Source organism: Dermacentor variabilis, chromosome 5, assembly GCF_050947875.1.
Source record: "Dermacentor variabilis isolate Ectoservices chromosome 5, ASM5094787v1, whole genome shotgun sequence".
NCBI classification, from domain to species: domain Eukaryota; kingdom Metazoa; phylum Arthropoda; class Arachnida; order Ixodida; family Ixodidae; genus Dermacentor; species Dermacentor variabilis.
Window position 1 is genome coordinate 14,666,708 of NC_134572.1, and position 60,948 is coordinate 14,727,655.

Below are 60,948 nucleotides of genomic sequence, written 5' to 3' on the forward strand. Positions count from 1 at the left end.
TCACGAACAGGAGAAAACGCTTGTAGCGGCAGACACGCAAAGAATGGTTGATTCTTGTTTCGATAAGTATAGTTTGTTTGGTCTGGCACATAATGTCGTACACAAAAAAAATATGATTCTTCTTTCCGCCGATCGCTAGCACCTTGACCGCTTCCATCAAACACAGTAATATAAGGAGTTGAAAATAAATAAAACTAGTAAAGACCGCCTAACTGAACGCCCTGGATTTAGGAAGGCCAGAATACAACAGCAAAATCACTTAAAACGCACCCCCTTCGCCCCACACAATATATATATATATATATATATATATATATATATATATATATATATATATAGAGAGAGAGAGAGAGAGAGAGATAAATAACTTGAGCAATGCTACAAGGTAAACTGAACAAGTGTCAAATTTCCATTTGTTAAACACTTGTTCTCTTTACCTTGTAGCAACGCTCAAGTTATATATATATATATATATATATATATATATATATATATATATATATATATATATATATATATATATATATATATATATATATATATATATATATATATATATATATATATATATATATATATTGTGTGGAGAAGTGAAACAACGTGGCGTAGTGAATTCTCGGTATCGATTTCGACATCATTGTCATACAAACGCAATTCATTCGGTGCTGCGCATAAAACTTCCAAAATTATTCCAGTTCGCGGAATTGGGCGTTTGAGAAGCGTGGACGTAATGCGCTTCCCGCATATGTTTTTCCATCAGTCCTGTGACCATCAAAATCATGCATTCAATTCGATTCGCTACCACAAATGACCGTCTGTAGCTCGACTTAAACGACACGGATTCCGTCGCTATCCGCGTTCAGACATAAAAAAAGAAAGAGAGAGAGAGAGAGGGGTTCCATGAAAATAAACGCGCGAGCTCCTGCTGTTTCATACCTTATTAATGGCAAGCGTTATTAAGCACATCAATGCCGCTTACCTTTGTTTGTCAGACGTGCGAATCAATGGATAGAAAGAAAGTCATACAGATGAGTCAATTTCTCATCTCCTCTAGAGAAAGTCTGACACAAGTAAAAAAAAAAAAGAATTCTAAAATGAAATTAAACAAGAAGACCCAAGATAGATCTGCTGTAGACTGTCCGCTGCGTTTCCGTAAATTGTACATTTTATAAATTTCCTCGCCGTTCTTTTTTGCCATTGCAAGCACAAAAAATTTTCACTGTGCTTATTCAAATACATAAGAAACCGGTGCAGCTCACTAACGACGTGTTGTTCCGCAATACGAACACATATCGAGTGGAATCCCCCTCTTCCCCCGCCTTGCCCTTTCCTGTCCCGTCTTTGTATATATGGTCGGCTACTTCGTCATTGGTGCGTTGCGAATCGCAAGAGGGACTCTGCAGCCGCTCGCAGCGAACGTGGCACTTTTCGTTGATGGATGGCGCTGCGTTGCAGGTCGCAGCCGCTTTCGATCGTAAACAAAGGATACACTCGACTGGGACGCGTGGGGTGATGTATGGAGCCTCGTCGCAGTACCGATTCCATCAACCTTCGACGAGTTCTATAGCTGGCGCGGAACGGAAGGCCGACACGGGATTTCAATATACGCGCGCGTCCACCGCCAAAGTAAATGGAAGGAAGTCCCCGGCGCAGCTGCGCGGTCGCGGCTGCTATGGCTTCGGCAGAATTACCGCGTCGTCCACTCGAGCGTGCTTGCTCGATTGTCGATAGCACGAGTGATCTTTCCTCCTCCGCTTAAACTGCAGTTCGAGGCTGGCCATCGCAACTGGATCCGGCAGCCGACGGTTCATGTGGGACGCGAATATATCGTGTCGAGTGACTGTAGCGTCGATCGCCATGTCGGCGAACACTCTTGCGTGTCATTCGTAGGGCAACATGACCGTATAAAAAGTGATGAAAATCGCGTAACGTTAGCGAGGGCGCTCGCTTATCGAGGGAACAACAGAAAAAGGAAGAGCGGTTTTGGCTTTAGCGATGAAGTTGGAATTTTGTAGTTCTACTACAGGTGCTATCGCATATGACGAGTGAGAAAAGAAGCGGCACAGAAATGGTGACCGGAAAAAACAAACGGCTCCAAAACGCGCGCACACATACAAAACTACATACAAGGAGAGAAATACCCTCGCAACTAGCATTGCGTGAGCACTATCTATATACAGACCAAGAACGCCACATAGCCTGAGGCATAATTCACGAGGCCAATGGCGGCTGCCAACAGGAAACGGTAAACAAATGGTGAGTCTTATTTACGACTGACCTATAAAAAGATCAAGGGTTTTACGTGCCAGAACCCCAATATCATTACGAGGCACTCCGTAGTGGGGAGCTCCAGAATAATTCTGACCACCTCATCTTTGGTCCAACGCGATTACGAGTGTCTCAGGCAAAGTGCTCTATGTTGATCGAACAGTCCGGTTAGTTTGGAAGTTGGCTGTTATGCCACAGAGAACCAGGCTACGTGTGGAAGCTCACATGCTGTGGTGCTAAGGCACCTGATCTTGCTGTCATGCCTCTCCTGCGTTTCTGTGATTGCATGGTCATTCGCAATCTGGTGAAGACGGCTTAAGCTCTATAACAGTGGTACAACATGCAAATACGGGCTGCACGCAGTCTGGCTAGCTCTAAAGCAACAGTCAGCTGGCTAAGCAAACGTGTCATGTGGGCAAACGGAATCCAAACAGCGACGACAGGTTATGTAGCTGAGCCGTCGTTAGATATTTGGCAGTGAGCACTCCGCTTTACTCTAACAGGATTCACCAAAAGCACGCAGTCAACTATGCGCGCTATCTGCTGCCGATCCGCTTGTTTTCTGTAGCACATCCAATGTTCCAAACTAGAAATATTGAGAACGACAGGCGCTACCTTATACAATCAGGGAGACTGACCTGTACTTAACATGGGAACAGTTCAGCGACTTGTGGACAGCTCAGCTAGGCAGGTAGCGTACAACGCCAAAACATATCACCGACAACACGCTGACACGTAATGATGACACGCACATGTGCACACACAACGTTGTTTCGACATTGTGTTGCATCTATAATATTGTTAATACGTAACGACGTACCAGCGGCAGTTGGAATCACTAAATACCGAGGTATACAGTACACACACTTGCCTGCCAGATTCATTACATAGTGTGTATTATAGACGGTTTCTAAGTGCGAGAGACCCCTATAGCTTTCCGAGCACACTTGGCCAGCCGGACAGCGAAGTGCTGTCGCAGCATACACCGGCCTGTCTGGCGTCTCCTCCGACGACAAATAGCGCCGACGGGGCCGCGAAAACAAAAACGGCGACAGGCGTGCGCAGGGCATTGTCCCCGGTGGGGCCAGCGGGGAAATTAATTTGCGCAATCTTGGCTTAGGCCTCGCACACCGATAGCGTGCGGCTGCCGCTGCGTCGGCGGGTGCGCCTCGACACTCGCGATGAAGGGCGGCGATAAAGGAATGCCGCACTTCGTCATGTCCGTGGATTACGAGCCACGCCGTGGGCGAGTCACTGCTGTCTCCGCCGCTAAGGCCGCATCCACTTGAGTTATCGCGCGCCAGCTAGCGGACGTTATACCGCAGCAGCGCTTTTCTGCACTCGTAAACAGAAGCAACGAAGTCGCGTAATGCCGGAGTTAGCCTGTGCGCAACAAACGGGCAGCAGTGGGTAAGCGCACTTATAGAACCAAAGGAACGAAGAACTGAAAAATCGCAAGCGTCCAGTGCAACTCCAAACAAGTGCTCTTTGTTTGGCGCTCCGAGTCTTCTTTGTATTTATTTAGTTATTTATTTATTTATTTATCCCTAGCGTACTTTCAGAAAATTCGAGTATATATGCAGAACGTTCATTGCTAAATAAAAACAGCCGGACTTGCCCTCTTCAACTTAACATCACTGTAATCTTGGTTTTCGTGTGTTTTTGTTTCTTTTTGGCTTCTGTTTACAACATAGTAAGAGAAAGTGAGCGGTCGGAAAACAGGTGAGCAAGCTCACGAGTGTGCTGAAAGCGAACATTGTTAAATGCTCACTAAAGAAGACAATAACTTGAGCTGTAATATTAACATACTCTTCTACAATACTGGAAAAGCCACAATTACCGTGACAAGAGGCTTAGTAGCACAGGCAATTGAACAGCGAACAGGGAAGCCAGGTTCCCGAACCAGCTCACCGTGACGTCATGGATTCTGACAGCGTCTGCTTGGGTCAGGTTAAATTTTTTATCAGTAAGGATGACTACACTGTATTCTAAAAGAGTCAAAGACTGAACTTGGCAAGTTTCTGGAATCCTTACTAAGCTATGAACGATCTAAATAAGAAAAAATACATTAAAGCACGTAACATCGCGCTGATGTACCGGTGCTCTTACTTGGACGGGAAATTATACAAATTAAACTTCGAGAAGCTTCGAGAATCTTTACTAAGCCATTAACGGTCTAAATAAGAAAAAATACATTAAGGCTCTTATTTGGACGAGAAATTATACAAATTAAACTTTGACCTTCATTTTATCTTCTAATAACCAGCTTATCACCGCGAAATTAACGAGAACAGAGTTTTGAAGAGATACATTATCAGTGTAAACTGATTTAGTGCTTCTCTTAGTGTTCCTCTAAGCCTGCCGGTGAGCGGTATGTGAATCCGTATGCCCAGACATTACCCTCGTTGTTGTTTTCGCGTTCCTTTCTTTCTTAACTGTACTTTTTCTTTCATGTGCTGCCTAATGAACACAAGTACTGCTTGAGGATTCGTGAATTTTAAGCAAGGTGTGACGCAGAGCGTGATGTGATAGAGTTGGTTGATGTTACGGGGCAAACCTAGTGCCTAATGTGGGCGAGTACCAAGGCACAACATTTAAAATCAGCAATTTTTACAACGACTACGGCAAAGATGGCTGAGTCACTTACATAGGACGATGCACATACGCGGACACGCAATAGCTGCAGCAAAGCAACTGCTCGCAAGCACAATGATACGTACGGTCTCCATCAAAAGTTTCGAAGCCACTACGAGCGTGACCTCACAAGTCGTCAGCCCACGTAACACAGGGACCACAGTAATCGCGGAACTTTTCCTGTGCCAAATTTCCAGAACTTTCGAGGGAAGTACTTCTCACTATCCTGGACTTCGGTATGTAAAGCACACTTCGAGATCCACGTGCTTCACCCCAGCGAGGGATCTTTCCACTTGCGGGGTGGCTTCAAAACTTATCATAAAAGCTTTAATTACCACCAAATCTCTGTTTATCGATGAAGCATGCGAACCTTCTCCTCTAGAAAAGATGCAACTTCTGAAGCGAAGTGGTACTATCTCAGCAGTAAGCAAAACCAGTTACTTGTCTATGTTTACGCATCAATGCAGTTTGTTCGGATAGACGAAGAGAAAACATTTATTTGTTGCAATGTTTCGCTCGGAGTTCAAGTGAACATAAAAACTCCAGTTACTGTAACAGCTAAGTGCAAACACGAGAATTTCCCCTTCACAACTATGTTCCTCCTTGAAAAACTTCTCACCCGACAGCTGGCTTTTCTGCACATATTGTATTATTGCTGAGAAGCCCACAATCCACGACAGTAGACGGGGGAAAAATATACCCGTTTCAAGTTCACTGCTCTGAAACGACAGTAATGAAGATCGATGAATTCCACTGATTGGTTTTCATTGCGGCATGTACTAGAGGACGCTGACAGGGAAAACTGGTACTGAAGAGAACACGGGATGACAGGATTGATACACAGAAGAAATATCGTTTTTGAGCTGTTTTATCGATTGCTACTGCAGCGCAGCTCTATGATATGGGAAAGCAGGTACGCGCAACAGGCGCGGCTTAGGAACAGTCTATCTGTGCTCATCACGCGTTCCGGGATGACAGTGCCTGCCTGTGCTTATTTTTGTTGATACTGCATCCACTATAATCCTTGAAAATATGATATTTTCGATAGGTGCTTGTCAGAAGCGGTGTCTTAAACGCGAGCCGAGAGGTCGGTCGCATGGACTGGTTATAAGAACCTTGTGCGGAAGGCGAAATGCGAAGTAAATCACACCTGCCCGCCTATAACGTATATTGGTCCTGTGTACTTCTTTTGTTTTTTTTTTACCTGTATCTATACTAAACGAAGTTCGTCTAACAGCACACAACCACACCGCTACACATCCGCCTTGATAAGCTACGGAGCTCAGTCGTTATGCCATAAATGGCTGAATCCTTCCATGCGGGACCTTTGGCCACCGAAAGGAGATACCAAGGCTTGCTGCTACACTACGCGTTCCAATCTCGCGTGAGCGAGTGAGGAACGCGGCCCGGATGCGCGCCCTCTCCTGTGGCTCGCGAGGCAAGAGGGGTCAGGCGAAGGAGGAGGGGTACTCTTCGGCGGCTGCCAGGGTGTCTCGATGTCTTCTTCGTCCGCCGGTCCTTAAAGAGTGGAGACAACCGCGGCGTCTTCTACGGCGTTGGCCACGCGAATCGCGGACGCCGTACGGGCGCCGTACATCCCTACGGCGTCCGCCTTTGGCGGACGCCGTAGGGATGTGTTGCCGGCGCTCGTGTGTCTTGAAGGCAATCTGCGACGGGACCAATGTGCGCGCCCACGCGGGCTTCTTCTTCAAAGCGATCTGCGATGTTTGCAGAGTGCGCGTAGTGCAGGTAGCTTCGTATGTGTTGTGCTTTTGACGCTTCTTATTTGGAAAAATTGGATGCGCTTTGTAGACGAGCATAAGGAAGAAGACGGGACAGGCGCAAATGTCTCCCCTCTGTCTCCACTCTGACGCTTATTGAATTTGTTCGCATTGAAGCGACAGATGCAAGGAGGTCAATAAGCTTGTGGCTGCTGCCGCGTTTTCATAGAATGTTTCCGCTGTCATCTATCGAGATGTGTTCATGTTTACCTGTGCGCGCGTGACACCGTGCTGGTTAATTTAGGTAAAACAACGTTGATGGGCTAGTTGGTTTGAATCCATGATAAAATGCGTAAGCGCGACTGAACAAGGACATAGAAAGAAGCAGACCCACAATGACAGTGCTGTCTCTGTGTGTCTGTTTCTTTCTACGTCCTCGTTGAGTCATGCTTATATATACTATCATTGTTAATTTAGTTGGTAAGCGAACGTTTACAAGTCTATATGGCCGATAAATGTGCTATCCTTACTTCGTACAGCTATCTACTAATTTGCCATCGCAATAGGTGCTTCGCCTTTCGGGCGGAAACGCGATTTTTTTTCTCCCACCAAAGGTCGTGGGTTCCAGCGAAGTAATTAATTCTACCTTAATTATCGGTATCTCAATTAACTGGACCTTAGTTAAAATCAAAGGTCCAGGGTGGGACTCCCACCTGTGTCGTGGGTCTGAGTGCCTTAATTAACTTTGAAAAGATGAAGCGCCAACAGAGACAGCGCACCAATGAAGAAACAACAATAACAGGACAAGGCGCTTCTTGCAATGGCATTACGGCATTATGACATTACAATACGGCAATGCATTATTAACTCTATCTTACTTAACCGTGTCTTAATTAACTACGTTCTAACTAAAACCAAAGGTAGAGGGCTCGACTACCATCAAAATTTGTGGTCCTAATTAACTATATCTCAATTGACTGCCCCTTAATTACCTTATCGTTAATTAACTCCAAAAGTCGTGGGTTCGACTCCGACCCAAGGTCACAGGTTTAAGTGCCGTAATTAACTCTACCTTATTTACTGTGCCTTAATTAACTATGCCCTAAGTAAAATGAAAGGTCGACGGTTCGACTTCCACCAAAAGTCGTGGGTTTGAGTGCCTTAATTGAGTGTGCCTCAATTACCTTCTCCTTTATTAACACCAATTGTCATGGGTTCGACTCCCACCAAAGGTCGTTGGTTCTAAATGCTGCAATTAACTCTACCTTAATTAACTTTGCCTTAACACCTAATGTCGAGGCTTCGACTTCCACCAGAAGTCATTCGTTCGAGTGCCTTAATTAAATATACCTTAATTAATTCCACCTAATTAAAACCAAAGGTTCGGGTTCCGGCTCCCATTGAAGGTCGGGGGCTCAACTCCCACCAAAGGTCCTGTGTTCGAGTGCCTTAAAGTGGAAGGCCACACACAAAAAAAGACATTCATTCTTAAATCGAAAGCCAGCAATTAAGCAAATTTTCTTCCGAATAAGCACATCTTATTTCGCTTATTCAATTGTTAATCGTGCAGAAAATGGCTCATTTTATTTTTTCGCAGGTAATCTTTATCATAATATGCGGTAGAAGTTCTATGCGCGCTAGCAGTGATAAGTAACAAATGAATTGCTTATTTGAGTAGCTAAGTGGGCGGGCCTGTGCAATGAACTAGGATAAATGCAATCTGATAAATATTAAAAAGTAGTCTTAGAAAACCTAAGCAATGTGAAAGAAATTGCCAATTAGGACCAAATTTATTTGCAATATGAGTTGTAAATGCAAAAATGTTGCATCGATTTCTTTTGTTCGAGTTCTTTGCACACATATCTATGTGAAAAATGAGTGTGCTAAATTTCATACCAAAACCTTGTAACAGATGTTAAAAACTACACGGAGGACTAAAATGCAGCAGCTTCATAGCTTGAGTCCCCATGAGATGCACTAGAGCATCTTTTTGTTCGCGCGACTGCTCGGCGACAACATAAAATGAAAAAAAGTACTTTTAATGTTATCTATATAAAAATAGTACTGATTTTTAATTTCATAATACGAGGTTATGGGGTGAGAAACTCACTGTAACTCCCAAACTAATAATGATAGGAAGATAATTTTATTGCAACATGTACATTGTTGAATTTTTGGGCATAAACACAATGTAAAAAACAAAAATCAATTTTGTGTCAAAAAATTTACTTTTGAACGCTGCTTAAGTCCTTAATGAACTCTATCTTAATTGCATATGCCTCAATTAACCTCGCCTTAATTAACAACAATGTTCATGGGTTCGACTGCCACCAAAGGTCGGGGGTTCGACTCTCGCTGAAGGTTGTGGGTTCGAGTGCATTAACTAAATATATTTTAATTATATATGCCTTAATTAACGTTGCGTCAGTTAACACCAAATGCCATGGATTCTGGTGCGTTATATCACGCCATCTTAATTAACTGTGCCTTAATTAACTTCGTCCTAATTAGCACTAAAGGTCGTGGGTTCGACTCTCACCTATAGTCGTGGGTTCGAGTGTCTTAATGAAATTTATACTGATTAAGGTTGAGGTAGCTAAGGCACTCGAACCGACGACCTTTGTGTAGTTGTTCCGAACATCAATGGTTGTGGGTTCGACTCCCATCAATATTGGTGCCATTTAATTTTGCTTCCGCAACGCCGGATGGTCAGTTTTACGACCCATGAGCCATCTAAGGCTTTCGCCTTATTGATACTAAACGGATAAAACATTCACCGACGATTACAATACTCCCTAATGCGAAATTTGAGCGCAGCTGCATATGTGTTTTTATTTCGCGATTTATTGGCGGGCGCACGAACTCCGTCTCGTGCGGCACGTTGCAAATGGGGCGAAGTGCGGCGCGACTGCCCCGCTAATCTGGAGATGGCGAGCCAGCGCGTGAGTGACGCGTGGACGCGATTTGCAGCAGCCGCCACCGACACCAGACGACGCGCGCTATCTGGCGCCATCCCGTATCGTCGTCGCTGTACTTGGCTGTACTGCGCATTTCTTCTCACGCTTTCGCCATGCCCTCCTCCGCTTTGCGCCTCGTGGTTCTGCTGCACCCTAATCTCCGCTTTCCTTCTCGCGCCTCTTCGCTCTCACCGCTTTTCACTTCTTCATCTGCCGCTGCGCTGCGACGCCGCCGACGCCGACGCTCACGGCAGGAAAGGGCGCCTCAAAAAAGACCTTTCAGAGTGTGTTCTCACACCTTTCGGAAGCCTTACAAGCATGTTTCGCCACTGTCCGCTATCTACCGAATATTTTGCAAACACTTCAGTATGTGCAGTGCAATTCATTCGCAATACGCGAGCCCTTTCAAATGCTTCACTATATATTAGCTTAGCAGTTTTACGCTCTCCGTTACATCCGATTCATGTTACCGCATGCTGTACCGCGGATCCATCGACCCCATCACGGTGTCTGGCTGCTCGTTTCGAATACCTGCTGTGGTGCCGGCTCTTAGTGATAGCTCATCACCTACGCCGGCATCCAGCTGCCCATTCTCAACGATGCCAGGTCGTATACGGACGCATCAGGGGCCCCGACGCAGGCTGCGTTGCTGTCTTTTTCTCTGACATTTGATACAGATCACGCTGCGCACGCTGCCGCACGCAAACCGTACGTATCTCCTCAACAGCTTCGCTGCCATTCGATCACTACAGGCAGCGCCGCAGTAAACGAAGAATTCCTAAGCGGCATATAATTCCAAACGACAACGCTAGCAAAAGCCGAAAGAGCGTTACGGCGGAACGCTGCCAGGTGGAAATCCACGGCACCGGCGGTGTAGACAAGCGTCGGCGTGTTGTGTTTTGGCTGGACTCTCCCCAGCGTCTGACGAGCGAGCCTTCCTTTCATATATCCAGGCTCGTATCAATGCCTTCCATCACGGTCGTTGCCGGTTCTCAGGGGCCGTGTATGTCGCGCCTAGCGCTCGCGTTAACGACACCTAGGTATTTGAAACAAGGATGCACCAGTATGACTCCACGCAAAGTGCTCAGCACATAGCAGGGCCGAGCGTATGACAACAAAACGCGTCTTTCAAGAATTTCCATTACGGGATCCGTTTTAATAGTGTCATGCGCGCAGCAGCATTTACAGGAAACATGACGAAAACTACTTGGAACATCAGGGCTATAGCCGCCAGGTGCCCGTACAAGTACCACCGCCAAGGAAACACCTCGCCGCGGCAACCAATATTTCTAATTGTTGGCCGACATCGAAACAAACGCTACTCCAAGAAAAGATAGCGACAGAACCATTTGCTGAAAGCGCATCGTTCTACCAGGCTATACAAGATAACGCAGTGCGCAGAACCAGGGCTTGCGTTGCAATAAGGAACGTTCCTTTATCGCCTCCGCCATCCCGTCCCTGCCAGATGGATGTTCCGAGACGAGGTCTTGGCGACCCAAGAGAGCGCCAATGCCCAGGGGCGCCGAAGTTGGCAGTGTGGCGCTTTCGTGGACGAGGGCAAGCAGCTCATGCCTGAGGTCTCATTAGCGACGGCTGGCCCGCGCCTCGCCTGTTCCCCTGATGGGCCGGTCGTTTGTCTCACTGAGTGACTCGGCCGCCCAACCAGCAGCGCGCGTCCGTCTGGAGGCATCACCGCGTCTGGCATCGGTGACCATTCTAGCGCCATCGACGAGATCATAAATTCTTGCCCTACCCGCCGTGGTTGCTCAGTGGCTATGGTGTTGGGCTGCTGAGCACGAGGTCGCGGGATCGAATCCCGGCCACGGCGGCCGCAATTCGATGGGGGCGAAATGCGAAAACACCCGTGTGCTTAGATTTAGGTGCACGTTAAAGAACCCCAGGTGGTCAAAATTTCCGGAGTCCTCCACTACGGCGTGCCTCATAATCAGAAAGTGGTTTTGGCACGTAAAACCCCAAATATTATTATTAAATTCTTGCCCGGTCTGCTTTGAGAGGCCGCCATCTGCCAAGTGAGCTCGAGTGAGTGGCAAGTTAAACAAGGCACGCGCACGAATGAGAAATTCCATATTACTGCGATAGCAACTATATGGAATCAGATAGTCGGTACAATTGTAGGCGTGCTAAGCTGCTAACTTTAGAACAAGAGAACGACCGTATCAAGTCTTATCGAAACCAGATTTAGCTTAGCAAGTAAGTATGCAACCCACACAAGCCTCAGCAAGTACAAACAAGTCTATTCAAGCAATCACCAAATGTCCTCACAGCATCATTCTCACGCAGTGAAGACCACCGTCTTATTTTCGCTTTCCTGCTTTTTCGCTCAAATAATCGCGCTCATACACTACGCGGAAGCGGCCAAAAAGCTGGTCATTGTATATAGGGCTGTTGGCTGATTTGGCTGCGGTCGTAAAATAATATATTAAAGTAAGTATTCAGAAAAGAGGACATCGTTAAATGACAATCGAATTGTGTTATATTAGACAACAAAAGTGTTTCCTAGGTAACTAAGTTTCTAAGTGACTTGGTCCTCGAGACTCCTAAGCTACATGGTTTTAGGGAAACTTGACATAAGTGACGCCATTGAACCCCCAAATGTGGAAAAGGGCTTAGATTCGTCAATAATTTTTTAATGTTTATTGAAAGTGACCCACAAGAATTGCGCTGTAAGGCAGAAGAAATTTTAACCAGTTACCTAATATAGCTTCACCCGGTTGAGCTTACCTACCAGTTCCCGGAACCTGCACGGGAAGCTTCTTTTTCCTAATATATTTTTTTGCTGTTGTTGCACAAACTCAGGTAATATTTGTTGGAATACCATCCGCGATGCAAGGTCCTGCCATTTAGCTCAGCTCATTCAAAACTAGCGAAACGCAATGTAGTGAAACTATGTATAACTTTCGAAAAGTCTTGTCCGCACAAAATGTGAGTGCTATAGGGCAAGAGGTAGAACGCATGGTAGAACTCTGAGTACATAGTGCTGTCCGTAGCCGAAACCTCGCGCAAGTAGCTTCGCGGATTTATCGAAAAACCAAGACGCAGCAGAAAAAAAAAGAAAGAAGTAGCTGCAATTTCCTTTATGCATCAAGTGCCACATTACTTCAAGGAACGAGAAGGAAAGGGGTTAACCGAGGGGCCCGATATTTATTAATCATATCATAAGAAGCAAACAAACACTGACACCAAGGACAACATAGGGGAAATTACTTGTGCTTAATAAGTTAAATAAAGAAACGATAAATTAATGGAAATGAAAGTGGATGAAGAAACAACTTGCCGCAGGTGGGGAACGATCCCACAACCTTCGCATTTCGCGCGCGATGCTCTACCTCATCAGAGCATCGCACGCGAAATGCAAAGGTTGTGGGATCGTTCCCCACCTGCGGCAAGTTGTTTTTCATCCACTTTCACTTTCATTAATTTATCGTTTCTTTATTTAACTTATTAAGCACAAGTAATTTCCCCTATGTTGCCATTGATGTCAGTCTTTGTTGTTTCCTTATGATATTACTTGAAGGAAGTTGCGCAACGATCAGATGTCAAGGTGTTTTGTTCCTCTACAAAACTCAGCAGTATTTAGTGACTGACTAAGCCATCTAACGCAATGATCCCTAACAAGGAATGCCGAAATAAAGGTAGGACGAAGTAAGTTCAATGCATTGAAAATGTGGTGTATCAGATTCCCCTCACGTATAGGAAGTTTTATGTTGAACAGACGGACCAAGGCACCAACGATAGATTGAGGGAGCATAATTACAATGTCAAGCGCGCCCTTGGAGGAAAGGTAGCTGTACGCTCACTGTGTGCAGATCGTGCAAACGCTCTCCCGTAACTAAATTCCCGATCCGTGACCAAGCAGAGGATCGAGTCGCCTAACCCGTGAAAATATTGAAGCGGAGAGGATTCCACAGTTATCGATGCCTGTGTGAGCGCCACGTCGATAGCCTTATAAGCAAGAGTGTTCAATGTCCTACGTAGAAATTATCGGCAAATATTACATGCAATGGGAAGTTTTGCGGTTATTGTTCTATCGGCAAGCTTGGGAGTACAGTTCCTGTCAGATGTATCCTCGCGAGACGCATAGCCAATATGCATCGCGAAGTGGCGTTCTATACTCCGGCAGCGGCTGCGTATGGTGCGGCTGAGCGCGGCCGCATGGGCCCCATCTCGAAAGCGATTAGCAGTGAGTGCAGCGTCGGAGACACGCCAAGGGCTGCTGGCTTCGTGTGCGCTGTGTTCCCGCCGCTTAGTTCACATCGAAGCGAGGCTGCACGAAGGGCGATTCGCTTGCTGCTGCTGCCGATCTTCCTCGCGCCAGCGTTTTGAGAGCGAGTGTCGCGGCCATTGTTGCGTACTCCAGGGTAGCGTACCGTACTGCTGCCGAGAAGTAGCGACGCCTGCCTATCGAAGCTCGACCAACATTACTTATTGGGTAGCGTGGCGTTGTCGGTGGGCTGCAGGCATCCGGTAGATCATGGCGACCAAGCAGGGGCGAGACGATTTGCTAGTGCGAAACTTGCACTGTTTATTCAAAGGTAGCTGAAAGAAAATAAGAAAAGCATGAAGTATGAAGTATCAAGTCTGAAGTCTCTCAAAAGTACATTTCGGAGCCCCTTAAATAGGCTCTCTACAAGTGTGGGCGGGATCTTGCTTCCGACGAAGGACACGTCACAGGCACGGAGAGAAGGCCCCTCCTCCTGCAATACCAAGCACGGAAAGGAGAGGTCGATCCTCTCATCGACGGATCCGGGGAGAAGGTCGGGTGAATGACCTCTCCGGCGTCGTGGGGTCCGGCCAAGAGAAGGTGAGGGGATGAGGTAAGCCCACACGATGCCACGACCATGAGAGGAGTGGAAGAGGTCGCCCGTGGGCTCCGGCTCAGGGGTAGTGCGAATGACCTCTCCGGCGCTCGTGGGCTCCGGCTCAGAGTAGAGTGAATGACCTCTCCGGCGCGCGTGGGCTCCGGCTCAGGTGGTAGGGTGAATGACCGCTCGCCACGTGGTGTCAGACGCTAACCCTAACACCATCGAGTGAGGTGTGCTCATGTTCGCCTGTGGGCGCGTGGCACCATGCATGCTTGCTAATTCAGTTAGTAAGCTAATGTTTACACGGCGGATAAAACTACTACCCTTACTTCGTATAGCTGTCTAATCATTTCCTGTCGCAACCCATGCTTCGCCTTTAGAGCGAAACTGCGACATTTTCTTAACTGGCTCTAATGCAGTTACAAAGTTTCGATCGGCGCAGAACGCGCCTTCATGCTTCAGAACTCTCTCGAATGTTGTCACTGATTCTGTAGCGCAATAATTTTGTCTAATCAGATTGCGTGTGCGAGGCAAATTGTGTTCTGCTATCACGTTCAGTATGATCAAGCTTGAACGCGCCAGAACTTTGCCACGTGCTTTCACGTTGTAGCTCATACTGAGCGCGATACCAATGCTATCGCGTTCCGTATGATCGATCTATAACTCGCGACCACTTTGTCACGTGCTTTCGCGCTGCATATAGCTCATACTGAGCGCGAAAGTACGTACATTCTGGACCTCAAGCGAGCATCAGCGATTACGCTATGGAATTCACGGTGAGTCATGTACAAATAGACTACGCACTTAACCCGTTGATGAGATTTCGACGACTGTGGTCGCCGCTATATTCTTGTGCTGTAAGTGCTACTTGTTTTTCTGGGCACAAGTTCACCGAGAACGACATTCATGACTTACAGTTGAGACGCTCTCTGTTTCTTCGCTGTCACCACAACGTGATAATATTATGTTGACGAAGTGTCCGCGCGTGGTTACCACACACGGAGGATGTCAGATTTCGCTGCAAATGCTAAAAATGTAATAACACTATCCTAACTGTATTTTATTACGATAGCAACTATACGGCCACTTGAGGCGCGTTTTCGCCGTCGGCACCGCCCTGCTGCCCCGAATGCGAGCTGCATGCGCGGCCCACGCGCAGTGTTTGGAAGTCACGTGATCTGCTGTGGATTTCTGTTGGGGCGCAGGGGGAGAATGCAAGGAAGAGCCGAGAAGCGGCAAAGCTTGATCGCCGTTACGGAGCCCTTCAGGTGTTTGCGTTATCGCCAGCGACGATAACACAGCCCACTTGTAGCATATCTTCCAGCGTACCGCCAAATGTGATGCCCGCACGTTTGTCAGCTCAAATTTTCCGTTCCGATGAAAGGTCAAAGCAATCAGTACAGCAATGAGGTACTCATATGCGAGGCCGCGCAGGCCTACCGCCTGCGAAATATTGGGTGGGTTCAGATAATTTGGCACATATTTTAAATGAATGAGAAACTTTGATGAGTTTATAGTGCAGGATATCAGTCAACGAAAAACCGCCCGGTGTTAGTGATGCAGCCGAGATATGAAGACAATGTGGAAAGTATCTGAGAATCGGACGACACACAACGCGCAAACCACATGCGCGACATCGGTTCATCGCACACTCACAAAGACCCCGTTGTCAGGTATACAAACATTCCGAGTCTCTGTGCTGTTAGCTTGATGCCTGTTTTGAATCCACTTATAGCTAAAGTTGGCGTTCATAACATCTATTATCACAATTGGATCCGCGTTTTGCTTTCTTTATTCTTCTGCCGCAAAAGTCATGCTATGACAACTGTGAAGACTGTCTTGGGATTGCCGAGAACGACTACGTAGATCATATCATGTGGTCAATAAATGCGGAGGTATACACTTTGCGTATACTAAAGTCTACATCATCATCATCATCAGCCTGGTTACGCCCACTGCAGGGCAAAGGCCTCTCCCATACTTCTCCAACAATCCCGGTCATGTACTAATTGTGGCCATGTCGTCCCTGCAAACTTCTTAATCTCATCCGCACAACTTTCTGCCACCCCCTGCTACGCTTCTCTTCCCTTGGAATCCAGTCCGTAACCCTTAATGACCATCGGTTATCTTCCCTCCTCATTACATGTCCTGCCCATGCCTCCCCCCCCCATTTCTTTTTCTTGATTTCAACTAAGATGTCATTAACTCGCGTTTGTTCCCTCACCCAATCTGCTCTTTTCTTATCCCTTAACGTTACACCTATCATTCCTTTTTCCATAGCTCGTTGCTTCGTCCTCAATTTGAGTAGAACCATTTTCGTAAGCCTCCAGGTTGCTGCCCCGTAGGTGAGTACTGGTAAGTCTACAAATAGGCTCTAAAGCTATCTCAGCGGTATACAACTTCAGTGTCTTATGTCAAACGTGGCTCCGTATTATCCTCCTGTACCTTCGCTTGGCTACAGGGTACACGGGTCGGGCCCAGATTAACGATTTTTGTCTATTGTCAATCTATACAGAGGGCATGAAAACCTGAAGCAATAAGAATTTTACAGTATCGGCTGTTCTATACTTCGTCTCGCGCTTTACCACAATCGGTATACGGGCGGTTCGCAAAAGATAGCATGACCTTTGGTGACGTCCCACCCTATATGGCCTTCACCGGCGGTTATATAGGAAACTGTGGAAGATGATTCGAGTTGCAAAAAAGTATACGGTGGCTTCATGCGCGCTGTCTTCGCGAGCGGCCAGTGTTCGAAGCGACGGTGCCTGGCGATCATTGTTGGGAGACGCGGCACGTACATTTGGAATGGTGAAGGAAGTGACCGCACGGAACGCTCGTTCTGAGACGAACGTGCACGCTCTCAGCTGTCAGCGCTCACTAGACACCAGTGTCCTGACGGCGAGTGCTGGCGAGCGAAACTGGGCGATTGACACCGCGTTTATTTATATTGATATATTGAACTTTGATTGCAATTTATACTGCCAGTAATACGATCACCCTTATTTCCACGTAATACTATGGTACTGTGTTATCGTTATCAATGCTTTGCCTTTCAGGCGAAACTGCAACTTTTCAGCTTAAATAGAACGCAACTTACTGTTATTTTTTCTGTTATGAATGGGACGTTTGGCATCCTAATTCACCTGTTTCACAGTGGGCGGCGCCAATGCTGTCATTTTATTGCTTATGTAAAATATGCTACCGTTAAAAACTAACGCCTTGGGTACATACGAGAACGCAGCTTATCGCCTAAATTTGATTTATTATATGCCAATAGTTTATATATAGCGAATTTCATAATTTTCGTTGGACTATTGATTTTGTTATAGAGCGTACCTTGTGTCTGCGGTAGAATGAGTGCAGTTGCCTACGCCGAAAGCTTGCGCGACTGTCCAAGCCCGTCGAACGCCAACGTTTTCATGCACTAAAAAAATCTACCCTCTTTGAAGCTTACTTTGTTTCCAAACAATAATTGCCGTGTATCTTGCCTATGCTCATTTTCTTAAACACACTGCGCTCACAATTTTCCAATCAAGAACCCTATGCCAATCTGGTATACTGGTGCCGTTCGGGTTCTGAATGTACCGGACGCGCAGGGTCGATGAAAGGAACCACACGGCAGATAGATGATTATTGTTTGGAGACAAGTCCCAAACGGTGCAAACTCTTTTGTGTACCCTTAAAAGCTCCTTCTTTACTCACATTTAACAGATGGATAGATGGATGGATGGATGTTATGAGCATCCCCTTTGGAACGGGGAGGTGGGTTGCGCCACCAAGCTCTTGCTAGCATACTGCTTAATGTCCTACCAAGGTTAAATAAAAAGAAAAAAAACACGATGCACTCCCACAACCAAATTTCCTGACTCCTCATTGTGAACTTTGGTATTGTATAGCATGGCATGGCAAGAACTTTATTTTAGTCCAGAGAAACTAAGGTCCGAGGGCACAAGCCCCAAGGCTAAGTCCATGGCACCGCCCACGTAGGCACCGGTGTAAGAGTTGAGGAGGACTTTGGGATGAAAACTTGGGAGGTTTATTTACATTATTTACAGTGAGAGTCAATTAACAGTCTTAAAGTCATTACGGGCCGGCAGCAACTCGGACGCTGCGGCCCGTGGCAAGAAGCTCGAAAGAGATAAATCAAGGAATGCTCTAGGAATACTCCACTGCTGCTCCCGGTCTGCGTCTTTTAAGCCCTTCGGTGCCTCGAAGACACGTCACGATCGGCCAGTGGGAGAGCCCGCTCAGGTGACGCCATTTTCGGCCAATCGGCGAGCCCGCTCGGGTGTCGTCATTTTCGGCCAATGGTAGGCGCCCGTGCGCTGGTGTCACACCCGGCGGAGAGGGTCGCTGTTTGGTCCTCAATTGTTCGAGGGCTTATTTCTCCCTGCGGTCTTGCCTTGCCGACTTGCAATGCGCCGTCACAATAGGCGGATGAGGGGAAACGCTGCCATGTTCTCACGGCGCGTTACAGCAGTCTTGCTTCGGGACCCACTTAACCCGCAACAGTGCCAGGCTCTCGCTTCACTTTCGGGAAGAGTCAAGCAGTGAATAGCTCCGCCTGCGGCAAACGAAGTGGGGGCCGCCAACTTGTTTGCACGTGCCGCGTCTCAGGAATGTGGTATCCGTGCTTCTGCGCTCCTTAATTAGCGGTGGTGCGATTCGATGTGGTCTGGTGAACTCGAAGTAGGCTCAGGAAACGGTTCCGTATCTAACACCGGTAGGCCAAAGGCCTTCCCGATGTCGTGAGCTCTCCGGACGGCCAGGAGTTGAACTTGGAGGACGTCGCTGGATATGCGCCGACTCCAGTCCTCCTCACTGTTGAGATCCGAAGCCCTTTGGTTGGGGCACAGCCAGAACATATGATCAAACAGACACGGAGTGTATCCACAACTTTTATATTCCGCGGGGAAATCCTGGTCAATTTTGTTAAGCACGAAAGGTGTGGGATAAGATTTAGTTTGAATCATTCTTAACGTGACTGCTTGAGCTCGGTTGAGCTAATGATAGGGGGGAGGAGGAGGGAAAAACTTCCTGCCATCCGTATAGTGTGAGGTGATCTCTTGAAAAGTAGTAAGTGGGTCTTTGTCGGAGCCGCAGTCATCCTGGAGCAGTTCCTGATCTGATGCGCGGCATGTGAGATCTCGCACAGCAGAGTGAGCTTGCTCGTTAGGATTGCAACCATTGGGGATGACCGAGTGGCCCTGATGAGCCGGAAACCAGACTAGGCGTGAGCTATCCAGTTGGTCGTAATTATGAGTATTAATACTGTGTATAAGTAACTTGTGTGCTTCCATTGTGACGAAGCCGGCTGAGTAATTCCTAATAGCTGTACGGGAATCGGAGAAAATCGTGGAGCCTCTCCTCATTGTAATTGCAAGTGCTATGCTTGCTTCTTCGGCGGCATGATTGGAGCTCGTTCTTTGTGACGCCGCGCTTATTAATTTACCGCTCTCATCGACCACGGCAATAGCGTTGCGGTTGCCCGATCCATAACTAGTTGCATCGACAAAAAGAGCTGAGCTGTATTGTTCGTGCAGTTTACCCAGAATGCATTTGGCCCTGGCGTCCCTTCTGCCCTTGTTGTGGACAGAATGAATATTTCTAGGTATGGGGTCTACAACTAACTGTGTCTCCCCCTCCTTGGGTATTTTGAACATAGAGACGTCTCCTCCTCGAGGCGGTATTCCGACTTCATCTAGAATTTTGCACCCTGGCTTAGTGTTGGAGAGTCTTACAATTTGTGACATCGAATGTACCTCAATGAGCTCATCTATAGTGTTATGAAGTCCTAACTTGTTGAGGAGTTCGGTACTCGTTCCGTACGGGAGCCCCAGAGCCCTTTTGAGTCCGGAGCGTATAAGTGCGTTTAGCTTAGCTTTCTCTCCTTTCCCCAGTTCAGGTATGATGCAATATACGTCACATGACTGATGAAAAATGCATGATATGCTCTGATGAGATTGTCCTCCTTAAGGCCTGCATTTCGATTTGAGACCCTGCCCAGAAGCTTTAAAGTACTGTTGGCCTGACCTGTGAGACGGTTCAGGGTCGTAGCATTACAACTCCTTGCGTCAATGAGAAGACCCAGAATTTTAATTTTCTCTACTCTGGGTATGACCCGTCCTGTGTTGTCTGTGATTTTAATTGGCGGAGTTTCTAAAGGCGCAAGGTTTCTAACACCTTGTCTCCCCTGTCTAAAGAGCAGCAGCTCAGATTTACTAGGTGATAGCCTGAGTTCGGTGCCCTTAAGGAAGGATTCTGTGGTGTCTACCGCTGCCTGTAGTGTCTGCTCTAGTGCTGCGAGTGACCTCCTGGGGCCCACACTGCGATATCGTCAACGTATATGACGTGCCCCAAGCTCGGGATTTTGGACAATTCCTCCGAGAGCCTGTGCATGGCAATGTTAAAGAGGAGTGGGGACGATACTGAACCTTGTGGTGTGCCGTCGTTGCCTAAATTTTATGGACCGCCTGTGAGTATGGCGAGTTTTACCCGAGCTGTCCGATTAGCTAGAAAGGACCTCACATAATTGTAAAAATTGCTTCTTAGGTTCAAGGTTGAGATTTCATGTAGGATATGTTTATGTGCAACCGTATCAAATGCTTTGATAAGATCCAGACCCAGGAGGCCCTTCACGTCCTTGCTAGGGTCGTCAATAATAGCCCGTTTGATCATGAGCATGGCGTCCTGTGTGTATAATGCCTTCCGAAAGCCTATGAGATTGTGCCTGAGAAGCTCCTGGTTTTCTATGTGTTCTATTATCCTGTTATGAATAGCATGTTCGGCTACTTTGCCAATACAAGATGTAAGTGATATGGGCCTGAGGTTCCCCTTTGTTAGTGGTTTGCCGGGTTTCGGTATAAACGTCACCTTGGCCTCCCTCCATTCCTGTGGGACAGTTCCGGATCTCCAGTGACTATTAATTTCTACCGTGATTATGTCTATGGCATCATCGTCCAGGTTTCGCAAAAGTTTATTTGTGATGCCATCCGGACCCGGGGCAGATCTCCCATTTAAATTAAAGAGTACATGCCTTATCTCAGCTGCAGTGAAGTCACTGTCCAAGTCTGGTTGCGATATTCCGGAGTAAGGTTCGCTTATTCCTTCTTCGTTTTCATATTCATATTTAAGTGGCAGGTACATGTGTGCGAGGTCGTTTGCGACCTCTCTTGCTGTCCGCCCTATAGTTATCTGTTTATTGACGAGTCTGTTTATGGCGGGGTTTGTAGTACCTCTGGAGAGCTTGTCATTAAGTAGGCTCTTCAATAGATTCCGTTTGCCTCCTCTGCGCAATCTGCAGTCTGTTTCTGAGCAAGTTTCGTCTCATTGTTGACGTGAAAGTTGAGCTGCGTATGTTTCGATATCCCGATTAACTTGGGCGATCTTGGCTCTCAGTCTTCTATTAAGTCTGTGACTCTTCCATCTGGTTAAAAGAGAATTTTTCGCTTCCAGCATGTGAGCTAGCTTGGAGTCCATTTTTGGGACTTCGATTTCTGTTGAGACTGCTTTAGTAGCTTTCTTAATCGTTGCCTTTAATCGATCTAAAAGCTATTCATAAGATTCGTCATCTATGCTGGTTTCCTTACGCAAATTACGAAAGAGATCCCAGTCCACGTACTCATATTTCCTTAGTGGTGGTGGTTGCGTCTGTAAGATTACTTCAATTATGTAATGGTCACTTCCTAAATTCTACCGGCAGATTGTCCCATGAGCCTTCAATTCCCCGAAGGAATGTTAGATCCGGGGTTGTATCTCTGGTAGTGGAGGTACCAGTTCTCGTGGGGAAGTTAGCATCTGTAATAAGAGCGAATTTTAGTTCACTTGCCTTGGTTGCTAAATTAGTTCCCTTGATGCTCTGATGACCATAGCCCCATTCTTTGTTGGGAGCGTTGAAGTCCCCAGCCACTACGAGTGGGGCTGTATCTGCCTTACTGGAAATGCAGCCCAAGAGGGTCTTAAAATTCCTTTTCCTATCTTGCGGAGAGCTATAAACGTTAGCTATATAAACGTTAGCTGCTTTTTTGTTCTTCAGGATGAGTTCGATCATTTGTGCTTCTAGACCAACTATGTACTTGGGAAGCTCATGAGTTTCATAGGAGGTACCCTTTCGAACCAAAGTTGCTATTCCCCGACCCCCTGGAATGGTCAAGGTTTCGGAGTTGTAACCAGGTAGAGAGATATCCTCCTTAGCTAGTGTTTCCTGTAAGAGAATAACGGGCGGCTTAACTTTGGCCGGTCTAATGAGCTGCTGCAGGGGAGCCTTGCGCCTTCGGAAACTCGCACAATTCCACTGCCATATTTTAATGTTATTGTTGTCGTTTGAAGCCATTATGATACCATTGATTGACTACCTGAACCCCTAGAGTCCGCGCTCGCGCTACCGTTTGTGCCTCTGTGGACTGCCGATGCAGCCGCTGCGCTTGCCTTTGCCTTAACTTTGGGCCTTTCTAGTTGACCCACTCGAGCATGTGGATTAGTGATGAGCTCCATGATTTTCGCCACAGTCCTGTCTATTGTTGCTAACCTTGCGGCTATCCTGACTTTTTTGTGTTTGGGGGTGCCTCCCTCTCTCCCATCTCCTCTGCCTCAGAGGTTTCTAAATCTTCCTCCTCTGTTTCGCTAATGGGAACAGGGTGGGGGGCTTTACGTTTAGGTTTGCCGGCTAAGGGTTCTGGAGCCGTTGTCTCCGTCTTACTACGGGGTGTTTCGGACCCTTCTTTAAAGGATTTGAAAGCCTCCCTGAACTCAGACAGTTAAGTATGGACAGCTGGGCTAGTTGGTTATGATTAGCATTATGAAACATAGTTCCAGCGCACATTTGGACACGGACGAGGAGAGAAAGACAACACGAACGCGTTCGTGTTGTCTTTGGTGGGTGGAAAAGCGCCTAGCAACTGAAAAACACTACAAATATATTTGAGTGCGAAACTGTCGTATATTTGTTAAGAAAATTGAAGGTGCCCCTGTGATTCTTGTTGAGAACGAAGCGGACCTGTGCAAGATAACGCGATGACTGAGAGTGTACATTCATTTTCTGAATGGATGAAGATACGCCGGGAATTCATGTCAGTTGAATCTTGTATAAGTATTGATCTTATCCATGTGAATGTGAGAAGTCTTCACAAGAACTGGAACATGTTAAAAATGTACTTGGAGAATGGTTTAACTTTTCTGGAGGTCATAATATTTAATGAGATCAATGTCAGTGAGTTTGATTGCTCTCTTTATAACATACAGAACTATCAATCGTGGTGGAGGAGTGTTAGTATTTGTGAAAAATTGCTGGTTTTGTGAATGCCTGAAAGTTGAATTTGATGAAGCGGAAGTTATAGCGCTTTATCTTTCAAACAGTGAAAAGGAATTGTTAGTTTGTGCGATTTACAGACCTCCTAGCAAGAATATTGCAGTTTCTTTAGAAGAGCTCGCTAGATTCCTTAAAATGTATGGAGTAAATAAACGTGTGATTCTCGCGGGAGATCTAAATATTGACATTTGGGTAACTAATAAGGTAAGTGTAAGTGAGCACTTAACGTTGTTGGCCAGTTTTGGCTTGGAGAATAAAATTCAGGGCTATACGCGAGAAGAATTTCTAGGAAGTAAATTTACACAGTCATGCATTGACCATATCAGTACAACCGTAACGCAACAGGAAACGTTCAGGTGTATTATTAAAGAAAAAGCTGCTGATCATTATTTTGTTTCACTTCCGTTGTTAAAAGATAATAAAATGGCGGCACAGGAAAGACCTGCAGAAAGGCTTGTAATTAACAATGAAAAAGTAGATAAACTAATTAAGTTGTATGAGTGGAATTCCCTCTTGCAGCACAATCATCTATATGCTTACGAACTGCCTGTACAGCAACTAAAATGAATTTACAGCAACTCGAGAACTAAGGTGAGGATGAAACGGCGAAATCAGGCAAGTCCTTGGATAAAAAAAGAAGTTATTGAGCTATCCTACATCAAGAGTAAACTTTTAAGAAGGCGCAATGAGAACCCTCATGACTTTGTACTAAGTGAATAATTCAGGCAACTGTGAAATAAAATAACAGCAAAATACGACTGGTAAAAGAAACAGTACCAGCTAAATCAATTCTCGGCATGCAGTAAGGATGTAAAAAAAAACATGGAAATTAGTACAAACCACCATAGCAAAACCATCCAAGAAAAACATTGATGATACTTTAGAACAGGCCTTTCCAGATAAAAACAAGGTAGAATTTGCCACAGAGTTCAATAATCACTTTGTAGAATCTGTTACTTTCTTGTGTAGACAGGGAAGGAAAATGGCGATCGCTACTGCAGTTGCTTCGAACATACATTCAGCTTACATGCCTACTGCCACTGAGCCGGAATTATGGGATGTGTTGAAAACAATGCCAATAACAAAATCACCAGGTTATGATAGTGTTAGGATAAGGGATCTCACAGCGCATTTTGACAAACTTAAAACTATATTACTTTTCATTATCAACGAAACTTTAACAACTGGGCAAATTCACACGTACATGAAAATAAGTGTAATAATACCATTGCATAAAAGGCTCCAAAAAGGATTATAATAATTATAAGCCAATCGCAATTTTGTCCTCCCTCGCTTGTATCATGGAGAAAATTATACATGTAAGCATGGCATCATTTCTTAATAAGTACCGTCTACTAAATGCAGCCCAGTATGGTTCCGCAAAAGCGAAAGCACGGTAAACTTACTAGATAATTTTCATGACCTAGTCTGCAAAGAAATAGATAACAACAACATTGTCCTTACACTTTTTATTGATTTGCCAAAAACCTTTGATACTATTAAACACACTCTATTATTAGATAAACGCGACAATATTGGTGTGAGAGGTCCCAACATGTTGTTATTTACAAGTTATTTTGCTGATCGAGTCCAATGTGTCCAACTAGGCGGATAGTACAGCTCAATTTTAAACGTTTCGACAGGTGTTCTTCGGACCTCAGGGCTCAATTTTAGGACCCTTGTTTAATATTTACGTGAATGATATGACCTGTCTTCCATTGAACTCACAACTGTTTCTATACGCGGATGATACTGCCCTGGCGATACCAAGTGAAACTTACGAAGAAGTCTCCGACAGGATGCAACAGGATGTACATCTTTTGATATAATTATTAAACGTCAATCAGATTTTTACTAATACTACAAAAACCTGCCTACTTTGTTTTCATAGCCCGTATAAAGTGTTCAGAACATTATAAAATGTATACCTTCATGAGAGGAACTGTACGTGCTGTTCATGCCCACCTTTGGAACTTAAATCGAACTTTAAATATCTTGGTATCACATTTGACGAAACACTGTCGTGGAACTTACATATTGCCCAGTTATCCAAACGCTTACGCCTAGTGTGTCCTTATATATATGCTCTACGATCTATTTGTGATGTATCATTTAGAAAATTATATATAAGGGATTGGGAGAGTCCGTATTACGATACGGAATAACAATTTACGGAACCGCATCTTTATATAAATTAAACACACTAAGTAACATAGTGCACAGAATTGCAATCAATCTCGCCTACGGAACCAACTATCACGATAAGTCAGCCAGAGACAGTATGGAATATTTTAACATGCTACTTGTACACAAGCAATTTATCTTTGACGTATTATACAAGCATTTCTTTCACAGCTCCTTTAAAATCTGCAACATTAAAGCACGGCCTCTCCGTAATTCTGAAAAGTATGTCATACCCCGCCTCTTCACCGCTTATGGCAAAAGAACCCGCACCTACTATGTTTCTTATCACTTCAATAAAATACGTACCCTCCCGAGCATTACTGGATTAAAAGACCTTAAGAAGTTCCTTCGACCTTGGTTGAACGATAATATAGACTGAGGTAATTTACTGTTGTCTATGTTCTGTATGTTTTCCTTTCGTGTACGAAAGTGTGCACGGTGGAAAACAGTTGCTATGCATTTGTTCTGTTGATTCTTGTTTGTTTGTTTGTTCTTACGTCGCACAAGGCAATTGCTGCGTGTTTGGTTGATTTTATTTCTGTTCTTTTTCTACTATGATTTACTCGCTGTTGTTTCATGTGCTTAACCTGGCTGCCCAGCTCCGCACACAAGCGGCAACGGTTATGCAGGCTGGAATACGTTGTACGAATGAAGTGAATAAAATATATTATTATTATTATTATTATTATTATTATTATTATTATTATTATTATTATTATTATTATTATTATTATTATTATTATTATCTTACCCGAGGTATTTCCTGGCCCTGCATTGCCATTGTCTGTTCACTGCTTTCATTGAATACCATAAACCTGCTTTTCTAACACTAAATTTCAAATCTAATTGTTGCCTTCCTGTCCACAGATATTAGCCAGACGTTGCAAATCACTTTGCCTGTTAACTAGCAACACAATGTCGTCCGGATAAAATAAACCTGGAAGTTGCTGCTCTACTACTGTACCCGTCTGTCTGTATGAGAAATTAAACCCGATACTGCTTCCTTCTGGCGCCCTCTCCATCTTCATCATGTACATTATAAACAGCAATGGGGATAAAGGGCACCCCTGCTTCAGTCCCTTGTTGAAATGAACTTTCTCCTCGCTCCTCATCCCTTCCCATCACCGCGTACGGTATTTTCTAGGTAAATATCTCTCAAAAGCTGTAGACAATCGTGACCTAAGCCTTCCCCTTCCAGAATATCCTAGAAAATGTTGCGGTCTACGTTTTCATATGCTCCTGTAATGTCTAAAAAGGCCACATATAACGGTCTGCTTTCTACTTTTAATATTTCAATACACTGAGTAAGAACAAATAAGTTATCATCCAAACGTCTACCTATTCTGAAGCCATTCTGAAGTTCTCCCAAAATGTCATTATTTTCTGCCCACGCTTGCAGCTTTAATTTGATTGCCTGCATTGCTAGTCTGTATATTACCGATGTAATGGCCAATGGTCTATACGAGTGAATTATATCTTTCTCCCCTTTACCTTTATAAATTAAATTCGTTCTACTTTGTCGCCAACTGTTTGGTATCCGTCTATCATTCAAAGTTTTTTCCACTGCTTTCACCAGAGCTTCCTTACTTTTTCGTCCTAATTCATTCATCATCCTAACGGGAACCTCGTCTAGCCCTGTGGCTGTGCTCTTCGGCTTTCTTCCAGTTGAAATTTGTCAGCACCAGCTCCTTTCCCACTTGGGTCTCTTTCATGCTCGTTTCTTTCTTCAAATACAACCTCGTCATTGCCTTGGAAAAGATTCAGCTGTTATTTTTTTATGATATATATTGCCGCATCACCTTCCAGTTTGTTTCCATCTTCGTCTAGGATATGTTGTTGTATTGTTGTTGACTTCCTGCCTAATAATTTTATGTGGTTCTAAAATATTCTAGGTGCGGCCTTCTTTTTCTCACGTATTTCTGACAACCAACGTTCACTTTCACCTTTTATCTTTGCTTGGACCAGTATTTGAACCATAGACTTTTTCTCCCGGTATATTTCCCATTTACTGGCTACTTCATCCTGCGGCAACTGCCCCTTCTTTGCCTGCCTGTGTTCTCGGGGTGCTTTCTGTCGTTCGGCGATCGCTTCTCGTATCTCCCTTCTCCACCAGCTTTTTGGTTTCTTTTTTCTTTCCAACGAACATGTTGTTTCTGCATTGCCATTTTTGGGCATGTTGGTAAACTGACTTGGAAAGCATATTTAGCGCCAGTGAACAAGGACAGGAGGGAGACGACTCCACAATGCGCTATACGAAGTTTTTCTGCAGGACTTGGCCCACTTACTTTCACGCTTGAAGAGCCAGCTGATAATGTGCTGCGTTTCTTAGATATTCAGCTCGAATTCATGGAACGGCACACGTGTTGGGAGTATAAACCTAGAGCTAATAAGCCCCTGTTGCTGTATCGGTCAGCCCACTCGGAGCTCGTCAAGAGAAACATTGCCAACTTGTGCTTTGGGAATGCATTAAAGAAATCTTGCCACCATAAGATCTATACGAGTCTTATGGATCAGTCGGGAAGGTTATCAGCAGCACGGTTTCCGCAGTCAGTGCAAGTTTCGGTCGTAGAGGGGCTGCTAAAAAGGTGCGGGTCAGATAGCACAATTCAGGACGCGGCAAATCAACGGACGGAACGCAGAGGGAAAATAGCAGTAGTGCCGTACTTGCATAGAACGGCACATAGTCCTAAGAAAATGGCTAGCCGGGTGGACACGAAAGTGGTCTTTTCAGCGCCAGAAAAGCTCGCGAAAATATGTCAATTAAGGGACCCGTACCGTAAGCCAACTGTGGGATGCTCTACGAATCATTGTAAAGCACCAGTGGGTTGCGTAGAAGATGTTGTTTATAAGCTCCCGCTGTCCTATGGGAAAAAATAAATCGGACAGACAGGAAGGTGTCTTAATGACCGGTTACGAGAACATAGCCTAAACGTGAAAAATAAGCAATGCGGTCATCTGTCAACTCACTGTCAGGAATGCGGCTGTGCGCCGGTCTAAGGATCCTTCCGGGTTTTTGCGAAGCACAAAGATAAAGATGTGCGAGAGATTATTGAGGCTCAGGCTATCTGTCGGAATAGTGATACGTGTGTTCGTGCCCTTTCTGTCGACTTGTGAGATAAGGAGACGGCTTTTTTGGATGGTTATTATTTAGATGAGGTGGCGCCACTGTGCATGGGTTAAATAGGTGGCTGTTTCCTGAAAATCAAGTTGTTGAATAGCACATTGTGGTGTCGTCTCCCTTCTGTCCTTATTCGCTGGCGCTAAATATGCTTTCCAAGTAAAAAAAGAATTTGTTTCTCTTTCCGTATTTTTGTCGTCATTACGCTTAGAAGCTCACTGTATTCCCACTCTTGGCCATTTGCCAAGTTCTTCCTCGACTCCAGTGACTACATTTGTTATTTATTCAGCGTTCAACTTTGGACTGGCCATTTTGCACTCCTCACTCTCTTTCCCAACTACATATCCCATTTTCAAAATGATGCGTTTATGGTCACTCCCTATGCTGCTACACCCTTCCTGGTCAATGACCATTTCACTAAACTTATCATGAATTCCTTTTGTAATCAGACAGTAATCAATGGTAGATTGCCGGTTTCCCACCTCCCACGTGATCTGCCCTTCACACTTACGCCCTGTATTCACGATAACGAGGTTATGTTGCTCGTAAAGGTCTAGCATTGACTTCCCGTTGTTGTCGGTATAACCATCTAAATCGTGTATGTGGACATTCATGTCACCTAATAGGATAATTTCAGCATCATTCCCGAAACCCTTAATATCAGTATTTATGCTTTCTACTAACCCTTTATTCTTCTCTGTGCAATTATTTCCGGTCCACAAATGCGTAACATCCAGCCAAGTTTTCTTCCCGCTCATAGTAGCTGATAACCAAAGATGCTCTTGACATTTTGAATTTACTCTTCTCCATTTGGCTCCCTAATAGATGAGCATTCAGACTCTCCTCCCTTTCTTTCCGACCTAGTTCTGTTGCACCTTTCCAAAACTTAATTCTCAATCACTGGCGGCTCTTCCGAATCTCTAAGGTGCGTTTCTGTAACCGCATACACCCACCCCTATTTGCTCTCTATTTAACTGCTCCTCAATCTCTGCCCACTTTTCCTTTCTTCTGCCGCCTTGCATATTTATATAGCCTATTGGAACAGCGCGGGCCTGCTCCGCCACCTACCGGCCTTTGAATGATGCTGGCACGACCTCCAAGACTGGGACCGCCGGCGTTTTACCCGTCTTTTCGATTTCGATTATTAGATTTTTTAAACGTGACACAGAGGGTGGCCTGATGGAGATGATATTTTAATCTTGCAATTACAAAAGAAATTTTTGGGCTATGCATGGTCGTTTGTTCATCTTCGATATCATCTTAATTTTCTATTACACATGTCTCGTTGCTGTCTCATTTGATTAGAAACCAGTATATATGCGCATGCGTACGCTGTTGTCTGTTACCTATATATATGTGTACCGCTTCGTAGAATAAAACAATTGTTGGAAGTTAGCGCTGTGTCCGCGTCTTGCCGCTGTCTCTCGTCCCTTTTCGTGCGTAAAAACATCAGTTATGAAAGTTACCACTCGGCATTCTGCGCCCCTTCTCCCGATTTAGAACGCTGTAAAGTTCGGCCTGCCAATAACGCTGTGCGTCAGGAGGTGCAAGGACGGGAAAACGATCGGTCCTGTCTCGTAGTGCCCGAGGTCGTAGTGCGCCGAAGAAACGAAGCATCCTCTCCCATCATCATCATCATCATCTTTTACGTCCACTGCAAGACGAAGGCCTCTCCCTGCGATCTCCAATTACCCCTGTCCTGCGTCAACCGATCCAGCTAGCGCCTTCGAATTTCTCAATTTCCTCACCCCACGTAGTCTTCTGCCGTCGTCGACTGCGCTTGCCTTCTCGTGGCACCCATTCTGTGACCCTAATGGGTCACCGGTTATCTAATCTACGCATTACATGACCTGCCCAGCTCCATTTCTTTCTCTAATGACAATTCGAATATCCGCTATCCCTTTTCGCTCTCTGATCCGCACCGTTCTCTTCCTGTCTTTTAACGTTGCGCCTAACATTCTTTGTTCCATCGCTCTTTCCGCGGTCCTTGTTTTCGAGCTTCATTGCCAGTCTCCAAGTTGCTGCCCCATATGTCAGCACGGGTAGAATGCACTGACTGTAAATCTTTCTTTTTTAATGATAATGGTAAGCTTCCAGTCAGGATCCGACAATGTCTGCCGAATACGCTCAAACCCATTTTTATTCTTCTCTAGATTTCCTTCTCATGATCAGGGTCCCCTGTGAGTAATTGACCTAGGTAAATGTACTCCTTTACGGAATCTAGAGGCTGACTGGCGATCCTGAACTCTTGTTCCCTTGCCCGGCTATTCATCATTATCTTTCTCTTATGCATATTATTCTTCAACCCCACTCTTATACCTTCTCTGTTAAGTTCCTCAATAATTTCTTGTAACTCGTCCTCAGTGTTGCTGACAAGGACAATGTCACCTGTAAATCGAAGGTTGCTGAGATATCCTTTCTCCTAAGCCTTCTCAGTTTAATAGCTTGAATACTACTTCCAAGCACGCAGTGAATAGAATTGGAGAGATTGCCTCCTTGTCTGACGCCTTTCTTTATATGTATCTTCCTACTTTTCTTGTGGAGAAATAAGGTAGCCGTGTAATTTCTGTACTTTCCAAGATATTTACGTAAGCATCCTGTTCTCCTTGATTACGTAATGCCTCTATGACTGCTCGTATCTCGACTGAATCAAATGCCTTTTCGTAATCCAGGAGAGCTATATAGAGAGGCTGATTGTGCTCTGCGAATTTCTCGATCACCTGACTGATGACATGGATGTGATCCATTGTAGAGCATCCCTTCCTGAAACCTCTCCGTTTCCTTGGTTGACTAGAGTCCAGTGTTGCCCTTATCCTATTGCAGAATATCTTGGTGAATATTTTATATAACACCGAGAGGGTGGCAGGTCTTGTTGTGAAACTTAATAAGAGGTACAAAATGAAGATTGTACAGGTCTACGCCCCTACATCCAGTCATGATGACCAGGAAGTCGAAAGCTTCTATGAAGACGTGGAATCGGCGGTGGGGAGAGTGAAAACTAAATACACTATACTAATGGGCGACTTTAATGCCAAGGTAGGCAAGAAGCAGGCTGGAGACAAGGCAGTGGGGGAATATGGCATAGGCACTAGGAATAGCAGGGGAGAGTTATTAGTAGAGTTTGCGGAACAGAATAATATGAGGATAATGAATACCTTCTTCCGCAAGCGGGATAGCCGAAAGTGGACGTGGAGGAGCCCGAACGGCGAGACTAGAAATGAAATAGACTTCATACTCTGCGCTAACCCTGGCATCATACAAGATGTGGACGTGCTCGGCAAGGTGCGCTGCAGTGACCACAGGATGGTAAGAACTCGAATTAGCCTAGACCTGAGGAGGGAACGGAAGAAACTGGTATATCAGAAGCCGATCAATGAGTTAGCGGTAAGAGGGAAAATAGAGGAATTCCAGATCAAGCTACAGAACAGGTATTCAGCTTTAACTCAGGAAGAGGACCTTAGTGTTGAAGCAATGAACGACAATCTTGTGGGCATCATTAATGAGTGTGCAATGGAAGTCGGTGGTAACTCCGTTAGGCAGGATACCAGGAGGTAAGCTAATGGGCCTATAATTTTTCAGTTTTTTAACGACTCCCTTTTTGTGGATTTCGTATAAGGTTATATACAGTTCGTATAAGGGGCCGCCAGTTTTTCAAGCATTATGTCTCTTCCATCTTTGATTTAATCAACTGCTATTCCATCTTTTCCTGCCACTTTTCCCCGTATCATGTCTTGCAAGGACCTTCTAACTTGATCGCTAGTTACAGTAGGAGCATCTATGACCTGTTCATTACTACTTTGAATGTAGGTATCGTGGCTGCTCTGGGTACTGTACAGGTCAGTATAGAATTCTTCCGTTGCTTTTATTATATCTTCAAGATTGCTGATTATATTACCCTACTTATCTTCCAGTGCATACATCTTGGTTAGTCCTATGTCATGTTTCCTTCTCACTGATTTCATGCTGCGTCCATTTTTCATGCTTCCTGAGTCTCACGTTATAATTTCGAATATCCCTTATTTTCACCTTGTTGATCGGTTTTGACAGTTCCGCGTATTTTATCTCTTGAGTTGGACACTTTCATTCTTTGTCGTTTCTGTATTAGGTCTTTTGTTACTTGAGAGGGATTACCTACTGGTTGCCTTGGTGCCTTACCTCCCACTTCTATTGCTGCTTCTGAAGCCAGCCTAGTTACGGTTTCATTCATTGCCTCTATGTCATCTTTGTCTGTCTGTTCTAAGGCTGCATATCTGTTTGCAAGTGCCAACCTGAATTGGTCTGCTTTTACCCTTACTGCGTCTAGATTGGCCTGTTTCCTCCTGACCAATTTTACTCTTTCTCTCTTCGAATTGAGGTAAATCCTAGCCCTCACTAACCTATGATCACTACACTTTACCCTACCTAACACTTCCACTTCCTGCACTATGCTGGGATCGGTAGAAAGTATGAAATCAATTTCATTTCTTGTTTCACCATTACGGCTTATCCAGGTTCCCTTTTTGTTCCAACGCATCTTGAAGAAGGTGTTCATTATTCCCAGCTTATTCCTTCCCTCGAATTCTACCAACATCTATCCTCGAGTGTTCCTAGAATCCACGCCGTAGTTGCCAATTGCTTGTTCACCAGCCTGCTTTTTACCTACTTCTGCAAGTCGTCCATGACTACAGTAAACTGAGTTTGCAATTTTCGCATCGCTAATTCAACATCTTCATGAAACTGTTCTATTTCTTCATCACCGTGACTAGAGGTTGGAGCGTAGGTTTGTACTACCTTTATTCTACACATCTTATTCAGCTTTATAACGACTACTGCTATCCTCTCATTAACGTTGCAGAATTCGTCAATGTTGCCCGCTATGACCTTATGGATTAGGAATCCTACTCCAAACTGTTTATCTGGTAGTCCTCTATAGCAGAGGACGTGGTTACTTGTCAGCACTGTATAAGCTTCACCAGTTCTTCTAACCTCACTAAGGCCAATGATATCCCAAACAATGCCTGATATTTCCCCAAAGCGTCCTGCTAGGCTAGCTTCACTCGAGAGGGTTCGGGTGTTAAACGTTGCAAGGGTCAGTTTCCACTGGCCGCCTGACCGGGTCCAGAGATTCTTAGCACTTGCTGCTGCGTTACAGGTCTGACCGCCGCCTTGGTCAGGTGCTTCGCAGCTACTGGTGATTGAGGGCCATTGGTTAATCAAACGATTCATTTGGGAGGGAGTGGCCGAATACCGCACCAGGGGGGCCAACTCCTGTTCTGGTGAGGGAGTGTCTTGTTGAAGCTTAGCGGGTCTTCCTAATTTGGTTGTAACTGGATTAGTATGGCCCTCTCGCTCTCAGTTTCTTTTGCCGGTGTCAGGCGCCACTCAAAGCCTGGAGATGTTGTGTACGGGGCAAGTGAATTCAAGTTTCCCACCTTCAGAAAACAAAAACGCAAGTACTTACCATTGCGGCTCGTTATGTCTTGCAAGAATTCTAGCCCTGATTTATATAACTTTGCGTATTACCAATATGTCTTACAAAGAAGTCTAATAAGAATTGTACAATTTCATGTTTTACCAAATATGCAGCAGGCTTTCGCGTTGTTACAAGGCTGTAACACCTGCCGAACTTTTTATTCGTCATTTCTTGTTTCACTGTGGCATTACTTCGCGTTATAGCGCATATACTTTTCTTCTGAGAGACCCCGAATCTCCACTTGCGTTATATTCGAGGTCGCGTCATTAACGTGCAATAACGGTAAAAAAGTACTTCTCAAGCGTAAATTGCATTTCATCATTTTTGGTATGCATACATCCTGTTGCGTCGTTTTTCTTCGACGGTTTATATCAAACCCCTTGCACCGCATTTTTTGTTCACACAACGCGCGAGTTACGGCATTATTGTTCTTTGCATTTGTATACCTTGATTGCATTTGCATTATTGCACTTGTTGGCTAGTCTTTATGTAAATATTACAAACCATTTTTTAACAGCGGAGCTGTTTTAAGTCGAGCCTTCGCCGTCCGGTGTCACGCAGGAGGGCAGGTTCCAGAGCTCACCGCCAGAGGGCGCGCCTAGGGTAAGCGCGGTAAAACCCAGGCCCCATGGTAAATTTTGGTTATAGGTTGCAATTTGTTACGTGTCCTCTAGGGAGCGTTCTGCCGCAAAAACTTTTCAAATCGGCTCCCATTAATAGCCGAGATAGAAATATTTCAGTGCCGCGAACCCATGATTTCAGCAGGCGGGCTCCACTGCCAAGCAAGATGCTGCCCTCTCCGATCACCACCGTCTAGCCTACGCAAGCGATGTTCCTTCCCTGCGCTCTCCCATACCGGACCTCGAGGATCGCGTGACGCATACGTCACAGGCCCCGCCTTCATTCTTTTCTTTTATTGCTCCTCGCTTTTTTTCGGCGCTATGCACTTCCGCTGACGGCGTCGAGCGCGAGCTGTTGTCTCGTTCGCGCAGCGCAAGATTTTGCGCTCTGTGCACAAGCACACGACTAGCGGTATAATTCAGTGCTACATGAATACTCAGGCAGAACAAGCGGATCGTAGAGCATGATCACGGGCTGGAACACGATAGAAAATGGCATAGTTTCGGTACCTGCGCATATGACCGCTCGACCGTGGGAACAAGAAAGACGAAGCGGAAGTACATCTCTCTTGCTTCGGTGAGAAGTGAAACAAAAAATACGCAGACATTCCCTTTGTGTGTTTTATCATTTCTGTAAACTTCAATTCGTCAATTCAAGCAACAGATCGCACACATAACATGTTGCCTTAAATAATTCTCGAAGTCAGGTGTCAGAGGCCTTTGTCAGGCATTTTAAGCCTTTAGCCTCTGCCCCTCTAGCAGGCTCTGTATTAGGACTGTTGGAAATAAAGCATTCATTCAAGCACGAGCGACGTCATACCGCAGGACACGATTACTTAGGCGCAGGGGCACGTACGTCACCGACCGGCTTGGAGCGCGGCGGCCGCGAGTGAAAAGGGAAACGGCGTTCGGATTGAAATTTCAGATCTTTCCGCGGCGCGTAGGTATGTAATACTTTGCAGACACGATCATTATCGCGCAATGTATGCTCTGCGCTTGTCAGCTCAAAATGGCCATACCTGGTGAGGGGCCCTTTAATCTCCAAAAGTAGCGCCAGCCACTTCCCTCCTCCTTCACTCCGCTCCCGCGGTCGGCGCGGCCTCGACAGTGGCGTCGCCTATGCTGGCCCAGCCGTAGCACACGACGGGTAACGCGCTACCGGAGGAAATAGGCGGAAAAGTTCGTTCGAGCCCTGCGTAGCACTTATTAGAGAGTTTTAGCCCAGCGGGTTTACGGTCAGCGGAGCGGAGCGGGCGAGCGGAGACACGACTGCGCATGCGCACAACGCTGAGGCGGCCAGCGGTTTTACGGAGCAGCGTTTACGCCCGCTGAAAAGCACTCCCCAGCGGAGGGTATACGCAGCGCGCGAGCGTGCGTAAGCGCGCGCGGGCGTGTATGGGAAATGCAAGATGGCAGCCGCGAACATGAACGCCGGCAGTTCTGCATCGACGACGGCGACTGCGGCGCTGACACGTACATTAGTACTCAGTATATTATTAACAAATAATGTACTGAGAACATGTAATATATCTTTATTCAACATTTCTTGCATTACAAAAGCAAGCGTAATTCAATTTCATTTCTCAGTAACTCCTATTCGGACCACTAGGTGGGGAAGCAGAGCGCCCCGCTCTCTCCGCTCGAGCGGGTGAGTGATCCGCCGGGCTAAAATTCTTTTTTCGCGAGCCGCTCCGCTGGCGCAACGGTGGAGACCGCGAGCGGAGCAAAACGTAAACCCGCTGAGCTAAAACTCTATTGAGGCGAGATTTTGCTTCGTCAGTCGGTAACTGGCCTTAAGAATATCGTGTTGGAAACGCGCAAAATATAGAGAAAAGGACCATTATTTAAGACGAAAAGCGCCCGCACATTGAGAGTTCGTGTTGCTGAAACACGACGCATGCACACGGCGTACTGAAACGCGCACAATTACCTTAGTTTCAGGTTTTGACGTCGTCAAAGTATGTATACGTGGTTTCGTAGGTTCATTTACGTTCCTGCAGGATACTTTTGTTCGGCCAGCGCGTGTCAGATTCCAACTGTCTGCGGCCAGCAACGCCTAGCAAAAAGGCCACTTCTGCTCCGTGCCTTTTACAGATGTGTGTAGCTCATGCACGGGTTGTGGCGGCCATGGGCAACGTTTTCATACGTGGACAGTATTGATAATTTGAACAACGTACTAGCACATGAAAACGTTTTTTTTTATTTATTTATTACAGATCAAGTGGTTGGAATTTGATAGCAAGAACGAACTTTTTGGGATAACTGGACAGATGTTCCGAAAATAGTTATCCCCCCTCATTAGCACCAATAACACTTTTGTTGAAATGCTCAGTTTATATCTGCATACTACGTGCGTCTGTCTTATTTTGCGTTGTAAGTTTTCGCAGGGAAGCAGTGTTGCTTTAACTGAAACACTCAAGGCACACAAGACAGAGAAAAGAAATGATTTTTGGGTTTTACATGCCAAAACCACGATCTGATTATGGCACGCCGTAATAGGGGACTCCGAATTAATTTTGACCAGCTATGGTTGTTTAACGTGTCCCCAATGGACGGGACACTGGCGTCCTTGCATATCGCCCCCATCGAAATGCGGCCGCGATTTGATCCCGCGATCTCTCGCAATCAACCCGTCTGCGCGTACTTTCGTCGCACTCGGCCAGTAATGGCGGTAGGAGCGCGCTGGAAAGAAAAAAAAACTATACAAACCGCGACGCGTGCTTCCACATGACACAGATTAGCCAATGGGGGAGCGGAGGAGGCTGGGGAGACAGGAGGCACGGAGGAGGAAACGCCGCGGGGAGCGGAGTGGCGGAAAGATCTAAGCATGGCGCTACTTTTGGAAAATTCAGGCGTTTGAAAGCGCGGGGCCCCGCCAGGATGGAGCCGAACCAATCAGAGGGCGCGCCGGGGGGGGGGGGGGGAGCGGACCAATCAGAGCGCGCGCCGGGTGAGAGTGGAGTAGGGGGTATAGGAGCAGATGTTTCGCCGGCGCGCGCCCTTTCGCCCCATGGATTCAGCACGGCGCGAGCGGCAGCGGCAGCTCGCACGAGAGCGGCAGCGCCGACGTCGAGCAAATCCCGAGCATCGCGAGCGAGAAGCGCAATCAAATCGCCAGCGGAGGGAAGCCGCTACCGCCGAGGAACGAGAACGGGAAGCGCAAGCCAGGCGCCGGTGGAGGCAACTCCCACTTTTAAGCGAAGGCAACCCAAGCCAAAGGCCAGCAGAGGCAAGCTAACCCCAATTTCGAGAGTAGGAGGCCGAGCAGAGACGTCGACGCAGGGAACCGTCTACGATGGACGGTTCAAAATTCCTCGACCGCGAGTATGGCCACAGCTGCAAGGTGTGCGATAGACTGGTTTGATCACAACCTCACGCAACTGATAAGTGTGCGCAATCCAGAATCGAAGCTCGAATCTAGCAAACAGAAGACAACGAGTCAAATTACTTTCATGAAAATCGCACTAAACACTCGTCCCAACTTGAGAAAACGACCTCCATCTTCGCTGTTTTGACAGCTTTCACTGCGTGGAACTGGACTGTTTTTTTTTTTCCTTAGGCTACGTACTCAGTGGTGGTCGAGCCAGTTTAGGATTTGGACCAATTTTTGGAGTAGAAAAATTTTCATTCTGGAGCAGTCAGGTGCAACCACACCAGCATTTGTGGGGCAGTTTCGGAGCAGAAGAAATTGGTCTTTCTGGAACACTTGGAGGAGTACAGCGGTAACCTGTAGCCATTTGGCGAATCTTGTTACTGTACAATCAGTAAGCGCAGCTCAACAGTGAAGCAAAACACAAAGCTAACAACCAATTAAGCTTGTCTTCCCACGGACGGTATACTATGCCAGCTATGTTGCAAACATTTTTATGAGGGTAGGTAAGGAATTAAATTTTGCAAACAATTAAAATTTTTGTAGGCTTACGAGAACAAACATATGATGCACCTAAAGCTCTAGATAGCCATAAAGGACACTTATTAGGCGTACCGGTGCTCGTACGGTGATAGGAGATGGCGGGTGCCCGGGTGTATAATTAACTTATATAATTTGCTCTTTCCCTACCATGGAGAAAATAGGTGTTTTTTTGTAAGTTAAGCCAGATTTTTTTTCTGAAAGAGCTAATGCATTCAATATTTTATGTAATACATAAACAAAAGGCTGAATGAATGCACTTTTTACGCATAAAAGTTTTATTAACAAGATGTATGCCATAAAAACATATAGATTGCCGAAACCAATATTGTGGGATAAAATTGAACCAAGTTTGTGACACACTTTGTACCTACTAATAAGTAAATTAACAAAAATGATGACATACAAAATATATTGCCGTCTAATTGTCACTATCTCTGAAAAAATCCAAATTTTTCATTGAACAGTTATTTCATTACAAAAATTTTAAGTGCAATCACTACAATTTGGCGTGCCGGGCTGCGGCCGTCGTCGTCGGTCTCAAAGTCCGACGAAAAGCTAGCATCCTCAGACTAGCTGCTGCTCGGTCCATCATAAAATCAGCCGCAGACGCAGCGGAATCCAGAGATCTGCGATCTTCCGAAGCGCGCGCGCCGCTCCTGGAGACGGCCATTTTTGCTTTCTGCTTTGACGAGCGCATTAAAAAATCACAGCCTGGTGGAAAAAAGCGGACTGCTTAGGAAACAAAAAACCAGTTCTCCTCCTTCACATCCGATAGCGCAGTGTGTCCATGCGCGGCGCGGGAACTCTCGGAACCGGCGTTTCAAACCAGAGTTAGCGGGCGAACGACGCCGAATGGCCGCGGTACGGAAAGAGTTAAAGGGGCCCTGAACTACTTTTTATCTAAGTGGAGAAAGACATTTGAAATGAAGATAGGTTATTTCAGAACGGCTTTGCCGCAAAAAGTACTTCAATGCGTTCAGCAGAAGCGGAGTTATCGGCAATCAAACGCGGCCTCAGCTGTGCTCCCCCCCCCCCCTTCCTCCTCCAATGCCTTGCATTGCGAAGGCTACGGCGGAGACGTCACCGTGGCGCGCAGTTCAAATTTCCGATTTGATTCCTATGCCGCGCTCACGGAGGAAGGAAACTAAGGAGAGGCCCTACCCCCTCCGCGCGCTAGGAGAAAAGTGTGGCGGAAATGACGTAGTAAGTTCTCATTTTTTTTTTTGCTGCTTTTTTATTTTGTTTGTTGTATGGCCACGCCTTTTGGGCCATAATGGCGGCGTTGTTCTGATTTTGAGCGCTCACACGTGTTGCTCTGTTAGGTTTCGTGCCGTGGCAAAGGCGTTGTGTGGACGGGTTTGCGTTAGTCACCGTGTCTTGTTGCGCTGTGTTACCTGCACCGTGCTCTGCCGGATGTTGCGCGAGCGTGCGCGAAACCACGCGCAGCGCGGCGTGGTTTCGCGAAAGATGTAAACAAGAGAGGAGGGTGGCACAAAAGGCGGAGCATCGCGATGAGCAACGCCAACTTCCGGCTTCACTTTTGCTTCACAAAGAGTGACGTCAGGGCCTCTCCTTAGTTTCCTTCCTCCGTGGCCGCGCTAAACTCCGTGACGTAAGCCAAACGTGGCTGTCCTCAGAGAGCCGCAGTGCGCTTAGCCACTGGACTCGTGGCGGCACCTCGCGGCGGCCGCGGTGTAGCCGAGCGCAGCGGCCAAAAGCAGCCGCGTACTGGAGTGTGCAAGCACACAGAAAAGAGCGAGGATCATGGGGTTTTTGAAACGAGAGCGTTTGAGAGAAGGGTGACTTCGCGCTCTGCTTGCGAGCTCCACGGACCGCGTACGACAGCAGAACTTGGCCGAGATGTTCACAACAGCGTATGCTATCCGCGGACTACGTTATTTCACCAAGCTGGAGGGTTAGTTCAGGGCCCCTTTAAAGGAAACACACAGTGACCCGTGACAATTGCCCCTTATCACTTTTGGTATGCTTCACCGCAATACTCTGCGTACGCTTCACCGCGTAACAAAGCTGTATTGAGGCAAAGGTGGCTTTTGGAAACCGTCATTATGCAACGCACTACATTTTCCGAGCTTCGAAGCCACTGGCGCGACCGCTGGATAAAAAAAAAATGGTGCGGCCTGCCGCGCGCATCGAAAACGCTGTCATCCGCCGCGGAGCTGCCAGTCAGGGAACTGTCGTCTCGGATCGGCATAGAAAGTGCCTGAGGAACGCGCTTCGAACACCGTCGCCCGTGGAAACCGACGCGTCCCGTCCCCGAGAGCTAGCGCCGCTCGGCCCAGCCAAGCGGCCGAGAATGCAACTACGGTTGTCACGTTCGCTCCCATAGCAGTCCGCCTGACGTGGCAGGCCGCATCTTCTTTTTTTTTATCCAGCGGACGTGCCACTGGCGAGGATCACAAAGGCGCAGCCGGCGCCATTGCTAACGGCGAATTGTTTCAATGAAAACACGGAGCCGAACAGCAAGCTTGATGGCTAACGTCGAAGTAGCCAGGCCTGGCATTGCCGTGGTGGTGGCTTCAGCTACCAGAGGATCTGTGTGCGAGAGCGCCGGTTAAACTCGGTTCGACGCTTCGATTAATGCCGTTTCGCACCTGCGCTCATGCAAAAAGTCCGGAAAATCAGACGGCGAAGGTCTTTTGCGTCCGAAATTTCAGATGTTCTTATGCACTGACTATGGGGAATGTGGCGGTGCCGCGAATGCTTCCGAATGTTTGGGCATGTCTGAAAAATCGGGCGTCTGGGAAATGAGTCGTTGAGTGTATTTGAATGTTTGATTTTGTCCTTGAGCAGCAACGTTGGGTCTCAAATAGCTAAACGCTGCTTCTTGCGTTAACACAAAGTAAAATAGGGGAGCGCAATGCCCCGTGTCACAGTGTCTATCCATAAAGAGTGTCCACCTTCCAGAAGCATTGGGATTCAAAGATGATGGAAGGATTAATTGACAGCAGTCAAGATAATCAAGATACGATTAGAGTATTGGTGGAAAAAAATCAGGGAAGAGATTGACAGAACCAGATTCATTGTAAGTGTAACTAATGGTATAGTATAGAGGTTTTAAATACAAATGTTAAGACTGAGATCAGATAGGCAAAAGGCAAGATAGCGATAGATGTAGTAAAACCTGATTAAATCAAGCAGGCTGGGGGCCATTTTTCCCCACCCCATTTCAAAGGGGATGCCACAAAGACCATCATCATCAACAACAAAATAACAGGAACAATGCATTTCGTCACACTTTTAAGAATGCATATCTCAAAACTGAAGTCTTTAGATTTCATTCCAAGTGGATATGCCTTGCAATCTCACCAGCTGCAATTCATGAATTGAATTGCAATATGTGGCATAAAGTGATTAGTTTAATAGTTATTTAGTTAAATTTTGATTAGTCGATCATGCATTTCATTCTTATAGTATGTCCACCTCTGAGCAATCCAGCGAAAAAAAAATTCTGCCAATCAAAGAAAAAACACTGCATAACAAAGAAAACAAAAAGCAAGTTTAACATTATTGAATATCTAAGCCACATGATGAACAGGCAAGAATGGATAGCCAGTTCAGGTTATGACACAAGGCAGAATCTTTTCTCACATGCTTAGCCCAGAAAGCAGTTCGAGCGCTTCTTCACTACCTGAAGGCAACATACTTGAGTGCCCGACCATAGACATCCTAGACCTTAGTGCATGTGAAAGTGCGGTATAGACTCACGTTTTCTCTCTCTTTCTTTCCCTCCCCAATCCCCTCCCCACATGTAGGGTAGCAAACTGGACTCAGTCTGGTTAATCTCCCTGCCTTTCTTCTTCCCGTCTCTCTCTCTTTCCTCACATGTAAGTGATGAACATGTCCTGCAACCACCCTCAGCCACAGAAGAAAACAGCAAAACAAAACGTGTGGAACTTCCCTTGTCAACATAAAGCAACTCGCAGCTGGTGAGATCGAGTGATCATGAGTGTCAAAAGCCTCTGCATAATGGCGCAAATGCATGCAACCTGTCCAGTCATATGGATTCACTACCTACCAATGTGTTTTAGCCCTGCTACATTAAATGTGTTATGTTACTATGCCAATTTCTGCAAGATAATTCTCTCTTTCATCAGAATCCACACAATTCATGCCATCAAAAGAAAGGACACATTAACATATACCATAAGTCAAGCTAGCTTGCATATTTTTAATGCAGCAACAGAAGAAAACATCTGTAATTGAAACTTAGTACAAAGATGCGCTTGTGTGCCTGGACTTACTATGAAAGCTTCGGCTATGAAAGATCTTTGTTCCACCAACTCAAGACATACAAACTGCATACATATAAATATTTTATTTACCAGAAAAAGGAACATCAAGGGAAAAAAAAGAAAGCTCAAATATCTTGGTGCGCAACATCTTATTGAGGCTTAAGGCTCATCCATAAAATTACACCCCACATTTCATTCATGTGAAACAGCTGTGGTAGTAAAAGTTGAAGCATGAAGCTGCAGTAAAACGACAACTAAAAAAAGTAAAAGAAAAACAAACAGCGGACTCTGTCAGACTAACACTCCTGTTGCAGGTTGTGATGCTGGCTTCTCACCCCCACCACTGCTCCCTGCAGGAGGCTGGGACTTGGAGGCTGCGTTGGAAGAGACCCTAATTTGGATGTTGTGCTTTTCACGGTACTCATTCACCTCTTGGCCTTTCTGTACAATCTTCTCATTTAACAGCTCCACTGATTTCGAAATCTGAAAAACAAGAGAAGAGCTTTCAGGTGCATTCTCTATTCTACCTCACCAAAGAATACAAAAAGGACTAACCTAGTACAAGGGTGCACAAACTAATAGGGCTGCCGTATTGTCAGGTAGCACCATTATAATGCCACATCTTTTCTCTTTTTTAGGCTATACTGTATGTAAAGATAACCTGTGACAGATAGCACAATCCAAGCCGCTAAACTGGATTAATTGAAGAGGCAGACATTGCTTTTATGAGAAACTGAAATCATACTTAACTAATTATCAAAATTTCACTAGTTATGTTTTAGGTTATGCAAATATTGCAATTTATTAAGTGTAGCCTGTGATATTTCAAAGGCATGTCTACTCTGAAGGAATTTTTAAGATGATACCAGTTTCGACACATTTATTACCAAAGTGTGCAATAAAATATCAGTACATGGGCATTAGTTATTTTTGTACTTCAATGCATGAAACGTTGCTTTTGTTAAACAAACACAATACAGTCGCCGACTGATTTTCCGGACTCCAAAAATTCGGACATGCTCGATTATTCGGTATGCTTCACGGCACCGCCATTCTCTCCATAGACCATAATGTATAACAACTGCCGAAAGTTCGGACACCTTGCAACCTCTCGTCTGATTTTTCGGACACTCCTTGAGCCAACTCGATCGAGAGCACCATGCACGGACTCTGACCGGTGCATGGTTCGACTTGCTGAACGCCATTTGTTTTGAATGGAGCCTCCTTGCTGCCCCACGAAGCGGCGCTACTGCAAATCCCCGCTCATCATCATCGTTTCTGTCTGGTTTGATAGAGTGGTTCTACAGAAGTTCCGGTTTCAGCTTTGTAAGCCATGTCAAGACAATCCAGCAGCTGATTTGTTTCCTCGTGCACGACACTGCGAGTAGGCCGCATTTTTCGTTTGCGCGACTGGTGTCAGCATGGTGGTGTTTGCTGTGTGTGCTGTGTCGAGGTTCCGGTGATCCAACGCGGCATACAGAAACATCGCGTCAAGTGTCTAATGGCGCCAACAGTGCCCGCACAGACTGCGCTGGGGAATGCCGGCAAGCGGGTGCCAGGAGGCCTAAGATTTGTTGCTTTCCTATGTGCTCCCTACTGACGTGGAAAATGTTCTGCCGAGACCTGCGTAGTGGTTGCATTGCAATTCAGGACACTGTCTCATTTGACAGTTTCACAGGTGCTGACACTGCTGTACTGACATGCGCAGAACTCGAGGACGGCGAGATCATTCGTCAGGTTTCTGCTGCACCGCCGGACGATGACCCTTGAGTCGGAGGATGACGCACCATGTGCTACGCTGCCGTCGCATGCGGAGCGTGTACAAGCAGTGACTGTGCTTTCAGCCGCCTATAGTGGTCGTATGACCCTCTCTGAGATTCAGGCTTATCTGATTGCGCGTAAACGGAACAGCGTGCAACGGCGCATTCACGATTTCTTCAAGCCTACTGCCGAGCTCGAATAAGTGCGTGGAAATAAAGGAATTCATTTTTTTTTTCTTAATCTGCTTTTTCGGACACCTGTTTAGTCGGACATTTTCGCAGTCCCCGTGAAGTCCGAATAAATGGTCGGCAACTGTAACTGGAACGACAGTGCATTGTTACCACACGTTTGGCCGCTCATATTCCAAAACTGGTGCCATCTTCAATAATCATTCCAAGTTGATTTTCCTCCAAACTTATCAGCTGCATTTCGTAAATTGCAATAAGTGTCATAAATTAGTTAAAACATACCTACTGTACTTTTGTTGCAAGTAAATCATTCTATATTTCATGTGCACGTAAAGCCCACCTCAATGATCAATCCAGTTTAAAGACAAAATTTTGATACCTGCCACAGAATTTTTTTTTTAAATGATGCATATAAATAAAAAAAAAATCTGTTATAGTATGTATCAATATACACATTACATAAAGTTGTTTTATTCCCAAATAGAAGACAACATTCTTGGATTACTTAAGAGCTAATAACTGTTGAATGTGGCTTGAACATGGTGTGGTGCATTATTTATAGCACTTGTGCCACACATGTGCGCACGAAAAATGACATTGCTTGGTTAATGCCTTAAAGGGCCCCTCATCAGGGCCCCTCCTTAAAGGGCCCCCCACATTGCGCGCTCACGGTTGTGTCTGTCAGGTAATACATCCCTGCATGCCACAGAAAGTACTTAAATTTTAAACCAAAGGCCGTTTGCCCTTCTCCTCACGGGTGCCGCACTCCCAGCCAGAAAGTAGACGTATATTGCACAAATGAGTCTACGTACATGGCAGCGCTGTGGCATCGCTCATAGTGGCATATGACTGAAAATTATTCAAGGCAAGAGCAGTTACTTGTTTGATCTGTTGCTTCAATAGACCAATTGAAGTTTAGAACTGTAAAACTTACAAACCAAACGTCTGCACATCTTTGTTTTACTTTGTAGCGTAGCAAGAGAGATGTACTTCCGTTTTGTCTGCTTATTCTTATGTCTCGCAGTCACACACGCGATCATGCTCTGTGATCTACTTGTGTCTGCCTCAGTATTTGTGTAGCACTGAATTATACCACTAGTCAGGCGTGCTCGTGTACAGCGCGCAATATCGTGCGTTGCGCAAAATGAGACAAATGCAACAGCACCGCAAAGCAAAAAAGCGAGAAAAAAACAAAGACGTGGGGGCAAGTGCAGTATGCGTCATACAATCCTCCGGCTCCAATATGGCAGAATGCAGGGTAGGAATTTCACTTGCAGAGGCTACACAGGGGCACGTGGAGAGAGTGTTAGGTTGGCGGTGACGCCGCCTCCTGAAATCATGGGTTCGCGGTACTAAAATATTTCTATCTCAGATATTAATCAACCAATCTGAAAAATTCCAGCAGTAGAATTACCGCAAAAATTCTTGCAGTGGAGTTACCTGCCCTAGAGGGTACGTAACAACTTACAGTGTATGCCCAAAATTGTAGCAAGCATGTGTCGCCCCCTCGGGCATAATCTTGGTTCGCCCGCTAAGCTCGGCAGGCAACATTGGTCACCGCACCGCAATAAACACCGATGAGCACGGCTGCTCGCCGGTCAGTCATCGTTCAGCACCACCACGCTGTGGGGCGTCCGTCTATCGGAGGGTGCCACAAGCCCTCCCTTGTTCACGACCCAGGGTGGATCGTGACAAAAATGTGCTATGTGACATGGTGAGGAGCCCTTTAAAGAGAAAATGAACTGGTTTTCGAATTGGCATATTTGTGGCATTTCGGGAAGCTGTTATTTAGCTCTTGAAAATATTTTCTCGATTGTGTGTGATGGCCCACAGCAACTGCCAATCAGATTTCTGCTGTAGCTCCACCTCTCTCGTGCAGCAAAGGAGGGCAGGGTGAAAAGAAAACCACTGGAAGTGGTGTCAAAACTGGGGTCACGTGAGCCTTCTGCCTAGCTAGCCAGCTTGGGGACAGTAAGGGAGCTGTTTACTGGCATTCTGTACCAATATTTTGCAATAAATGTAAGCAATAAGCATGTGCATTTTTTGGTAATCGACACTGCTGTAGGCATAGCTAGGTTGTGATGATCATGTTTTACGCACTGTTCCCGTGTGAAATTATCGGTTGTTGCAAGAGTGTGGTTTCCAATGACAATATAGTGGTTAATGCGCTGCTTTAATGAAGAAAACAAAAGAAGCTGAAACCTTAAAGGGACAGTGGTTGGTTCCTCAATAGCTGTTGACACCAAATATTGAGTGTATCACATTAGCACAAGTGAAATCTAAGCTGGTGATAAATGGAGCCCGTGGTGGTGGCTGGAACAAACCTACATTAACATTGCAGTTTTGATTCCCATTCAATCGCGGTAATGCTATATTTGCTGGAGCTAGCACAGCATTGCTGTTTAGCATCACACAATAGCCATCTGGTACTGCTTGTGGGCTTCTGCCACTGTCGGTTTTAAAATGCATAGTGTTGACTAGTAATTGTGCAAATTAAGTAACACATCTCTGTAACGACGTTGAAGGGAGAGCGAGAATTAGTTCATTATATCCATTATTACATGTATTGCAATATGAATCTCTATTACAATTTCAAAGGCACTTTCACTTACTTTGTTATATCCCATTTTGTTATAACAAGGTTTGACTGTAATGTGCCAGATGTCTGGCCCTGCAAAAGCCTGCGATAGCATAGCGGAACTTAATGGCCCTGGTAACCCTAATCCGACATGCCATGTTCTGGACCTTGAGTCAACAGCAAGTCTTGGAAAGAACACAGCAGCGCATCACTATTGCTGGCAAGCCAGAGTAAAGTCTAGCTTGCGTGGTCTAGTCTGCTTCAGTCTGAAATGCAGTGGATGGTGCTTCAAAAACAACTGCTAATAGTAAGAAAATGCAGTTTTATTGCCAACAGATGCCTGCTATTACCCTTATGCTAAAAGTAGGCTGACATTTGGGGCGTATTTGTCTCTGAAGCACAGGTGTGAGTGAGCCATTTGGTGGTGCACTGACGACACAGCACTCACGGCCCTCATTCATCTTAGAGAGAATAGGCAGCGGTAATACAGTAGAACCTCGTTAAACCGTACCCGCTTAAACAGTAGTTTCGTTTTAAAAGGAGTAAAGTCAAATCCTCGACTCAGGGGCCACTGAAAATAATGTGTTTTGTATCCGCATAAACCATACCAGCTTATTGCGTATGTATCTGTTAACATGTAGTGTTTCCACTTTTTGTCGTGCAAACACGGTAGTGCGTCATTTCCATTGGGCAGCCCAGCAGAACAACAAGCCTCAGAGAACGGAACAGCCTCCAAGCAGCCTGTGCGTTTGCGCATGAAACCACATTAACACCAACATCATTTCGGCGCCGTGCAACCAAGGACTCGCATCATGCCAAAGCTCGGATAAAAAAGATGCCGGACGCTCAGCATAGAAGAAAAATTAAACATCATTCGTGCTATCGAACGCGACAATAAGAAGTCGGCACTGACACGCAACAGGGATCTGCTATTGACTACGGTGTGTGGCATTTGGAATGCAAAGGCTCGGCGGCACTGCTGTGACCACGAAGAGATGTCAGCTACGAGGTTTGACTTTCTGCCATTGTTGCCTCTGTCGTTGTCAAAGTGACGACTAGCAACAGTAATGAGGATGACACAGAAAGCGACAGCACGGGTGATTCAGGGCCGACAGGGCAGAAGCTGCCCGTTACGTCAGCCTCACAAATGCAATCGTCGCAACGAGAACAGCACCCCGCAATGAAAACGGCGCCCCACAACTTCTGCAGCGCTACCGCATGCGTGCACAGAGAATATGTAACACCAACGAGGAATCTGCTATGCGAGTGTTTGCCGAGAAGAGGGGGCTGGCTGAAAAGCTGTTTCACAGCTTCAGTAAGTTTGAGGCCCCTGTCGTCGCTGCTAGGCCTCCGCGGCATCAAACAAAAATGACACTTTTGTCGCATAAAGTGAATAAATACTGCATGTCTTTTTCCCCTTTCATCACACTCTCTATGAGTTCCGTTTTTAACAGGTAAGTGGGCGATCTCATGCTATTTCAGTTAAGCAGTACTACCATTTAGTTTGTACTTTTTCCGAGCTCCGGTCAACTACGGTTTAACGAGGTTTCACTGTACCTTGTCATAAAAGGCACAGTTGGGACACCACATTGTTCTAGCATGCATATCAGACAAGAAAAACAAGCCTCTGGTGTTTGCCATGAAGGTGCTAGGGTAGATGGGTGTGCTAAGAGAGCTGGCCAGAGTAGTTCATTGGTGCATTGGGTTGTGCACTAGATGACATACTGTCGGTAATAGCATCCAGACCCATTGGCTCCCCAAAACAGAAATGTTTCTGTTTAACAGGGAAACAGCCATTTCTCGGCTGCCGGCCCCAAGCAAACGGCTAAGCGCCGTGCCACTATAAAGTGTCCATGCTACAAATGCAGTCTGTTCACAATCTGCTTGTCTTCATTGTGCAGGTCCTTTGCCTACTGCATCATCTCATAACAAGCTGCCCGGAACCACTTGTGGATGCTGCCGGTACCTCTGACCAAGAATAACTAGTGATCTTTCCAGGAACATGGATATAGACAACAACTGTTGTTCTGCCTTCCACAGGTTGCATTTCTTAAATTCACGTTCTCAATTATTTCACGCATATAAGCCTCAAACTTGAATATTCTTGTGTCATTAGGGATCCTTTAAGCTAGAAGCTATCCACAGAAAGGCTGTAAGGTTTATTTATTCTAAATTCACACTTAGACTCACCGAGTGAGCTCATGACAGCCAACAATGGTGAAAATGGTGAAAAACACTAAATATGAAGAACTTTATTAATTTCTAAATCGCAAGTATGCTCTTGACCACAGAATTTATTTCACTTCTCTATCCACGAGACATACAACACCGAACCCATTCTCTAACTCTGTAATTTGCTAAAACTAACATTTTATAGTCATTTTTTACACCTACAATATCTGACTGGAACCGCCTAACTGAGCTTTTCGAAATGTATGTTGATTAGAGCTTTATTTATTTTGTCATGTACAATGCGTTAGTGTTATATTTTCATTTTCGTTGTTTATTAGGATTTTGTTGCAATTGTGTTATGATTGTATTTTGAAATGTGCTACAATTCTGTTTACAATATTCACAATTGCGCTTTGTATTTATTTGCATTTTAATAAGCATGCCCGTCCTGCTTGGACCGCACTGAGGTATGCAGTATGCATAAAATAATTAATAAAATGTCACAGTTTCACACGAAAGCCGAAGTAATCATTGCAATAACGAGTTAGTGGACAGCTAAACGAAGTAAGTATACTAGTTTTATCGGCAGTATAAACTTGGAAACATTCACTTGCTAACTGAATTAAAAAATGTGGTGTCAGAGTGAACACGCAAACATCAACACATCACACTCAACGAGTGCGGGCACTCGCTGTCATAACACTGGTGTGAGCAAGCGTGGCAGCAGCAGTGAGTGAAGCGACATTCATGCGGTCTATCACTTCAATGCAGGAGTGGCAAGAACACAACGTGCACAAAGGCAAGAGCCATCCGCAGATCCCTTTCAAGGTATGCCGTGTGTGTCCGCGCATGGCCTTGCAAAGTACAGACTTGTTGGCGGAGTCAAAGCTGCTCCCCCTCCCTCGTGCACTGCCAACCCACTTTCCTCCATATATGGTATGCGAGATTGAACTGTGATCATCAGTTCCCTTTGCGCCTGGTGGCGAAATACACAGCTAGTGCCGGATCACAACGCCACCCCCACTACCTCCCTCTCATCTTTCCATGGCCTTTCGCGCGACGGAACACGGTGCATTTGCTCTCTGCTTTTTTTTGTTTGCACACAACAGGTTGAGCCGTGATCATCGGCTTCCCTCGTGTGCTTTCACTCACACATACAGCATAGGACACGCGGCAACAGTGTTATTGCCCTTGGACTTTATACAGAACATCACGGCGATGGCAAAAATTTGCTTGGGGTGTCCATACAATTGCTATTGCAATAACAATAATAATAATAATAATAATAATAATAACAGAACGTAGGTTCTGCATAATCACTCACGAGTACACTGACTCCACACAGATTTCACAGGTGTGAGATAGTGATAGTGACGAAGGGTGGCAGTGGGCACAAGTATGAATGGGTATAAGTGCTGGTGAAGGTGAGTGGAAGTGAGCAAGTATGTAGGTGAGTGCCGCATCATAGAGACTCGTATAAGGGCAGCACTTTTTTTCTCACAATTTGACAAGGTGTGGCCCTTACATGGGATCGAACCTCTTGGGTCAAAATAGTACTGGCGCAGCAGGCAGCTTGCGTGAAGCCCATATCCCCAGAAGTACCATTGCATGAGACACCAACAAGCAGCTTGCAACATCTAACAGCGGCATGCAGAAGTACGCAGTGCAGAAAAATTTGCCGATGCACGCTTGCAGCATCAGGGCAACAAACACGGTTGCTTCTTCATTAGACATTTCTTTCTTTCCAAATTTCAGGCTGCCAAGTTGGGGGTGTGGCCGCTATATGGGTGCAGCCCTGACATGAATCTATACAATGCCCTGACATGAATCTATACAATAAGTAGGAGTGACTAGGAACATGTGAGCGTTAGTGAATACAAGTGGGCACAAATAGGAACGCGAGTGCCGATGTGTGAGCGTACCCGAGTGTGACTCAGTACAAAGCCTGCTAAAATATTGGTGAGTGATTGTGAGTATTGTAAGGAAAAGAATAAGTATGAAATATACACCCAATGCATGCTTTACTTGGAGTGACGGTAAGCGGTGGCAATGATCCGTTTCATTGACAGATGTGGCAAGATTTTAAGTCATTATTGAACAGTGAGAACTGCCTTATAATAGCAACTTGTGCTACTCAGTCGGCATGCCGTGACTCTGAAGAACTGCAATGGCCAAAAAATACAAATGCAGCTTTCTCATTAACATCATGCCTCCTGACACAATAGTACAACTTAGACCTGCTCGTTTTGAAAGGAACACGATTCACTTAACCCTGGAGTCAAGTTTGTTTGATGCAGTTTTCAATATAAAAATTATCTATAACTACAGTTGAAAGCATGCACAATTGAGGAGCCCCACTGCAGGATTCGACATGCAGTGAACTGTCATGCAAATGCACAGAAATTCCAGCTAAATCTCAAAGTAAACATTTGTGGCCTCACTTTGGTACGACAAAACACACAGGGCTGACCTGAAGCTAGATTAAATAGTGCAATTGGCATTTCTGAAGTGGCAATTGGCCGAGTGCTCCACTCTTACTTGCACCATGCTTCACTGCACAACAGTTGCCCAACTACAAAAACTATGTGCAGAGTTCACTGTTTCGAATGTGCACACAGGCACCAACTCCAGATAAAACAGACTATTTTAACTGCAAAATGTGCTGTATTCTCAATTTTGCAGGATACAGTGCAAAGCGTTGCTATGATCGGCCTGCAGGGGTACTGTTCTGCAAACCGATCTCAGCCTGCTTCAGTTGTTTCGATCTACCTGGGGCGTGGCATCCTTCAGAGAACCGGCGACGCTGGCAACGCTAACCGACCATGCACTTCCTTCGGAGAACTGGAGACCACGGCAGAGTTAATTAACCATGCACCTCCTTGTACAGCCCAGTGGCGTCGGCCAGGCTAGCCGTTCGTTGGACCGAGTATTGTTGGTTGATTCGCCGCCGCCTTCATGGTCTATTTGCGGCAAGAGAGCTTCTCAGAAAAGGGTGTTTTGCAGTGTGCTTTTCCTCGCACCCTAGGATTTGTCACAGTCTGCCGACACTCGTGGCGGCTACCAGAGAAGTCAGCTCTGAAATTAAGAGGCGCCGGCTGGAGTCAGGCGTGACAAGCTGGCTACGAGGACCCACTCAACTCGGTGGGTTCTGGGAATCCAAAGTGCGTATGAGAGTGTGTGAGCCCTCCCCCTCAAAGGCAGGTCGACTACACCCCAACGACGGTGGACGGTCTGATTGGACGAAGGTTGGACAGCAGTTTTCCCTCCCCTTGGGATCTGGGGAGGACAGAGGCTTTCTAAGCAGCAGTTTGTCGGCTGCTAGGACTGTGCTCGACGAGAGGTGCTTGGAGCTTTGTGCTTCGTGGTGGGAGATTCGTGCTCCTTTTTGCAGTCATGCTAGGCTGTTGAAATGTATCTTCTGTTTTAATGTAAATAAATAAATCCTGCACTCCTAGTTATCGATGAGAGCAAGTTCCTCCCTACAACCACGTCCCAAGCGTGGGTGACTTGGACGACGGCATGGGCCAGCTACCACGTAGTTCATGCCCGAATACAAACCTTACAACTGGGTGCCAGCAGTGAGATCGTGCTACAACTCTAACAGTGTTCAATGCCACATTCAAACCAGGAACCTCTGTGATACCTTCAATGATACCACAATCAGTCTTTGCCAATCAGAGCTGATTCCCCACTTTGCAGCATTCCTGCAGTCGCTACTCCTTGGTTTTGCTAATTTAAAATTACTTGTGGTCAGTTATCGCAATTCTTGGGCTTCGTCAAATTTCTGCATTCGGGGTAACTTAAGTAACTGTAATAACTTGCTGCAAGCTCACTTATTTTTTAAAAGTGCTTCAGCAAATCTTCAAGTTCCTTTATGACATTTTCAGAGCTACTACCACATGTGAACGCCAAGACAGTGCATCAAAAGCAAAACCACTGATGAAAATAATTATGTCTAAAACATGTCACACACATCTTGAAACGCTTATGATTGTACTTGGGCTGCAAGTTCGCATAATACGCATAAAGTGTTTCGTAAACAAGCAAGCCGTGTTTTCCCTTTCAAAATCAGTATGCAGTCATGTAGCTGGTTCCCTTTTCACTGTTCTTTCTGGTTTTACAAAAGACCTCTTTTTCAAGTGGCTAGATAAGTTGTAAGTAGGCTAGGCACGAAATAGTTCATGTTTTAATACCTGAATCTCTTGTAGAGAGTTCTCGCACAGTGTCCACATTCTGAACCTCACTGAAGAATAGAAAATTGTCAATCCACTAACCAAATTTTCAATGGACAGAATTAATTGGCACCTGAAAGGGTAATGTTATTTGCCACTATGATGATGATGACAGTTGTCCTCTGAAACAGGCAACCTTTAGTGCTAATTTCCAAGTAAGCAAATGCTTGCAGCTTAAAGGTGTTATCAATACTTTGATGTACGAGCGTAAATCAAAAAGTGAGCAGAATTTAGTATTCTCAGGGGAACAAAGGAAGACTTGGTGTGTCTGATGTGACACTACTTGTACAGTTGGAGTGACGTGGAAGTAGGAGTATCCATCACTGCCCCACTCAGTTGAATGTTGTGGCGCGAGAAGGTCCCATATATGGGCACACCAATCCATGATTTCACAATCAGGGAACAGCATGCCTTGGCGCACTTTCTGTGGTAGAAGCGAGTCAAACCAGCAGATATCCGCCATCATCTATTAGCACTTCCCCATCCTTCGTACAGCCCTGATCTGGTGCCATCAGATTACAACATCTTAGGCCCCCTGATGGAGGCTCTGCATGTTCATCGATTCAGGTCAGACGATGAGGTCTAGCTTGCAGTGGAAATGTGGCTTTGCGAGCAACCAAACAATTCCTTAGCAGATGTGATACAGCAGTTGATTGTGCAATAACAAAAGTGCAGGGGGCTCAAGTTAAAAAGCGATATCCGTAATTCTCATTCCTTTGAGCGAATAAAGGTGATATGTGAAAATTGCCTTTACTGTTTGATTTACCCAAGTAAGAATATGTGATCAACAGCTAGAGACGTCAGCTTGGGTTTGCTGCTGTGCTTCACCACTAGCCAATACAAAATCTGAAGCTGATGAGAACTGTTTGCATTGAGCTTGACACAGCTAGTACATTCTAACATAGCATCTAATGAGAGAAGTTTGCCGAGCACTGATGTTGACAGCAGTGCTAATAAGCGCCTGTGTTAAGCATCCTGATGAACAGCAAACTCTAGTAGTAACAGCAGTAATATTTAATGTACACTGCACTGTGCAAGCTACGTCATACAGAGTATTCATTTTTTAGTTTAGTTACAGTTGTGGGAAACACATTAAATAATTAAATATTTTAAATTTCAGGCATTGACCACTTAATGTCACTTTCTGTGTCCATTTGGCATGGTTATTACACATGGAGTGAAGGAGGATTACTTGGCATACATCCAACATGTAGCCAAATGAACAAAAAGATGTTCACAGTGGGCAAACCCACAGCTGAAGACAACTGCAAAAAACTAAATGTTGAGAAAGTAAACTGAAGTGAAAGGCATCACCAGTTAGGCTTTTTACAGCGAATATGTTAGTGCAACTACAAGTGCTTGAAAACATCCGTTTTCATAGTGCTTTGAAAAAATTACCATAGTTAAACACGTTTGGCCCACACCCCCCCATTGCAGACAAAATTTAGAAGACAATCACTTCTGAAACTCATTAAATGCTTGAAACCATTATACAACAGCTTTCTGCTATGTGTCCAGTGTTAATATTGAACTTTATGGTACGCAGAGTCAAATTTGGTGAATATGAAGAAGGGGGGTGCATATTAAGCATAATGTGTAATGAACGTAACATTTCTACAAGATTTATAGTAGGTTTCCCCAACACATTAAGCAATGCACTTTGCTATCGTTAGGTGCAGATAAGTGCTATGGTATGGGCGATGTGTAGTGTAGACAAAGTTCAAAGTGTATGGGTTATTTACAGCTTTGCAATAAATTGCTTAAGCAAGCACTCCAGAGTGTGTAAATGTATTTTAAAAATGCCACAGAATTTAGCTAGCTGTACTGAAAGGGCTATAACAGGAACAGAGATAAAAGTTTGCAAAAATGGGAAGGGGGATTATGGTTGATATGCATGTAAATTTATAAGTGTAGACTGTAACAGGTGTGACAATTGAGGTTTGCACACATGCCATGTTAGTTGAACTCAACAGTAATTTTTGTTTCCCAGTGCAACATTTGCAAGAAAAAAGTCCCAGTACACATGGGAACCATAGGCAGAACTTTGTGTAGGCATGAAAATCAGTATATTTCTTCAGGTCACCGACGAAAACTCACATTTTCCTTGTTTCGCTCCACAGCAGGAAGAATATCCTTGACAGTCCTTTCAACAAGCACACCTCCAACCATTCGGTAACAGCGTCGGTCACCATCAACTTTCTGAAGTGCTTCAGCAACCAAGCTGTAAAACAAGTCAATGTTATTCAACTTCAATTTTGTTGCTATTTTACAACTTATAATTTAGGCTTACGAAAGGCTAGTGGACATAACTCACCACTAAGGCAATGAATTCATTGATGCCAACACACCTACCGCATCTAAGCCCTTGTGCAGCATTTGCTCCAATATGGTCAGTTGCAAGCTAACGACTCAGAAGCTCCTCCTACAAAAGTGTGCTGCAGCAACTGTGTGGCAAGGAATCCCTACTGAGGAGCATAATCACAAAAGGAAGGCTCCACCATGACTCAGCAGTAAGTAATAGCTCTAAGATGTTACAGTGGACACAGAGCAAAGATGAGCTGTAAACACACTTTCTGAGTATTACTAAGAAAAGTAACACTGTGGTGCTGCAGTACTCATGGCAATGCCAGAAAGTGGGGGCTTCACAGTGGCATTTTCGGAGAGCGAAGATGCCTGAAACATACAACTGGTAACCAGCACTTCATCTGTCACAAAGGTTTGTCCCATACCTTAATAACAGGGTTTAATGTCTCACAGCAACTCATAGGTTATTAGCAATGCCATAGTGAAGAGCACTGCATTAATTCTTTTCTACGTGACAGTAGCCTATTAGAAAGACTATAATGACCCCATTCTGTCCCTCTTCTTATTTTTTTTCACATGCTTTTATTTTTGCCATCACTCTTCTTTCCGTATTTACTTCCCCTTTCCCTTCCCCTAGTGCAGGGTAGCAAATCGGAGGTATTAAGTCTGGTTAACCTCCCTGCCTTTCTCTCATTTGCATCTCTCTCTGCATTAATTCAGATCCGGTTCTTGGAACATTAATTCAAATGTGATGTGCAAGTGTTTTTACATATCAACCCTATCCCAAAGTTGCTGTAACAACTGAGATTCAAAGCCACGATCTTATGTTCACCAGCTGAACGCAACAGCTACTGAACAACTCTGTAGACTTATCTGTGAACGATAGGGAAAAGCTGTTCTCTCTCTATTATGTAAGACCATATTAAATTAAAAAAGAAAAACACTCATGCTAGGACGTACAGTTAAAATATAATTTTACCAGTGCAAGTGGGCTGCTAAATTTGGATAAAGGAGTAAATGTCCACGCTGACATTGTCAGCTTTAATCAAGATTCTATTTTCTCCATATACTTGTTAAACTATACAAAGTAAACATTAGCATAAGATGCATTATCGGAGAGACCGGGCTCCTAATGAAGACTCCCTGTCAGAAAACACTTAACAGCACAGTAGTCCATGCAAACTGGAATGCTTCCACTTCAGGCAGTGCACGAAACACAAGAGCGACAGAAATAGCGCTGGTCACAGCTGTTTCTGTCAGTTCATATCTTGTGTGCTGCTCAATATGCAAGAAAGCTTACATCTATATATTTTTTCAGCTGCGGCAATCTTTTAGGCCAAGCCACATACAAGAAAAGCAGAACTTTCTGTATTCTGGCATTTGCATGAAGGATGAGTACGTTCGGTACCACCATCTCGGCGAGTGTTATTTAAACACTCGCCGAGATGGTGGTACCGAATTTCTCTTTCACTGGTATTCTTGGGAAGTCTACTGCTGATTGTAAACGCGTGTAGAAGCAGATGGACATAGAAACACCAATGGGCTTAACACATGGACGAAGTAGGGGAACTTATTGAACAAGTGGTTTGAGACGGCAAACAAATCTAAGAACAAAGAAGCATCATTACAGCGTAGGCAACATATTGTCCCCATAGAGTTTGCACTCTGACACTGAAGGCGCTGGTAGTGGAAGCAAGTGAAAGAATGGCTCAGCCTTAAGCATGTTCTTGCAGCTCCTCTTGACCTTGTGCCTAAGTGAACCACGACACTAAATATGTCAGTGCACACTGTAAGAGTAAGACAGCTGGTACACATGCTCAGAATCCAATATGCTTCTGAAATGTAAGCGTGTGCTGACAGCTGCAAGCAGCAGCAGGAACCTGTAGACTGGCAAAGGTGGTGTGCATGCAAATTCGAACGTGTAACAGATTTTTTTTTTTTTTGTCTTCTAAAGTATAAATCCCATGCAAGTGATCTTGCGCAACACCGACAAGTGACACAATGCAGATGGCCATCGTGTTCACTCATTGCCTACAAGTCTTACCCCACGCGAGCGATGTCTTCCCAGCGTTGCCGATATGAGGGTAGCAAATACATGCCGAAACTGGCGTTACACATGCTTTATTAAATGAACTTGATATGTTTTACTGTAATGTACAGCGTAAAATATTACTGGAGGTCTTGCAGTAGGTTCTTATCCTTGCACATATCAAAATTTAGTTTTGCTCGTTCCGTGTAACAATCGGTAGTAGTTGACTGATGTATATCCAGTTCTGGTTTCACGCTATTGGCTAGTTGCTCACAGCTCTTCCGGACAATGAATTCCAGATTTCCAGAATCGAGCGATCGAGTGACAAGAATGAACGATCTGCTTGTGCAACAGCTAATTTCGTCGCTCAAAGCCGTTGCTTGTTGCACAAAATCACTCTCACGGGGTTTGGGTTTAACTTGTGTATGTATGTTTGTATTCACTTGACACGGTGCTCACTCACCACCCGTGCCAGTCTACGTATGCCTGCTGCGGGTTGCGGCTATTAATGCGAGCTTACGTTTCTGAAGCACACTGGATTCTGAGCATCTTCACTAACTGTCCTACTGTTAGTGTATACTGGTGTATTTAATGTAACAACGTACACTATAGATTCCCACTAAAGTGCACCCGCAAGTTAAAATTGTAGCAGATCATTGGCCTATCACTAGAGTTCTGGTAATGTATGTGGAATTACTTTCAGAAAAAAGATAATTTATTTACACCTTTTATTTGTTTCGGACAACTTTGGGAAAACCACAACTCATAAAAGCGCCCTCGGTACATCTTGCATTGAATTGGAGAAGCATTTTTGATTCCATTTGAACTCCAACTGACCATACATTTTGCAAGCCCTTTTACTGATTTAACGGCAAAAACTCGCGTGACACGCTGTTGCTGCTTTGTTGCTGATAATTTAATGAGTTCAGTAATTCTATGAGCAATCAAATGCAGAATGAACTAATGGCTTGAGTTTTGCGTCTCGAAGCACGAGGCAGCTGTCTTGCAGCACCAAAAGCCCCAGTACGGGTTCAGTTGTGAATCCTATCATGGGGACGCTTTGCAATACTGACAGTGCGTTGCATTTTCAGTACGAATAGTAGATGCGTGCTTCTGCGGATACAATTAGGTAAACGCATAGCTGGAATGCAGGCTGTCATCGTGCCTTTCCAAATGAACGCTTACGAACTTGCCACACTGCCCCTGTGGATTGCTTTTCGATAAAGAAACGCTCAAGACATGTGTAACTTTCTTTTTATTTATTGCTTCATCATAGGAGTGCGTTGTAACGAGTTTTGATGTTCTGGAATACATTCGACATTCAGTCAACAAAGAAATCGCAATTAGGCACGATTGAAGACAGAAATCGGTAGCAGGTTGAATTATCCAAAAGATAACCGTTCTACTAATAAATATATACGAATATATATAAATAAATAATACGAATAATTATATAAATAAGACGAATAATTATCTGCCACTTTTCAGAGCGTGACGTAGGAATAAAAATAGTGGCCACGTGATTTCAAGAACGGTTCAACCGATCGTGCCCAACCCGTCGCACCAAACACCCACGCGCATCAAGTTTTCCTCGCAGAAACCGTACGTCCTCACAAGGGTTAAGCCAGAGTATAGCAAACACAGGTTGCCAAGCATTGTTCGACTTGTGAAAGTTCAGAGTTGGCCAGAGACCGCTACAGTGCCGGCACGTCAATCAAATCTAAAGGCAAACATAAGAAAAATGTGCGCAATGCGGCACGAGGACAATCACTTACTTGTGCTCGTTAAGTTCCATTTCCAGTTCGATAAGTTTTGCTGTCAGGGCACGTTGCTCTTGCCTCAGTTGGTTAAAGCCGTCTACAACGCCCTGTTCTTGGGCTTGACGTTTAATTTCGTCCTTTTTCAACGATAACTTCTTTTCGCCCTCGGCCGCCATGATCGTAATGCTGACAGTAGGAGTGCGGTGTAAGCCACCTATGGTGTAAGCCGTAGTGGCCGTAGCAGCCTCAGTTTGTAATCAACAATACGCTATAATTTAGCGTGCTTTACTACAGCATGACATTGCTGACACAGTCACGCAGCTGATGCCCCAGACAGCTGAAACACGGCTTCCTCCATGGGTGCCTCAAACTTGAGCCTCTCAGAGGCATTGTGATATGGATCTCGGAGGCTAGAAAATTATTTGAAAGACTACGGTGAGAGGGCACAACAAGCACAAGCGTGGTCAGACGTGTGCTGCAGACATGGACGGACAGCACGAAGAACAGCAGTGGCGTCGTCGTAGAGGAGTTTCGAGAGGAAACATTAGCGTACATACAGGGCGTCTTTCTTTTTTTTTAGCTGCACCAATTTTCTTGAAGATTGCCTGTGGGAGACACCACAATTCTAACCCTTGATCTAAATTACTCGACGAGTCGGTCATTACTTCTACGAG

General features: G+C 45.3%; 1 protein-coding gene and 1 long non-coding RNA gene across 2 annotated transcripts; one reads left to right on the forward strand and one right to left on the reverse strand.

Moving 5' to 3' along the window:
* Positions 1-43,318: 43,318 nt before the first annotated feature.
* On the reverse strand, positions 43,319-60,496 carry Pfdn2 (prefoldin 2). Its single transcript, XM_075691781.1, has 3 exons — positions 60,290-60,496; positions 56,279-56,402; positions 43,319-43,733 (listed from the first exon to the last, which is right to left on the reverse strand). Exons 1-3 carry the CDS (start codon positions 60,448-60,450, stop codon positions 43,542-43,544), a joined length of 477 nt encoding a protein of 158 aa, XP_075547896.1. The 5' UTR covers positions 60,451-60,496; the 3' UTR covers positions 43,319-43,541.
* Positions 49,684-52,782, forward strand: LOC142582279 (uncharacterized). Its single transcript, XR_012828407.1, has 3 exons — positions 49,684-49,817; positions 50,721-50,777; positions 52,632-52,782. It is a non-coding gene; the product is annotated as an uncharacterized LOC142582279 (long non-coding RNA).
* Positions 60,497-60,948: the final 452 nt, after the last annotated feature.

Coding starts and splice junctions, on each gene's coding strand:
- Pfdn2 (XM_075691781.1), bottom strand. CDS start 60,450: ATGGCGGCCGAGGGCGAAAAGAAGTTATCGTTGAAAAAGGACGAAATT. Junction 56,403..60,289: donor ATGGAACTTAACGAGCACAA/GTAAGTGATTGT, acceptor CTTGTTTTACAG/CTTGGTTGCTGAAGCACTTC. Junction 43,734..56,278: donor TGGAGCGAAACAAGGAAAAT/GTGAGTTTTCGT, acceptor CTTGTTTTTCAG/ATTTCGAAATCAGTGGAGCT.